Raw genomic sequence first — 72,089 nt, 5'->3', positions numbered from 1 at the left:
TTAGTGTTTCCACGAACTACGTGCGAGTCCTTCGAATAAATTTTATCTCGGGTTTCTTCGGCTTCTTTTGGATTTACCACATGATTAACTCCTTTGGTAACTGAGAGTTTAGAAAAATTCTAACCTGATATTTAAAAAAAAAATGTTGTTGGTATTTTGGACAACTGATGATAAGAAGCATCAGAGAGTGGTTTACGATCGAACAAATTTTTTTCGCCCCATATTTCGGCAACTATTTTTATTATTATACCCTTGTTAGTTAACGGAATCAAGATATTTAGCATACTATTGTCTCGATTATTTAATGGAGATTAATTGCATACTTTTAAAAAATTTATTTAGTGCAATAGAAACGGAAAAAAACATCAAAATAGTTTAAAAAATTTTCCCGTCCGTCAAGTATGAACCTTGTAAACACTGTAGCTTGCCAAAAAATCCATTAATTCAGTCAAATGTTTTTTTTTTTTTAATTCTTTGAAGGAATTGCAGGCCCCTTACCGCGGATGGCTATGTAACTCAGTGTCGTTTAATTGCAATTAATAAAATAAAAAAACCAAAAGACTGTATTTCTTTATATATTGTGAGCATTAAATTAAATTCCACTTGCAAGTAATTAATTGCAGAGCCAACACGTGTCTACTTATTAATCGATGAAATAATCATTTATCTACTGGGAAAATTACGCCTTAAAAGACAATCGTTAATCAGAGTTCATTGTCAATGTCTGCGTAAGACGCGATGGTTATTAAAATAAATAGCACTTAGCATTTGCGACAAGTAACTTAATAGGAAGAATAAAAAACTAAACTAATAACTAAACTGATAACCTTGAACTGAATTGCTAATGCACTTAGTCTTAAAGTAAACGTTTTATAATACTTTTTATGATGACAGTGACGTCTTTGATGCTTATATTTTTTTTACATGGGTAATTTTCCGAAAAAACTGGCCTTTTTTGTGACTCCTTCATGGCCCGATTATAAAATTTTATTTATAGTATAAATAGTCGCAAAAAATAAAGAACTGTTATATGTCGCTGACCTTGGAATGCCTGAACTTGAATATGTGAAAGCAAATAAACTCACTTTTACAAATGAATAGACTCACGAGAGTGTATCTATCTGCTGTATACAATATATGCATAAAAAAATATCGGAATCGGGATTCCCTGGTTCTGTTTACTCTTTTTTTTAAGCTCTGACGTCAATGGACAAACAAACATAAAAAGAATTTTATGATACTGGAGTCATCGTTCGAAGCGTGGACTTTCCAGGTGCTAATGGAATAATTATTAACGATGTTTAATATAAAGAAACTTGGAAAAATTTTATGGTTTAGTGTTACGTTAATAATAATATTTATTTGTAAGCTGAGAAAAAAAAAGTAGTTAATTACTGCTATTTAATTGAAGATCATGGACCTAAAATTATTTATTATATTGAACCAGAAACACTTTTGTTATCTTAAAATTAATTTTTAAATTAATTAATAACATTTTTGAGGAAATTTCCGATAAATTTACTCATTAAATAATTATTAACATTTAATTGACTAATAAAAAATATAGCACTCTGAATTACCGGTATACACTTGACAACACAAAAAGAGTGTCCCTAACCTTAAAATTTATTTATGTTTACTGTCTAACTAAAATGACTAAGATCTTCTAGCATTTAAAAAACAGCGGTTACTTATGCTTTGGGTAACTGCGCAAGCGGTGTTGCCAAGTCAAATACAAGACTTTAAAGAACGCAAGTTCCGAGTGATTTTTCATAAAAAATATAAAATATCTCTGTAATACGTTCGAAAAGCTACTTTTTTATTGTTTTAATCTTTAGCTTATTATTTTTTCAATCAAATTTAATGAAAATAAAATTTTTTTAAAATCGTTAATTGCATTAAATTCTTAACCAAATACACAGCTGGTGGAATCTCCATTTACATGTAAAAATTACAATTTTCAAACCTAATTATTTAATTAAATATCCCGGAAACCTACTGTTTTTTAATTTTTTTATTAATTATTCTCCGTAGATTGAATTTACATATTTTCAGGAAGTTTTAAAAATTTGACTACTTCACGTGGATTTCTTTAATAGTCATTTTGATTAATTAAATCTCAATTAATTAAAAGAGAAAAAATAATTCGGACAACCCCGGCCGGGAATCGAACCCGGTTTCATTTGGTTGCACATTAAGAGCTCTATTAGTTAAGCTATCTGAGACATCGTTCGTAACAACCTTTCAGTCTAATAATTTTTTGTTTAACACGATAGAAAAATATTTATTACAATATATTCGATATAACTATTTATCAATAGTTACTTTAACTAATGTATAATTCGAGTAACTAAAAAAAAAAATGTTTCGAAAACTATATTTTTATACTTTTAACGCTATTATTCAGCTAATTATGCAAACATTTGACTGTTGAAAAATTTCTCTGATTATAAATTACTAAAAAATGTATTATAGACTTGCTTCTACGCTTTATTCCCGGAATTTAAGTTTCTATTTCTTGAAAGAAGTATCTAAACTCATAAATTATCGGACAAAAGTGAATGGAGTTGAATTAAGTAGCTAGATGTTTAGTTGACAATGGGATAATACTGTTTACGATACATGACTCATGTCCATGAGAAACTTCGATGCTCTGAATCCCACTTTTTATACAAAATACTCGGTTCAAAAGTTAATAAATATTTCTGGGACGTCCCAGAATTCGAAGGATCACTTTTATTATTTGTTATTCGTGAACATTCCAAATATAAAATAATATACTTATTTTTATAGAGATTGAAATTTTTGATTACATAATTTTTAAGTAGATTACTTCAGAAACATATAAATTAATTTCTTCTCAATAAGATATAATTATTTAGGTGAGTCTTGCAGGGTCAAATTTTCGTGAAAAAAAGATCGATATTTATTGAATTGACTGGTGGGCATTTTCCATCTAAAATCCTCAGTAAAATCAACACCAAATATTCTGAAGCCCAAAAATCCTCCATTACCTTCAACTCCCCTGTAAATAAGCTGTAGTCCACGCAGAGGAATCTTAGCCGTAGAATAGGTGACAGATTGAAGGTCCAAATAAGGAATCGTGTGTTGTTGCAAATCATCCCTAAAATTCGTCGCTCGTATCATAAGTTTTTGATTCGGAACTGAGCTGGGATTATTCCATTTTTTAGTTCTCAAAGGTTCGTTGGCTTCTCCGATATCAATCGTACTTCTAGAGTAATAAATCACGAGAATCATTCAATTCTTCGCTTGAATGCAAAAAAAAACTTACCTGGGTCTGTCGTAGTTTTTCGAGCGCATCTTCAAATTTTCCCATCGAATCCATTCAACATCAGACGGATTTCCTTCCGCCAACTTACCGGTTTTCAAATCGACTGGCCAAGACTTGATCTGCAGCTCAAAGGCATCTTCCATGACATTGAAAACGAATCGGGCTCCGATAAGAACTTGCCCGGGGTCAGCAAAGAGTGCGTCCAGGTTGATGGTCCGTTGATCGAGGGTCACGAAAGAAAAGTCTACAAACTCCGTCAATTTAACGAACTCTTCTCCTTTCTTCATCGAAAAACTCCCTTCGTCTGCTGGGTCGTACTGAAAGTCCCCCAGTTCTTTCCACTCCTCGGTATCTGGGACGATTTTTTCAAAAGGACCCAATTCAGCCTGCTCAATTTGGAGATGGAACATTCGATCTTTTTCAGCAAATCGCACTCCGGTCATTACCCTGATGAAATTCCAACATCGTAACCCGGGTAAAAAAAATTATATATAATTATATATACTTATATTTTATTATATATTACTTATATATAATTATATATTACTTACATATTATTATATGGGATTATATGTAATTATATATAATTATATATAATAATATATAATAGGCTGCAGTATTTTTTAGTAATTACACATAATCATATACAATTACATATAATTATATATGATTATATATAATAATATATAATTAGATGCAGCATTTTTTAATAATTATATATAATCATATACAATTACATGTAATTATATATAATTTCATATATGATTATATATCATTATAATGATTATAATTTTAATAATATTTATAATTTATTATATTAATATATAATATTAATTTATATTATTATATTTAATAATATATAATATTAATTTATTTATATTAATATATATATTATTAATATTATTATTACAATGATTATAATAATTATATATAATCATATATAATTTCATATAATTAGATATAATCAGATATAATTTTATATAATTATATAGAATTGTACAAAAGTTACAAACATTGTTATATACAATTACATGAAATTATATATATTTCGTATATAAACTGATGAAAGAATTTATTAACTATTAGAAATTTAATTTGTTTGAAGACATTTATTAAATTTTAATAAATTTTTTTTAACATTTAACAAATATTTATTTGGGAGGAAAGTACATTTATTAATAGTTAATAAATATTTATTAATAGTTAACAAATATTTATTAAAAGTTAATAAATATTTTGTTGAGTGAATTTGTTTCACTTGCAATGTTATATGATATGAAGATTGCTTATAAACAAAAATCATCTTTATAAATTATTTGCATTGATTATATTACATTATAATAACGTTTATTGTAATATACCGAATTCTATTACAGCTCATAAATAATTTAACATTTAATAAAGCTTATTAAATATAAACAAATCCTTCTATCAGTGCAACTATACGGAAATCATATAATTATATATAAATCATATACAATTGAATATAATTTTTTTTATCTCAGAGTCTGCTACTCTAATCATTAATAATTTATTAATCTATTGTATTTTTTGTGGATGAAATAATAGGAACTGTATTAATTAAGTTAACTTATAAAAATTGATTATGTATACGATTTGAATTACTTGTAGTTATTTCAAACACTGCTCTTCAAGTAAGTCTCGTAGGTCGACAAGTAGCGCGTCAGCCTTTCAAGCGTCAGGTCCCCGATTCGATCCCCGCGCACGCCGAATTTTTTTTTATTTTTATAGAAATAATTCTATATAATTATATCTAATTCTATATAATTATATAGGGCCATTTTTGATGTATAATTATCTATAATCTTTTTTACCCGGGAACCAAAAATGAAACTTTTTAAATTCGTGCTTACACTTACATGTTTCTGTGGATATCGGCCAATTGCGGGATAAGACTGATCGTTCTCTTGGCTGTTGATTTCCCATCCTGTTCCGCACATATACACTTGCACACTGAACAATGGAAAATTCCTTTGTCCTGAATATGATACAGTTCAACTACTCTTCCCGGACATTGTAACTTAGAGTTATCTTTGACTGATCTCAACCAAAGAAAACGTCTGTCAGCGTTTTCATTCTATAAAAGGAAATTTGTAGCTTAATTTTGGTCTCTATTAAACGGAAAGAGGTGTTTATTAGAAAAGGGGAAGAAACCTACCATTTCACATGTTCTGACATTGGCTATATTGTAGCAAGCATGTAGTATTCCATTGCAAGGTTTTGCATGGCAATGGGTGATGGTTCCATTCTCGTCAACGGCATCATAGCATCTGACTATTCTCAAATAATCCACAGCCGGGCAATAATCTTTGCAATGAGAAGCATCGACACTGTCGGTTTGTTTCTCATTGACTATCACGCCTTGAAAGAGGCCCAGAAATTCCGAAAAGGTTTCACCTAGAAACGCCTATTAGCTCAAAAATTATCATATGATGAATGATAAATTCTTTCTACTTACCTCTAATGTCCTTTCAAGGATCACAGCGTCGATGCTGATTCCATTTTTTGAGGAAACCTTGGCGAGTAGCCTGCAAATATTGCTGGGAGTGAAAAACGGCACGAGCTGCTACCTTTTGAGGGTTCTCGGAAGTCTTCAGGGATAAAATAAACCCGCGGAGTTCTGACAGTATAAAAATTTGATGGAGTTTCCGCAGGCGCAATTGGTCGTTTTCTGTCATTTCGCATGGCACAGGTTTCAAATCCTGAAATTATTATTAAATAATTGAAATTTTTGATGCGAATATTCTGTGGAATAAAGTTGTAACTTACTGTTGCAACTCGAGTTGGGAATCCTTTGATATTTCGACCATTTCCGACATAAATACTGTACAGTTTGCCCAATATCTCTGGCAACAGCTTAACGAATTCCCCTAACTCTGCTTTTGCCTCTTCAGATGTAAATTTAATCCACGCATTGCCTATTTTTTCGATATAATTCTTCAATTCCTCGATCTGTTGATCGGTCACTTTTTTATGTGGAAACTCGGCGAAATATTTCCTGACCATTTCTCCGTAATTTCGGTACCCGTTGATCCTAAAACTGTCCACTAGCTTTTCAGCTGCATTCAGCTTCTCTCCATTAATTGAATCAACAACTTCCGCGACAAATTCAATTATTTCTTCGATAGAATTCAGGGACCCGACGTCAAAGGACGCGGCTATTTTTGCCGCGAACAAAATCACTAGAGTTAATCTTCCGAAGTTCATATTGGAAGTGACAAAATTATCCACCGATCGCTTCCAAATCGAGGTTGAGTTGCTTCACTACATCACGCTTCTCTAATTATATTTGTAATTATCGATCGCGATCAGTCGATTGTCTCTTGTCTTGCGGAAATTGATAAATCCAAAATTACTAACTTCTATGTCATTAATAGTTATTTTAAAAATTTGTCGGACACAAATTCTGTTTTTTGTAATTGAGGTTATAATTGAGGATGGTTTTACTTGTATCACTGTAGAGTGTTTTACAAGGGAGGGTGGGGAATTATTGTCTCTCCACTTTTTTCTCCGCAATATAATCTCTCAACCCCGTCATTATAACTCTCAACCACTTTTTCGTCCCCACCCCCCTGCATGTCGGGATTTTTTCTTTCATGCCCGACACACATGTGCTGCGACTGTGGCCGACTTACGCGTTATAATCAGTACCTGCATTTGCATTACGGTCTTAAATAGTATGGAGGTACTTCTATAATGACATTTTAACTCCATAACTATATGGGAAAACCACAGAAAACCCGACCGGTACAGAGGCTGGCAATAAAACGCACATATTCTTAGTTTATAATCATTGAAAAATATTGGTGCGCGCCGGAATCGAACCCTGGTCCCACTCTTTCGAAATGCAGGTACCGAGCCGATTAGGCTATTGCTAACCTCATATTCTGTTTTTTGTATTTTTTTGGGAAAAAAGGATTAGAATTTTTGAATATGAAAAAATTAATATAAAATAATAATAATAAAAATTATTATAAGAGTTTTAATATGTAACAATACTTTTCCCCAAAATTTAACTAAATTCGACCGATGGCGGAGATATCGGCTGGGTAGGGTATTTTACGCTCGCCCTTTTTAAACATATAATAAAATTAACCCGGAAACCCCTCAGGCTGGGTTAGTGCACATTTGGACGCCAGGTAATTTTTTTTTTGAAAATTACCAAAAATAATAAAAATTCCAGGGGCCGCGCCGGACGATCAATTAACGATTTAAATTAATGAGAATGGAAAATAAATCACGAAATAATCAAAGTCGAGATTAGGATATTATTTGGAATCAAAAACAATAACTAAATAATTATAAACTAATATCCTAGATTATTTAACTAAGATAGGAAGATGAGTCATAGGAAAGGAATCCGGGAATCAGCTTTCATACATTAATTATTAATGGATCAGAAAATTTCAATAAAAATAAATAAATTGTTTATTCAAAAACGAAGTTACTTAAAACTAAATTTATCCATTAAATAACAAAATAAATCCTTTATGGAATTCGTGGTTAACATATAAATTTTTCTTCAACTTATTTTACAATATTGCGTTCGAGAATAATAATAACCGCAATCAAAACAATAATCGTAACAGTAATTAAAATTTAAGAATATTAAATCTGAATTGCGCTTGAAAATAATACTTGTAATGATAGTTAATGTTTGACAATAATAATTATCAATGACGCTAAATACTAAACCTAATTTGACAATACTAATTATAAAAGTTGCTGGCCGTATCGAGGACCCAACACGCGGCTTTCGGGACAGGTACAAATATTTCCTTATGATAACCCTTACTCGCTATGGGATCGACCCGATCAATCGATAGTGATTTTAATTGGACAGTAAAAGAACAACTTATTTAAGCCAGGAGACAGCGGTGTGCGGATATTAATTGATCTCAACTTGTGAGTACTCACCAAAAAAAAGGAAACTCAAACCAAGGCACCAAATCCACACTCCTTACAATAGCGGAGGTCCCGCGTGCCTACCTCACACCAAGCGGGCCACCGCGTGTCTGCTCAATTTTTGTCACCGTAAACCGTTCGAGGCCTCGTGTTCGACAACAAGGGCCTCTCTAGCCATTTTCCCTAATTCAATGAACTCTTTGCTCGCGATCGATATTGTAGGGCCTCACCCGTGCGAGTAAAGGCTATGATTTATCACTCATAGTAAAATTAGGTACTATATGCCAATGATTTACGGCAATGCACACAAATAATAATAATAATAATAAATTACAAATAATTCATTATAAATGTCTGAAATAAAGATAAAATTAATTCTTAAATTAATAACCATAATATTAGAAATTTCAAATATAAATAATACTAATAATATTAAATTCAATAAATAAATTCATAAATCAATATAAAATAATAAATTCAGAGACACACCGAGTGTGGATCTGTTGCCAAATTTAGGCGCAGGGAGGGACGCACACAGGGAATAAAAACCCTGTGACAAATAATTATAAAATATTTTACAACATATAAAATTGATTAATTAAAAAATACTAGCAACCTTGCAGTCACTATGTGACTGCCGTTACTTGTGAACTATAAATAAATGAAATTTTGGTTTTATTAAATAATGACTTTTGTTAAATTACACTGTACTTTTTTAACTATTGGCATTTTTAAAGATATAAGCTCATCCCGATGTTACACTCATAAAGAGCTTTCATTTGAGTACCCACATGCACTTTTGGTATATTTTTCATTTATACATATATATAATACATATAAATATATGAAAAATTGATATGGGTACTCAAATGATAGGTCTTGATAAATGTAACATCGGGATGAGCTTATATCTTTAAAAATGTCAATAATTAAGAAATGACCTTGTATTTTGAGAACTATTGACATTTTTAAAGATATAAGCTCATCCCGACATTACACTCATCAAGAGCTTCCATTTGAGTACCCACATGCATTTTCATTTATTTTTCATATATTTATATATATAATATATACAAATATATAAAAAATTGATGTGGGTACTCAAATGAAAGGTCTTGATGAGTCTAACATCAGGGCGAGCTTATATCTTTAAAAATGTCAATATTTCACAAGATACAAGGTCATTTCTTAATTATGTATCTGGAGAAAAAATTTTATTTATTCTCTTAATAATATAGATTTCTTAATAAAATCCCATGAAAAAAATAAGTAATTAATTATTTTAATATTTTTTTGCTTTTTGGCAAATTCAAAAATAATCTACCAAGTAAATAAAAATTGCGACTGTTTAAAAAATAATTAATTAAAATTTTTTTCATTGATTTGTTTTAATATTTCTTTAATACATGTCTCAAAATAACGAAGTGTTATTTTAATGAATAAGATTAAGCGCTAAAAATAAATATATTTATTCAAGGAAATTAAGAAATATTTTTTTAGGTAAATGACATTTGCCAATAATTGTTGATAATTTACAAATTAATAATAAAATTTTTTGTATGATTAATTTTATTTTAAGACTGTTTCATTGATGCGTAAAAAAAATATCTTTTTTCGTTGAGGTCAAAAGTTCAGTCTAAAATATTCGATGAGTTATCCGAGAAACTATCAAGTTTTTTAAGGACGTTGTTTTTGTGAATGAGTAAACAAAAAACAAGCTTTTTAAATTTAGAATAACATTAGTTATGATGGATCGAAGTATAAACATCTAAATGTAACGACGGATTGTTTGTAATATAAGCTATCAACAACGTCACAATTACAATTTTAAAGTTGAACTGTAAAAAGTACCTGCTTATAATTTTTTTTTTCTTATAAAACAGACGTCACACCCGACATGTGAATGATTATTGTTGTGTCTGGGCATTTTAATCATTTTTTTGTTGGCTATGAATAAATCCATAAAACTACAGGTGTACGGAAGTGAATATTTAATGAAGAGTCTTGTAGACAGACTCTTCTAGAAAATAGTTACAAACTTGTGATGAATGTGGGAGTACTTTTCCACTCTCGGAAATTTTGCGTCAACCACCGTACTCTTTGGGCCATAAAATCCCTTCCCCGGCATTCAAGGGGCTCATGACGTCACGGGACCCCAAGACCAACGCTAAGTGTTAGCAAAGGCTAACACCCTCAAGAGTCAAGGGGCATGAGGCAGATTTTCCTCAGCCACTGAGATATACACACTTACGGTCTAGGACACATCCTATTTTCCTTTATTTCACGCATCGTACTATTGTAATCGCGAAGTACTATATTGACTATTATTTATACACGAACTTTATCTATTGTATTGTTTTCTGATAACTATATTCTACGGGATTAATTATTTATTGTGAGATTTAATTAACTTCATCCGAATATTGTAAAGAGTATAGTTATAACTTGAATAAATTATAAAACGAAAGAAATAGATTACTACATGAATAAAAATAAACTGAAAAGTGAATATAGATTTTTTTTTAAGAAAAAAAATTTTTAAATTAAAAAATGCACGCCTCATAACGCGAAGCAGTTACCGAAATAACAGTCCCTTGGGCTGACCCATTCCCAAAATTAAAACTTTAAGATTAAATTTTAAGCTATTCGTTCATAATATATAATTTGGTCCATAATGTTTATAAACTTAATTAGTTAACTAACAATCTTCTTCAATAAAAAGTACCGAAAATTAATTTGTTTCATTAAATTCATTAAACCAAAGTTTGTCCCAGGCATTTTAAGAACAGTCCCCTGCCAGAAGTTCAAAGCCAAAAAAAAAAAATCCAGCGTGTTATTTTACCTTCTGTAAGGCTTATAAGGATCTAACTAGCCTTGAGTTAATAACCATAGGGCTGTTAGCGCTTTATCGGCATTTTATTTTATGTCAAAACACCGTTTGTGCTGGAAATATGTGTCTGAGCCACTTCAAAACTTAGTCTCTTGGCAACTATTTTTATTTATAATTTATTTATAAATTTCGATCCATAAGTCTTAATATTATTCTAATTAATGTAAACATTCATTGAGAATTTGAAAAGTTGAATGCATTGAAATAGTTTGCTTGATTTTTTTCAATTTTATAAAAAAAAAAACAGTCCCCTGGCAAACAGTCCCCTGTGATGTTATATGGCAAAAGACACACAAATATCGAAAAAACAAAAATTAATTCGGCTGTTTATTTATTATGATTAAGCTGATAGTTTTGTAGCCCTTGTTAATTTTTTTCTAATAAAATAAAAAATAATTTGAGCGGACAATTTTGTACATATTTAAGACGTCCTTACAGAGAATCACCCTTATAGATTTAACTTAAGTGAAAAAAACTTTTTGCACGCTTCATAACGCGAAGTGGTTACGGTAGCGCTTTACTCCCGACACGTCAAGGTCAAGCAATTTTGTGATCTTAAAATGCCTCTATCACAAGCATATTGCACTTATACAATAATATGAGTAGACGTATCTCGAGAAAACACTTTAATTAATCCATCTTATAGTTTATAAAAATAATTAAATGTTGGTACTTTTAAATAAAAACGTTTGGAAAAAAATTTTACGTGGACGTCCGGATGTCTGTACGCTGATTTAGTATGTAAACACGATAACTCCCGAACAAAATAGATGTATCGAGACCGGGCTTTTTTTATAAGTTCCAGAATTCGATTATCTGCTGCCTCATTTAATATATCAGTAGCCTAGTTTACGTAGTTTTTTTTTTTTAAATGAATTTTTATTTAAATTCACAATGATTCACACGTACAAAAACAAAATAACTTTTCTTATTTCTCTCACGTGAAAACTATCGCGCCGTTTAATCAAGTTAAAATGAGATCAACCAATCATATCACTAGATTTTTTTAGACTGCGCGCGCATATGACAAGAAAATTCGGCGTCAATAATTCAAAAAAAATTATAAAATACTCTGTAAGAAATTAATTATTTTTTTTTCTTATAAAAATCAATTATCTATATTATTAAGAGAATAAGAAAAATTTTTTCTGTTTGTGAAAAATTATTCTCACCGATAGTAAATTTATTATGATATGTATTTAGGCTGCATTTGAAAATACTCTCTACATGTATAGATACATAATTAAGAAATGACCTTGAATTTTGTGAAATATTGACATTTTTAAAGATATAAGCTCATCCTGACATTACACTCTTCGAGACCTTTAATTTAAGTACCCACATCAATTTTTCATATATTTCATATATTTATATATATTATATATATGTATATATGAAAAATATATCAAAAATGCATGTGGATAATCAAATGAAAGCTCTTGATGAGTGTAACATCGAAATGAGCTTATATTTTTAAAAACGTCAATATTTAAGAAATTACAGTGCAATTTAACCAAAATCATTACTTAATAACGCAAAATTTTATTTATTTATAGTTCAAAAGTCACGGCAGTCACATAGTGACTACAAGGTTGCTAGTCCAACTTATTTGTTTCTTAAAGCGTCCACTTTTTGATTTTCCAAACTTTTTAATTTATTCTAAAAAAACAGTCTTTTAAATTTATAACCATTAATAGAAACATATGTTCCGGAGAAAGTTTTATTAATCGAATAAATAATATAAATAAGAAAATTTCTCTTTAAAAAAAAAAAAAAAAAAAAAACTAATGACATTGAAAATAAAGGTTTTTATGTATATAACTGTTAGAAAAATAATGAATGATGTGTTGTTGTTTTATTATCATTGTGATTTTCCATCATTGACCCAGTCTCCGAGTTATCGAGGTCGTCTTATGTTATTAACAACATCTTTTTCTTCATTGATAAATTTATTCTTTTACAATATTTTATAGCAATAACACGTGTCTTGTTTTATATGATACGTCCGAAACCATGACTTAGATCCGTATTTTTTTAGGCCCTATCATTTCTAAGGTCTCACATAAGGTCTATCCACATATAATACATACGCGAAGGTAGATAAGTTATATTCGACCTTGCCAAGAACACAGAAATAAACCTTAAGTGATAATTCAACTACTAAGTAAGTAAGAACGGCTTATCTTGTACGCTAAAACGATGTCATTATCAATTCAATAATAATGTCTAGCTAGATCGACAAGTGTAAGAATTTTTTATTAGAAAAAACTTACGCTAAGAATTATTTTAAAGTTAATTAAAGAGATTCTTAATAAAAAAAAATTTTATAAAAATCTACGGAAAATATTATCCTAGTAAAGATATTAAAAGGAAGATATTGTAAGGATGATTTTTGATGCCCCAGGCACTTTTTTATTAGAAAAATTGTTATTTTGTTACTAAAAAAAAAATTATTACCAAAGTAAAAAAACATTTCTATTTGGAGCATTGAAAACTAAAATGAAATAAATTTTGGTTTTTTGCTATAAATTGGTAAACCACCGAAATAACAGTCCCCTGGGCTGTCCTATTCCTAAAATTAAAACTTTAAGATTAAATTTTAAGTTATTCGTCCATAATATATAATTTGGTCCATAATTTTTATAAACTTAATTAGTTAACTAACAATCTTCTTCAATAAAAAGTACCAAAAAATACATTGTAAAAAATTTGCGGAGTAAACGCGGAGTGAATAAAAATTGAATGATTTTTAATTGATTCACTTCCAGTGGGAGTGATATTTACACCGAGAAGGAGTTAATTTTTATTAATAATAATATTCACTCCGCATTCACTCCCAAAATAAATGAATTTAGAAATAAATAAATTTTTGTAAAGAAAATATTTTTATAAACCCTTTTTATATTTAATTATTAGAAATTTAATTTATTATTTTTAATAATATTTCATTTTAATTATTATTATAATGTTTTTATTTATTTTTTTTTTATTAATTAATTATAATTAAAAATTGTCAAAAAAAAATATGTAGATATGTATATATATATATACTAGCGGACCCGACAGACGTTGTCATGTACACACGTCTTAAATTTAAAAATTTTAGGAATGAGCTTGTATAATTAAAAACATAATTAGTTAACAATATGCAATGGGCATTCTTCAATAATTAACATTTTCGTAAATACAAGCCCATTCTGATTTTATATTCATAAAGAGCTTTCATTTGAGTACCCATATGCATTTTTGATATATTTTATATATTTATATATTTTACAAATACCATATATATAAAATATATAAAAAATGTTATGTGGGTACTCAAATGGAAGAACTTGATGAGTGTAACATCAGGATGAGCTTATATCTTTCAAAACTTCAATAATTAAGTAATGACATTGTATCTTGTCAACTAATGATATTTTTACACTCATCAAGACCTTTCATTTAAGTACCCACATCAATTTTTCATATACTTTTTATATTTATATATATTATATATATATATATATATATATATATATATATATATATATATATATATATATATATATATATATATATATATTAGGGTGCTTTTTTTGCGACTATTTTTTCGTTTCCATCCCGAAATTTTGTTGGAAATACACCCAAAAAAATTCCCTGAAAGTTTGAGCCCTTAATATTAATATTAAGTACTCCTACACAGCGTGTGAAGATTTCCCATTTGAAATATACGAGAACTTTCATTTTTTTTTTTAAATTTCTATAGCTCAGTGGCATTTCATAGCATCACTTTGACCATGGACGGGTTTTTTTCAGAATTGAATGCTCTACAAAAGTGTCCATTGTCGCGAAGTCGTAACTCATACTGGCGGGGTAGTACGGACCACCAAACCGAATTTTTTATAGAATTCTTGTTTTTTCACTCATTATCTCATAAACAACAAGACATACAGAAAAAATGTAAATGATAATTTTGTAGGAAATTCAATTCTCTACAAAAAAGGTCCTCAGCACCAAATCACTAAGATCGATATTTTCTGAGATATTAATCATTGAAGTTTACGTAGCATTGAATTTCCACAAAATGTTGAATCAAATCTTAAAAATAATGATTTTTTATTCGTATCATAATTATAATTAGTAATTACTTATTGATTAAGTTACAAATTTAACGTAAAAATTTTTAATTGTGTTTTTCTGAAGTTTTTTTATTTTTAAATAAATTTCTCATTTAAATCACCCCATAATATTTGAATTTATCATTTAATAATTCAATTTCAATGAAATTCTAGATAAAAATATATTGTGTATGATCATTACGAATAATATAGGATGTTTCTTTGTTGCTGTGTATTGTGATACTGATTAATTGCGGTTTATTTTTCTTGCTCTGGTAGTACTACTGAGCTTTCACTTGACCTTGAATGCGTTCAACAAATTTCCCCTTTAATTGCAGCGCTTTCTTTGTTTTCGCGTACTAATCCCGCGAGAGTAAGAACAAAGCTTAGTGGGCATTGATCAGTGTGACGCCGTTGTATGTATACTTTGTTAAATTTGAGGTTAGGTCGACTTTAACCATCATTAAAATGAGTGAAAAATTGGTAATAAAACTTGGAATTATTTAATTGGATTTGAAAGAAGCCAAATAAATAATAATAAGCTGCCTTCGTATCGTGACTTACTAAATTTTTTTATGTATAAACATCAGTCTTTAAAATTAACTATTCGAAATAGTGCTACTAGTGTTATTAACGATACTAATACTATTCGGGCTAGTTTCAAGATTCCAACTATACGTCCTCAGCACAGTCTTACGAAGTTGGAAAAATTTTATGCCGAATATATAAAAGTGAAGACACATCACAAGAGGGAAAAAAATCGAAAGCACAAAAACAGAATGTTGAAAAGTTTAACCAAAAACTAGATAAATTGTTCGATATTTCGAATTCCACAATGGTTAAGAATTTGTCAAAAGAGCAGCAACAATTTCTGAATGAGTGTCAAAAGGGAAAACCAATCTTCACTCGCCCGTTACTAATTTCTTGCCGGTGGAAACTTTTCAGAATAAATCTGACACTGAACAGGAGATAACAAATGAAGATAATGAGAATAATACAGACGAAATTGGTTAGTTTCTTCTCACATACAACTATAAATTATCAAGCTCAACAATCAATCATTTTTAATAATCGAAAACAATTTCTTATAATTTAGACTCATATTTTTTCTACTTACTTGTAAAATTTAATTCGCATTAAAATTCTAATTTTCTTAACCTCATTTTCTGAAAATTGAATTCTATATAATTTTCAATATTTTAAAATTTGTTTCTAGATTCATAACTTTTTTTCTAATTATTAGTCTATCATTTTTGATAAAATTTCTATCAAGTAAATCTGAATAAGTGAGATAAATCAAAATTTATTCAATTTTGACAAAAACTTTGACTTGAATCAACAAAAAATTCGTTTTCGATGTTTTTGCAGTCGAAAATTCCCACGCTATTAAAAAATTAAAGTCTCTGTAACCAATAAATTTAAAACACATATATATCATTTTGTCTTATTTTTATTGGGGAAAATTGACGGAAACTCAATTCAAAGAATATCTTTGCTTCTGGATAACAGAAGCTGAATATAAAATTTGAAAAATATTTGAATCGATTGGGTTTATTTATTTAATTCTGAAAAAATTGTTTTAGGCATGAAATTATCGCAACATTCGATGCCAGCAAGTTTTTGTAGTCTATCATCAAATTCCAGTGGGTTGAAACGAACATATTCTGATTTTGAGGATGAACTCCCTGTACCTCCTAAAAAGAAAAAATCAATATTTTTAAGATTTGATTCAACATTTTGTGGAAATTCAATGCTAGGTAAACTTCAATGATTAATATCTCAGAAAATATCGATCTTAGTGATTTGGTGCTGAGGACCTTTTTTGTAGAGAATTGAATTTCCTACAAAATTATCATTTACATTTTTCTGTATGTCTTGTTGTTTATGAGATAATGAGTGAAAAAACAAGAATTCTATAAAAAATTCGGTTTGGCGGTCCGTACTACCCCGCCAGTATGTGTTACGACTTCGCGACAATGGACACTTTTGTAGAGCATTTAATTCTGAAAAAAACCCGTCCATGGTCAAAGCGATGCTATGAAATGCCACTGAGCTATAGAAATTTAAAAAAAAAAAATGAAAGTTCTCGTATAATTCAAATGGGAAATCTTCACACGCTGTGTAGGAGTACTTAATATTAATATTAAGGGCTCAAACTTTCAGGGAATTTTTTTGGGTGTATTTCCAACAAAATTTCGGGATGGAAGCGAAAAAAAAAATAGTCGCAAAAAAAAAAGCACCCTAATATATATAGATATATAGATATATATATATATATATGAAAAATATATCAAAAATGCATGTGGGTAATCAAATTATAGCTCTTGATGAGTGTAACATCGGAATGAACTTATATCGTTAAAAACATCATTAGTTAACAAAATACATTATCATTCGTTAATTATTAACATTTTCATAAATATAAGTCCATTATGATTTTATACTCATTGAGACCTTTCATTCGAGTACCCACATGAATTTTTTCATATATCTTACATATATGATATTTATAAAATATATGAAATGTGCATGTGGGTAGTCAAGGTCAAAAACAATTTATAAATAAAAAATCTATTAAATAAACATTTTCTCGTGGACTGAATTGTGAATCTAAACCATTCTGGAATCCACCGGAAGACACACAAAAAATTTCATTAAAATCGGTCCAGCCGTTTAGGAGGAGTTCAGTGACAAACGCACGCACAGAAGAAATTTATATATATATAGATTAATTTTGGGATTTTTTTTGTAGAATGAAAATTCATCCTTATTTTATTTATTTTAAAAACTCCGAACGTGGATGTTTTTCGGAATGAAATTCGAAATCACTCCGCAAATAAAGACTCCGGATTCACTCCCTACGCGGAGTGATTAATTACTTGACTCTGGAACTCCGAGTGATGGGAGTGAAATGAGAGTGAAATTCACTCCTGATTGACTCCGGATTTTTCACAGTGTAATTTGTTTCATTAAATTCATGAAACCAAAGTTTGTCCCAGGTATTTTAAGAACAGTCCCCTGCCACAAGTTCAAAGCCAAAAAAAAATCCAGCGTGTTATTTTACCTTTTGTAAGGTTTATAAGGATCTAACTAGCCTTGAGTTAATAATCATAAGGCTATTAGCGCTTTATCGGCATTTTATTTAGTGTCAAAGCATCGTTTGTGCTGGAAATATGTGTTTGGGCCACTTCAAAACTCAGTCCCCTGGCAACTATTTTTATTTATAATTTATTTATAAAATTCGATCCATAAGTTTTAATATTATTCTAATTAATGTAAACATTCATTGAGAACTTGAAAAGTTGAATGCATTGAAATAGTTTGCTTGATTTTTCTCAATTTGATAAAAAAAAAAAAAAATAGTCCTCTGGCAAACAGTCCCCTGTTATGTTATATGGCAAAAGATACACAAATATCGAAAAAGCAAAAATTAATTCGGCTGTTTACTTATTATAATTAAGCCGATAGTTTTGTAGCCCTTGTCAATTTTTTTTCTAATAAAATCAAAAGTAATTTGGTCGGACAACTTTGTATTTAAGTACAGATTTAAGATGTCCTTACAGAGAATCACTCGTATATATTGTTGATAAACAATGTATACTGTGTCGACGACCGACCCAAACAGAAAGAATCTCAATGTATGTTAAATTAAGTCTCTTTAACTTAAACGATCTTCCAAGGTCAGGTAGATGATCTCAAGATCCATGCGACTATTTTAAGCAACTAAATATTTAATTCAATAATTCTGAAATAACAAAACAATAAGTAATAATACAAACACAAGATCGTTGCATCAGCCGTTTAACGAGTTTGAATATTAAAATAATCTTAAGGAAATATTCGATTATTTATTGATATATAAGGTCATAGTGTTAAGTTAAATATATATCAAGCTATGTCATAACCACACCCAAGTGGATGTTAAATGTTATCAATTTATGGTCCGAGATATTATATGCAGTAGCGTTATTAAATATTTTGGTAAATTGATTAAATCATACTAATATTTTTTTATTTAATCAATCAATAAAGTAATTAAGATTAAGATAATTAAGCTCGAAAAAAATATTAATTCTTCGGTCTAACTCCTTATTTATTAGAGGGTGATTTTTTAACATTTTGATGTAGTGATAGTCCAATTATTAATTACTTTGAAGATTTGAATTATTAATTATTATCAATTATTAATTACTCTGAAGATTTGAATGATTCCAACCAAAATATTATGACTCTATTAAATATTAAATAGTTTTTTAAAGTGATAATAAATTTCGAACTAATTATATTTTCGTACAAATGGAAGATTCTCTAAAATGGAGTTAGATAATTTGCTAATTAGAACGTCGAATTTATAAATTATGTTTAAAGCTCTGGCATTGAAAACGCAAAATTATTTTGAGTTTTCCTTCCCTTCTTCTAATTTTCGTTTGGATAATGTTATTATTACAAATTATTATAAATTAGTGTCTCTAATATTATTATTAAAGATATTTTTATGACCGATTATATATATATATATATATATATATATATATATATATATATATATATAATGAAAGTTTCATGCCATCTTGGTCAAATGACTAGTGGATCTAATTCAAGCTGAGAGATGGACACTTCCATCTTCCCTATTGGTCGAGAAACATCCTCTCTGTACTAAAGTTCGATGGAAATCCATCGAACTTGAATACTAGTAAAGCTGGAAGCTTGTAGTATCTATTCGAGTAATAAAGATGTTAATTGAAATGAAAGAAATGAAAGAAATTTAAATGAGAGTAAAGACAAACTTTGAAAAAATAAATGGGGTTGGTTGCCAAGCCAGGAATCGAACCTGGATCTCTCTGATAACATGTCAGGAGCTCTACCAGTTAAGCTACCGGGACCCTTACACCATCCACCTTTCTCAGTCCATTCTTATACTCTCGATACTTACTTACTATCCCTTCCCTTTTTACCCGAGCTATTTTACCCATTTATTTTTTCAAAGTTTGTCTTTACTCTCATTCAAATTTCTTTCATTTCTTTCAATTCAATTAACAGATACTTTTAAAATGCCATTTGCTAGAACTACGACATATAAGCGATCATTTCTCGTAACTGGTTGTAATTTTTGGAATTCACTGCCATTTGATATAACTTCTGTGTCTACTCTAGGCGAATTTAAAGAAAAATGTACTTTATATCTCTTAAATCAAGAGTTGAATAAACTAGATGAGGAGATGGGATATGATGATAATTTGTATGAGCGATGATTAATGTCTGTAAATTCTGTGTTTTATAAATTTATAAATTATATTAAAATAGCTAAAAACCTTGTAATAAATGTAAAAGAAATGTGGTCCCAGGGAGTTAACTCCAGGATCTAAATAAATAAATAAATAAAATAAATAAATAAATCTTTATTACTCGAATAGATACTATAAGCTTCCAGCTTTACTAGTATTCAAGTTTGATGGATTTCCATCGAACTTATGTACAGAGAGGATGTCTCTCGACCAATAGGGAAGATGGAAGTGTCCATCTCTCGGCTTGAATTAGATCCACTAGTCATTTGACCAAGATGGCATGATACTTTCGTTATTATTATTATTATTTAAAAATTTATTTTACTATTAAGTCATTTAAATTTAATTTAATTAACAATATAAGATGAGTAATTTACTGTAAGTTATTCAGAATGAATTTCATATTAAAATTGAACAATTATTTGAATTTTTTTTTTAATTGAATTATTTTATACTGATTAAAACTGATAAAACGATGATATTAAACATAAACATGAAATCAGACGTTTTATAATAATTTTTAAATCAAAAGAAGCTTTACATACTTACACGTAAGTTGTTCATTGATGATACCTAACTAAAAAACAAAATCTACAATCAAACATGCAATTTAAAAATTTGTTTATTATTTCTATCAGAATTTTGTTATTTAATACTGTGTGTAAAGCTGATATTTCAAATGTAGGTATTATTGAACCACTAACTTTAAAATTATCATGTTGTTTTAATCATTCTCATAAATCACAATAAACTATTCATCTTTCAGAACACGAAACGTAACTCATTACAAGTTCAAAATAAATTTAATGAAAGTATGTATACTAATGCGATAGAAGAATTCACTGAAGAAGAAATCAAGCGAGTGCAAAGGATCTGGAACTTATTGGAGGATCCTTATAAAGAGTTTGGAAGAAAAATACTGGTGAGGTAAAAATAAAATTCTTTCTTTTAATTTTCCGTAAATGTTCTAACACTTTACACTGAGAAAATAATTTGTTTGAATAAAAGATAGGTTTATTTTAAATAAATTTGTTGTTTAAATACCACCTAATACTTATTTTACACAAATAAATTTATTTGCGACAAAGATATGGTTCCAGTCTATTTATTTTAATTAAATAGTTATTTGTTTATGGTTAAAAAATCTTTCTTTAATACTTTAAAATCATATATTTCAGTAAAATCACATTTTTTAACTATAAAATGTGATATTTTAATTTTGGTAAAAAAATCATGTTTTGTAATATAGTAAATAATATCTGAGATATTTTTAGGGTTATCAAAGCAATCAGGATCACTTTATTTATATAATTTCTATTAGGGTAATTTATAATAAACTAAAATAATTAGCTAACAGTTGGATTTTTATAGTTTTTTCCATTATTAAATTCATTTTAAATTTATCTATGTATATTAAATTAGTGAATTATGTTAGGCTTTGGATAAAGGCATTAAAATTAGGATAACTCAAATAGCAAAAGTACCCACTCAAACGTCTTATCATTTATTTCAAAGGAGAGTTGTTAACTATTAAAAAATGTCATTTTAATAAAATAAACAGGCGAATTAAATGAAATAAACCAAAACAAAATAGATTTGGTTAAAAGTAATCAATATTTAAATAAAACAAATTTTTTTCTTATTGTAGCTAATCTTCAAGCTTTAGTTTTCACGATTGGGCGCCAATAAAAATTTTTTTTTCTTGACCAGATTGTTTAATCACTATCCAACTCGTAGTGAAATAATTCGACTAATGGAACTTGAATCTACTTCGGTGCCCAAAGTAACTCCTGAAGAATATTGTCAAATTCAGGGTTTAGGTGTTAATTTTGTCATTAATTACGTCGTCAATAGATTGGATCACATTACTACAGCTCAAGATCTTTTTAAACTCATCGGAAAGATTTATCAAGAATTAAACGTGGCAAAAATTCATTTTTTAGTGAGTTATTTATTTATTAAATAATTTTTCTTTATAAAAAAAAAAATTAATTTTGTTTAGTATTTCAAAGAATCTGCAATGGACATTTTGCAACAAAATTTAGGTGATAATTTAAATCAAGAAGACTATCAGGCTTGGTCTAAAATGTTTAACATCATGCTGAAATATTTTTTCGAAGGTTATCAAGAATGTTTTTCAGTATTATTAATAAAGATAAATAGTCAATCATTTTTAAATTTATTCAAATAAACTTGATTATAAAAATTGAAGTAGTTTGTTAATTTAATCAAAAATTGATTACAATAAGTATGAGAGTAACATTATCGATAACTGAATGATTATCGAAGCCGCCATTACAGCAGAAGCTGAAAATAAATAAAAATTTATAATAAATATTAGTTTATTAGTCGTTTAATTAATGTATTTACTTAAATGAATGTAATAGTAATAATTACCATTGACATAAAGTATAAACTCATTTTGAACTACAGAGCCATCTTTTGTCGTGCCTTCGCAGATGTAATAACCTTCGTCTGACTTAACAACATTTGATATGGTAAGTTCCGACACATACAAATGTGTTTCAGTATCGTTATTGTAATCAACTATAACCCTGTCTACAATTGAAATACTTCGTAAGTTTAAATGATAACTTATTTATACGATACCCCCCTGATAGCCAGCGCTTTCTTAAAAAATAGTTGACTTCCAGCAGTTACAATTAATTTAAAACCAAGTTGGCGGTAAGGAAGGTCGAGCGTAACTAATGAGTCAAAATAGTGTTAAAATATTTTTTAAATTTTAGTCTTCCCAATATTCGTCAAAATTCTTTATTTCAATTTAAAATAATTTAAACAATTTAATAATTGATGATTTTTACTTATTTAATAAAGTAAAGTAATATAATGACTTTGGTATTTATTACTTGCCGGAATAAATAAACAGATTTGGCAATAGCAAGCTTGATTGTACCCATAACCTGAGACGTGGATGAGTGTGTGAGTTAAACATTTCTCTCTCTGTAACTATATTTCTATCCTTTTGTTTTTTCTCAGCTGTTGACACGATGTTGTCAAATCTTTATTCGGATAAATGGCTGACAATAAACCATTTACAAACATAAAATTTGACTTTAAATATTTCAAAAATTATATCGGTAATGTATTATTATTAAATTGTATTTATATTTTGCAATAATCCAAGTTTCTTGTGTATAGTTTTTTATCCGTTAAAGTTGGGAGGTTAATATTGAAAAAAATAATTATAGTCTCGACAAAACGTTTGTCCGCCATAAGAGCCCGTGTATAAGGAGATAAAATATGTAATTTTTAAAATTTAATATCTAAGTAACTTAAACGGTGAATCTTTTTTAAATTTTGGGATTAGATAAATTACGTATTTATTTATATGTATACTTGTCACGGTGTTCACACGCCGTGGCATTTCCCGCCGGGCTTGAGCACACTGGTGTGGGAGGCTCCGCTAGATGGCGGCACCTCCCGGGCGAATAAATTAAAATTTATTAGAAATAAGATTTAGTTTTAAGTTTATAGCATTTACTTGTATTTTATTTCAGCCCAAAACGCGATCAAGGTGATTGCCGGCGACTGAAATTACTAGTCGACAAATTTAATTATTTAGTTTAAATAATTAATTTATTTAATTAAATTAATTTATAAAATGTGCGGGGCCCAAGTAGACGGTCGACGGGCCTGAAGATGCCTGAGGTCCCCAATTTGGAGCACACGAGCCTGAAGCTCGGCTCAAATTTATGCATAAAACTCACGTTTGGGTATTTGTCGTACGATTATTTAAATAATGGGTATAATTGTTGTTAAATTGATATTTCATGCGGGTGCCGGCTCGATTCATGCCCTAAAAGAGAATCATTTGTCACGCGGTGGAATTGGATTTTTGAAAATAATACTGGCAATAGCCGAGGTGATGGAAAGTCCCTCGAGATGGCAGGTCAGTATCTGCAACTGGTTGCATGCTGCCGGAAAAGAAAACAGTCACAGGCGTGAAACTGGATAGAGTGCATCGGTGTGTTCAAGCCAGTGCATAGTCTCATTTCATTAATAAAGCAATTGCTCATAAATATTTATTGGTTCCACCGAAATTGTTTGACCTGGTGATTGAACGTAATTTGGTAAGTCCTTGATAATTTTCCACCGTGGTGACTGTTGAGATTCTCCTGGGCAAGATCCAGCGCCGGTTTCCCACGTGAGGCGGCCATTTTGGCCACGTGGCTAATTGATAATAAATTAATTGCAGTGAACTGTTTGATAATAAGATTGAATTCATTAATAACCAAACGTGGGTTAAATCGTTGAGAAACTAAATATAGGCCTCTCGGGGGAAATTTGCGGCGGTTAATCACCTGATCGCGTCCTGTGGCTCGTGCCGAAATTTTATTGCGCACTTACTAAGATCAAAATTTAATTATGCGATAATTTTATGATTACTTTTCTGTATAATTATTATCATTATTGTTGTTCATGCTTTGCGACTAATTTTGTTTGAAGTCGGCTGAGATAATTCGCGGCCAACATTATTTTGTTGTAATTACTAGTAATTTTTGGAAATTATAATTTAGCTTATAATTAGCGAAGCAAATCTTATTTTGCAATATTTATAGAAATTATTTCGCATTATTTGCATTTATCGTTTTGCGTTGTTTATAAATAATTATTTGCAACAGTTATAAATATTAGTTTGCATTATTTACATTTATTATTTTGCGTTATTCATAAATAGTTATATGCAATATTTATAAATATTAGTTTGCATTATTTACATTTATTATTTTGCGTTATTCATAAATAGTTATATGCAATATTTATAAATCTTAGTTTGCATTATTTACACTTATTATTTTGCGTTATTTGTAAATGATTAGTTGCAATATTTGTAAGGATTGTTTTGCATTTTTATAAATAATATCATATTCGATATCATTTAAACTTGACCATTGTTATAATTATTTTTGCGATTATTGTTATATCCGAAGGCAGACATAACGCATTTGAGATTAACAAAAGTTAATTGTTGATTAAGATATTCAGAAAGAATTTATTTGTATACAGAAATAGGAATAAGTCGGCCTGCGAGGATCTCAACAATCTCGACCTCTGAGGCCGTAATTAAAATAAACTTATCTATGAAAATTTATTTAGTTAATTAATCTGATAATTTTTCAAATTACTTCCTTTCTGCTAACTCTCACTTTCCTGTATCTCTCCTAATACTTATTCGCCTTATGCTAAGTACTCGATATAAAATATTACTCTGCCGTCTATTATCTATTATTACATTCATTTGATCTCAATATTAGCTTTAACTATTTCGTGACTTATTTTTCATTCCCATCCTTTCGAGTTGTTAATTGATCGTCCGGTAAGGCCCTTGGCACTTTATCATTTTGGTAATTTTTATACAAAATTACCTGGCGCCCTCATCGTGCACTAACCCATCCTGGGTAGTCTCGGGTTCATTTTGTTAATTTGTCGATTAAGGGCGAGCGTGGAAAACCGTACCCAGCCGGTATCTCCGCCTCCGGTGGGAATTCATTTGAAATTCAGGGGAAAGTTTTGTTACATGGCGCCCAACGTGGGGCCAGGGAGCCATTAATCGATCATTTATATATTTTTCGATACCCGGGCGATAATTGCGGGGAACGATTTGATTACAATTGAATGTGAATGAAATTTGAGCGTTCCGTATAGGTTATACGCGGGTTATGAGTGAGATGGATGATTATAGTTGGGATTATGACATTTCGGATGAGGAATTCGGGTCAATGGTAGATGAGTTACTAGGCGAAATGGACGAAACGCTGCTTCAAACTGAATCGTGGTTTACCACGACGCGAGTCGAGCGTCTCAGGGGTGGAGCAGATGACCCTGAGCTTGAGCTACCTCCGGCGACGCCAGGCGAGTCGATGTCAACAGTCCAGAATCCCCCGGTCCAGGACTTGAGAAGCGAGCTAGTCGCTGCGTCGAATAAAGAGGACCTCGAAGAAACTCTCCCACCGACGGAACTTACCTGGATCCTCGACCTGCCCATTGCTAACTTGAAGCTAATGATGGCCAGCTTTGGACTGTCGACCCTAGGTTCAGAGGATGTTCTCAAGAATCGTCTGAATCGGTACCATCAGACGCGTCTTCAGGTTCCCAATGTTCGATGGAATCCTGAAATCGACTGCATACCCGCCCACGCCGAAGTAATTCCAGAGTATTTGGAACCCGGTCCACTTCGCGTGTATTTAAGAGGCCGCGGGGTCTCGGACATTGGAGATGACGACACGCTAAGAAGGCGCATGCGTCGACTGCTATTTAAGGATGAAGGAAAAGACGTACCATGGGATCCGATCGTTGATGGAACCCCAGATCGTCTGCCTATCAATATTCAGGCACAGCCACGAGGTTCTCAGGGGGACATCCCGATCGTGACTTTGCACGATGACCCTGTTCAATCAGTCCCCGAGAACACCCGAACCAGCACCACGACAACGGAGGGTGGGCGAGGACCACTGACGTCTTCACGCCCTCTTCGAACAACTAAAATAAGATCGGCATATGCAGAGGCCGCCCTTGACCAGTACGCCACTCGTCGCGAGTTCTCAGAAGTCCTACAAATTTATGAAGATCGACTTTATTCAATTTTTGAATAGCTGGCGGGCTGAATTAGCACCTATTCTTCCGTCTGCGTCGTCGCCAGTGGGCGCTAGCACGTCGGGGCCACCCATGCCGGACATAAGCGTAATTCCACATATTACTCGATCCTCCTCACTAGCGAGAACCACTGTTACGACCGTCACAGGCACTCGTCCAACGGCGAGGACGAGTCAGGCAAGCAATCCATGCCAAGTAGTGGTGGATGGAGCCACTGCACAAGCCCACGGTGGTCGCGCGGGTACTATCTCGCGTCCGGTAGTCCGTTTTCAGGACACCAGCCGAAGCTCGAGAGGTCGCGAGGGTCGCCATTCTTCGTCAGGCAGTGAATCTTATGATTCAGAAAGCTCGGAATATATGTCGACACACTCCTCTGACTGCTCGCGACACTCAAGTAGGCATCGATCGCCGTCGCGAGGGCGTGAACGCGATTATGGGGCTATTGCACGTAATTGGCAGCTAAAATTTTCGGGAGATTCCAGCATGACCAGCGATGAGTTCCTGCGAAGATTGGACGTAAAATACGAAGCGCCTCCATCCGTCAGCGCGATCGTTTATCTATTTTACCTGACGTTTTTACCGGCATTGCTGCAACTTGGTTCTCAGCACATTGCCACGACTGGTACGATTGGAACGATTTCGTACATGATTTTAAATCGTGGTTTCGCAGCGGACGGCGTCGTGAGGAGATTAAAGAGGACATACGCGCGCGTAACCAGGGTGAGGAGGAAACTGCCACAGAATACCTGATTTGCCTGAAAAGCCTATACTCGCGCTTGAGGGCACCTCCCAGCGAGCGCCACCAAGTGAAACGAGCCCAACGAGGATTGAGGCCCGAATATTGGCGCGCTTGCCCTTCTAAAAGGTATAGAACGTATTCGGAACTTCTAGATGCAGCTACCGCTCAGGAAGAAGAATGGAGAAGGGAGAAAATGTACCGTGCACCACCATCGAGGGACGACTCGTACGTAGCTGAGTGTGCTTACCCTCGCTCGTCGAGATCCGATCGGAGGAAGACCCACGTTCATGCGGTTGCTGACGACGTGACCCCTGGAAAACCAGCGAGGAAGTCCACAAGTAGCCGTAAAAGCAGGTCCAAGGGTTCTCGAGCGGCTTCAACCGACCCGAAAGCTGATGACTGTTGCCTAGAGGAGGAAGTAATGGCGGTAAGCGCCGAGGAAGCCAAAACAAAGAAGCCGAATGAAGATAAGTCGCGAGATTTACGTCGCCGGTTACGTTTCTGTTACAATTGCGGTGAAACGGACCATTTTGCGTGGACTTGTCCGAATCCCCATCGTGATGTTTGCCCTCGGTGCGGTACTCTAGGCCTCACGGCTATTACTTGTATATGCCCGCAGCGCAAACCACCGTTGCCAAAAAACGACGGGGCGGGTCGTGCCCAATAACTGCCGACCCGCCACCAAAACGACTCCCACCAGCGACTATAGCGCTAGAAGACGCAGTTTTACCGCAACCGTTGGTGGTAGAAGTTGAAGTACACGCGGTGCCTCCCGAATTTATTGACACGTTTATAGATTTTGATATTATAGAAACCCTATCGTCACCAGCGTCGGAATGTGGGTTATGTCATGTCTCGGACGATGCTTACTGGGACTTAAGGGTTGGTCAACCACGTCCGATGGTAGTGATCTCTTCGAAGGGGAAACGAAGTACCGCCATTGTCGATACTGGAGCTAAAACTACGGCTTTTGGGAGTTTTGCTGCAGAGATAATGGACTCTGGATGCTCGGTACTCACTGAAGTAACCCCAACCCGATTCGGGATGGCTAATCATACCATTGAGACCGGCGGCGGTGTTTTGGACCTTGAGATGTCGCTAGATGATGCTGAACTAGTGCGATTCCCGGTCCATTACATCCCGAGCCTCGGGTCGCTCAATTTGATCGGTATGAATTTTATAGATTATTTTGGTATGGACATTGATCTGATAAATGACGAATGGCGGTTCGGCGACGGGGAATGGCACCCGTTACAACGGGAACCTGAAAGTAGGCGGGCAAGCGACCTTTTTGCGCTTTATGAATTAACGGGATCAGAGACACAGCAGTTGGACCGGTTTTTGACGCACCAGCGAAGCTTGATGCCCCCGGGGTTAGGGTTAACCCAGGCTGTGGAACATCACATCAAGCTGAAGGCGCATCAGCCAGTCAAGCAACGCGTTTACCGTCGATCCCCGGTGGTTATGAAAGCGCTAAACGAGATCGTTGACCAAATGTTGGAAGACGATATTATAGAACCCGCGGAATCTTCTGAATGGTTGAGTCAACCCGTCATGGTCAAGCGTCCAAATGGGAAATTCCGAATGTGCGTCGATTTCCGAGATTTGAATGGTGTTACCGAGAAAGACACATATCGACCACCGTTTCTAATTGAAACCCTCGAAAACAGCGGTGGCGCGCATTACATCACCACGCTGGATTCAAATTCTGCTTATTATCAAGTATCGCTCGCGCCGGATTGCCGATCGTACACTGCCTTTTGGGTACCCGGAAAAGGGCTCTTCCAGTTTAAGCGTATGCCCATGGGTTTATGCAACGCCGGCGCCACTTTTCAGCGAGTAATGGACAAAGTAATCACGCCGGACTTACGCCCTTACGCGTACTGTTACTTGGACGACATTATCGTCGTAACGCCGACGTTTGAATTGCACTTGAAAGTACTCGAAGAAGTTCTGCAGCGATTACGAGATTTTGGATTTACTTTAAATTTCGATAAAAGCCATTTCTGTCAAACCCAGGCAAAATTTTTGGGCTTTCAGCTGGATCGAGACGGTTTGAGGCCCGATCCAGACAAAATTGCGCCTATTTTGAATTACCCGACCCCCAAAAATGTTAAACAGGTGCGACGGTTTAATGGAATGATAAATTGGTATCACCGTCACCTGAAAGATATAGCGAGCGTGGCAGCTCCGCTAAATCGGTTAACCAGGAAAGATGTAACGTGGCAATGGACTGAGGTGGAAGAAGAAGCTTTTCAGCAGATGAAAAAAGCTTTGGCTGAGGTTCCAACGTTGGTAGTGCCAGATTATGATCTGCCGTTTGTTTTGTACACCGATGCTAGCCAGACGGGAATTGGCGCAATATTGGTACAACCTGATGATGAAAAAGAGCGATTGATCGGCTGCGCCAGCAAATCCCTAACGTCAGCTGAAAGCAATTACAGCACGACCGAAAAGGAATGTCTTGCGGTGATTTGGGCCGTTCGCAAATTCAGGCCTTATATAGAAGGATATCGTTTTACGGTCGTAACTGATCATTCAAGTCTCCGTTGGCTCATGAATACGAAAGATCCCTCCGGAAAGCTAGCCAGATGGGCTTTGGAGCTTTCAGGGTATGATATGGAAGTTGTATTCCGCCGCGGGACCGAGAACGAAGCGCCCGATGCGCTATCTCGGATGTTTGAGGATACAGAGCTGGCGCATCAAGAGTTTGGGGCGTTGGATGACGACGTGAGCGACGAATGGTATGATGAGAAATGCCGCGTATTGCTAGACGATCCGACAGCCATCGAAGGTTATAAATATGAGGCTGGGAATTTGTATCGACGGCTCTATGATCCCTTGCAAGCGGTTGTAGATGATGATCAGCGGTGGAGGATGGTCGTGCATCAGAATGATAGGCCGATTGCATTACAACAAGTCCACGATGATCCCCAGGCGGGACATTTAGGAATTGATAAGACATATGCGCGAGCTCGCGCGAGATTTTATTGGCCCGGCATGCACCGAGATGTGCGCGAGTATGTTCGACGTTGCCCAGTGTGCCTAGAATCCAAACCTATCCAACATAAACCGGCAGGTGAAATGGCACCTCGTGCACCGATGCGACCGTGGGAGGTAGTGGCGGCCGACACGATGTCATTCACCAGGTCAAAGTCTGGCTTCATGTATTTATTGGTGTTTGAGGATTTATACACTCGGTGGATTGAATGCGTGCCAATTCGCGCAGCTAACGGGAAAACAGTAGCTCGGGCTTTCGCTCAGTCGATAATTAACCGCTGGGGGGCACCGCGCGTATTTTGGACCGATAACGGTCGGGAATTTGTAAATCGTGACGTTCAGGAGGTTTTAGATGAGTGTGGTATCCAACATACTACGACCCCGCCGTATCACGCGCAGGCAAACCCGGTAGAGCGAATTAATCGTGACTTAAAGACGATGATTATGAGCTATTTGGGTGATGATCATCGCGAGTGGGATAAGCACATATACGAATTCCAATTTGCGCACAATACTGCGAGACATGACTCATTGGGGGTAAGCCCCGCGTTTCTTAATTTTGGTCGCGATCCCTACCCTATGCATCCGTTCGGGCTAAACCAAAACGGGGCGATTGTAATCGAAGAGCCGATCGAGGTCTCAGCGTGGATCCAGCGAATGGATCGCTTAGTCGAATTACAAGATATCGTTAATGTTAATATTCGCAAAGCATCGGAACGCCAGGCCCAATATTATAATCCCCGGCGTCGGGTGCTGAAGTTCACTGTTGGAGATACTGTATATCGACCCAACAAAGTGCTATCAAAGAAAAGCGAGCAAGTCGTAGGTAAATTAGCTCCTCGGTTTATTGGACCATTTATTGTAAGCGCGGTTTTGACCCCTGTAATAGTGGAACTTCAGACGCCTGACGGAGTATTGATTGGCAAGAGCCACATCAAGAATTTGAAGCTCGTCCATCGGGCCGATGAAAGGACTGTAGCTGTGGAGGCCTAATTCTTATCTTATTCTGACTTTTCAATCCATCGCTTTACTTACTGCATTCTGTCTCTCAGACTCTTCTAAACGATAATTGAATAATAATATTTACCATTATCAATATAGCATCATGGATGGTTATGACTGGGGTACACCGGTGGAGCGTGGCACTGAAGAGTGGTGGAGGATTGCGATCGAAAGCCTCCGCGTTAAAGCGTGGGTGCTTCGAAAATTTCGCCCAAAAAAGGAACTACCTTCAGGATGTGCCTTCTGCGGAATAAAAGGCCACGCAGCCAGATTCTGCAAGAATTCGGCCCAGAAGAACTTGCCGTTTTGCACAGAGTGCAATGTCTTTGTTGAGGGGGGTCGCTGCATCGGAGACCACGGCGACTTCCGATCGCTCGTGCGCGGGCGGTGCATGATATGCCATAAGCCCCGCACCAGCCAACGCGGCCAGTGCACACAATGCGGGCGATCTGTAGTGCAGCAGTTACGCGATTGCCCTCATGCGATGGACATTATCGAAGAAAACGTAACGGCGGCCCACTCGCGGGAAAAGCTGGGATTGCCAGACTGGGGTTAGGCAGGAGCCTACCGGCGTGCGCGGGGTCCGCGCCGAGAAAAGTCGGAACCAGCATTCTTCTTACTTATTTATTGGGTTATTAATTCATATTACTTTGTACCTCAGCATCACATGTCATGTAATGGCCGTTTGATAATTTATAACTATTAATATAATCGTCGGCGGCGTGTATAATGCGTCGTCGAAAATTCAAAAGTACATACACGAGATTTATTTAGTCTTTCCGAACCTTCTTACCTCCACTAAACCTATAATCCTTTTTGTTAGCACAGAGGTAAGTACATAACATTAAAGATGATGTAATAAGGCCTGAAGTCCACGGTGGGAAATGCTCGAGGTCTACGGCCGACCTTACGGGGTAAGGTTCGGTCTGGTCGGGGGGTGTCACGGTGTTCACACGCCGTGGCATTTCCCGCCGGGCTTGAGCACACTGGTGTGGGAGGCTCCGCTAGATGGCGGCACCTCCCGGGCGAATAAATTAAAATTTATTAGAAATAAGATTTAGTTTTAAGTTTATAGCATTTACTTGTATTTTATTTCAGCCCAAAACGCGATCAAGGTGATTGCCGGCGACTGAAATTACTAGTCGACAAATTTAATTATTTAGTTTAAATAATTAATTTATTTAATTAAATTAATTTATAAAATGTGCGGGGCCCAAGTAGACGGTCGACGGGCCTGAAGATGCCTGAGGTCCCCAATTTGGAGCACACGAGCCTGAAGCTCGGCTCAAATTTATGCATAAAACTCACGTTTGGGTATTTGTCGTACGATTATTTAAATAATGGGTATAATTGTTGTTAAATTGATATTTCATGCGGGTGCCGGCTCGATTCATGCCCTAAAAGAGAATCATTTGTCACGCGGTGGAATTGGATTTTTGAAAATAATACTGGCAATAGCCGAGGTGATGGAAAGTCCCTCGAGATGGCAGGTCAGTATCTGCAACTGGTTGCATGCTGCCGGAAAAAGAAAACAGTCACAGGCGTGAAACTGGATAGAGTGCATCGGTGTGTTCAAGCCAGTGCATAGTCTCATTTCATTAATAAAGCAATTGCTCATAAATATTTATTGGTTCCACCGAAATTGTTTGACCTGGTGATTGAACGTAATTTGGTAAGTCCTTGATAATTTTCCACCGTGGTGACTGTTGAGATTCTCCTGGGCAAGATCCAGCGCCGGTTTCCCACGTGAGGCGGCCATTTTGGCCACGTGGCTAATTGATAATAAATTAATTGCAGTGAACTGTTTGATAATAAGATTGAATTCATTAATAACCAAACGTGGGTTAAATCGTTGAGAAACTAAATATAGGCCTCTCGGGGGAAATTTGCGGCGGTTAATCACCTGATCGCGTCCTGTGGCTCGTGCCGAAATTTTATTGCGCACTTACTAAGATCAAAATTTAATTATGCGATAATTTTATGATTACTTTTCTGTATAATTATTATCATTATTGTTGTTCATGCTTTGCGACTAATTTTGTTTGAAGTCGGCTGAGATAATTCGCGGCCAACATTATTTTGTTGTAATTACTAGTAATTTTTGGAAATTATAATTTAGCTTATAATTAGCGAAGCAAATCTTATTTTGCAATATTTATAGAAATTATTTCGCATTATTTGCATTTATCGTTTTGCGTTGTTTATAAATAATTATTTGCAACAGTTATAAATATTAGTTTGCATTATTTACATTTATTATTTTGCGTTATTCATAAATAGTTATATGCAATATTTATAAATATTAGTTTGCATTATTTACATTTATTATTTTGCGTTATTCATAAATAGTTATATGCAATATTTATAAATCTTAGTTTGCATTATTTACACTTATTATTTTGCGTTATTTGTAAATGATTAGTTGCAATATTTGTAAGGATTGTTTTGCATTTTTATAAATAATATCATATTCGATATCATTTAAACTTGACCATTGTTATAATTATTTTTGCGATTATTGTTATATCCGAAGGCAGACATAACGCATTTGAGATTAACAAAAGTTAATTGTTGATTAAGATATTCAGAAAGAATTTATTTGTATACAGAAATAGGAATAAGTCGGCCTGCGAGGATCTCAACAATCTCGACCTCTGAGGCCGTAATTAAAATAAACTTATCTATGAAAATTTATTTAGTTAATTAATCTGATAATTTTTCAAATTACTTCCTTTCTGCTAACTCTCACTTTCCTGTATCTCTCCTAATACTTATTCGCCTTATGCTAAGTACTCGATATAAAATATTACTCTGCCGTCTATTATCTATTATTACATTCATTTGATCTCAATATTAGCTTTAACTATTTCGTGACTTATTTTTCATTCCCATCCTTTCGAGTTGTTAATTGATCGTCCGGTAAGGCCCTTGGCACTTTATCATTTTGGTAATTTTTATACAAAATTACCTGGCGCCCTCATCGTGCACTAACCCATCCTGGGTAGTCTCGGGTTCATTTTGTTAATTTGTCGATTAAGGGCGAGCGTGGAAAACCGTACCCAGCCGGTATCTCCGCCTCCGGTGGGAATTCATTTGAAATTCAGGGGAAAGTTTTGTTACATACTTAATTTCAAAGCTCAAAGTTGGAAATTATTTTTTACATTAGATTCGCTCGAACCTCCTTAAATTTCAAACTTTTAATTAAATTTCCCTTCAACTTTACTAGTAAATTGACGGTAAGTTTCAGTTAAGGTGACTATCAGGGAGTAAAAAGATAAAAAGAGTTACCATTAAATGCAAGACTAGCGTTGGTTTTCTGCCACAATATGTTGCTGCGAAACTTATCATCCAAGAAACCACACTTAATACTAACGGAACGTCCTTTAGAAGCATTGACTTGTTGACTGGTCATGATCAAGCCGTATACATTGGATTGATTTGATTCAAGAGATTGATTGGTATGTACTTCTTTACAAGACGCCACTGAAGTGTCTGGAGTTTCAAGTTTAGGACATGCAACGTTTGGATCTAAATTTACAAAAATATGCAACATGTTTAAACATTTTCAATAAAATTTTATGTAGTTATTGAATTAAAGATTAGATATTCACCGAAGACATTGACTACTTGTACTACATATTGGTTGCAGCCTTCTTTGTTACACGCCTTGCATCTAATCGACCCAGATTCAACCATTTTTATAGTTACAGTAGATGTTACGGTTGTCTTTCCAGTTACTGTTTTTGTTTCATTCTAAAGTATGGAAGATTGTTCTGATTAATGAAAATTGTTCTGATAATTTAATTAAATTGGAAGAAATGATTACCTCAAATATTTCGGAGTCTAAAGAGCTAGTTGAATCCAAATAATTGTTGCCATACACCCAATTCAAATTTGGTATCGGATATCCACTAGCTTGACATTGAAACTCAATTTTTTGATTTAACATATAATTTCCTACGTAATCATATTTAGGCTTCGTAATTTCGGGTTTCACTGAAATATCAACATCAAATTATTACGATAATAATTCATTAATATTTATTAATGTCCAAAAGTGCGCGACTCATTTTTAAAATTCAGTATTACGATTAAGTTTTTCTGGAAAAATTGTATGAGCGTTATGAGGCGTGCACTTTTGGGTTTTATAAACTCTTTTAATATTTTAAGAAAATATACCTTTAACTAAAACGTCGAAAGTAATATTTTTAGTTATTAGCGAATTATCGGCAACTATTGTATGAGTGCCAAAGTCTTCGAAACTGGTATTTTTAGTCTCCAAAACGACCTCAAATGATTCGCCATTGATTTCATAATTCCTAGGGGTCCACTGGTTCTTTTTTTCTCGGCCTTTTGGGCCGTACCTAAGTTTTCAATTTTGTTAAAAAATTTCTAATTGTACTATTAACGCACTGAGAGAAAAATATAGTTTTCTGAATTAGGAAAATCTAGTTAGATAGCATCACCACTATTTAAGAAGGTTCAAGCGAATCTAATGTAAAAAATAATTTCCAACTTTGAGCTTTGAAATTAAGTATACGTATAAATAAATACGTAATTTATCTAATCCTAAAATTTAAAAAAGATTCACCGTTTAGTTACTTAGATATTAAATTTCAAAAATCACATATTTTATCTCCTTATACACGGGCTCTTATGACGGACAAACGTTTTATCGAGACTAATTATTTTTTTCAATATTAACTTCCCAACTTTAACGGATAAAAAACTATACACATGAAACTTGGATTATTGCAAAATATAAAAACAATTTAATAATAATACATTACAGATATAATTTTTGAAATATTTAAAGTCAAATTTTATGTTTGTAACTGGTTTATCGTCAGCCATTTATTCGAATAAAGATTTGACAACATCGCGTTAACAGCTGAGAAAAAACAAAAGGATAGAAATATAGTTACAGAGAGAGAAATGTTTAACTCACTCACTCATCCACGTCTCAGGTTATGGGTATAATCAAGATTGCTATTGCCAAATCTGTTTATTTATTCCGGCAAGTAATAAATACCAAAGTCATTTTATTACTTTACTTTATTAAATAAGTAAAAATCATCAATTATTAAATTGTTTAAATTATTTTAAATTAAAATAAAAAATTTTGATGAATATTGGGAAGACTAAAATTAAAAAAAAATTTTAACATTATTTTGACTCATTAGTTACACTCGAACTTCCTTAATTGAAGTTCTTCTAAAATTAGTTATTATATTGAACCCCAATGAAGTTACTTAAGCTATTTTTAGATAAATATAGGCTTAATAGTCATTTTGATTAACTTTAACACAGAAAACAGAAAAAATAATTCAAACAGCCCAAGCCGGGAATCGAACCCGGTTTCATTTGGTTGCGCGCCAAGGGCGCTTCCAGTTAAGCTATCTGAGACATCATCCGTAACAACCTTTCAGTCTAATAATTTTTCGTTTAACACGATAGAAAAATATTTATTAAAATATAGTCGATATAACTATTTATCAATAGTTATTTAAACTAATGCATAGTTCGAGTAACTACAAAAAAGTTCCGAAAACTGTATTTTTACACTTGTCCTATATTATAAAATAGATGTAAGTCTTGAACTTAGTCAAAGGTCGAACTAAGGTCAATAGCTAACTATCTACTTTTCTCTCAATGTACTAAAAAAAATTAATTACCACTTCAAATTAGGCAGAGGATACGCGCTAACATCAAAATTGAAGAACCAATTGTGTCCGACTTCAACAGTGATTTCAATTGTGCTACTTGATAATTCCAGATAATTCCATTCTAATCAGGATAATAGATGTTTTAAACACTTAATATGGTTTCTTAATTCTTTATTAACTTAAAATACTCACCATGGGGTTCCAAATAGATTTTATCTGACTTAAAAGATGAATATTCATAAATCACACACTCGTATTCGCCAAAATCTCCCGGAGTAACGTTCTCGATAGTCAGTTCAAAGATCACGAACCCAGTTTGTGGTTCCCAGTTTTCTATAATAGTCCTCGTGGTACCGTTGAGTTGGTACAACTTTTGTGTGATTTGATTGTTCTAAAAGATAGAATGATCCGTAAGCGAAATGTAATTAAATTGTTCAACGTTAAGTGTTGTTATCATTTATCATTACCAGCTGAGGCTTATTCCATTTGAAATAGTAATTGGTCTTAACTCGATTGAAGTAAGCTTCACATTGCAAAGTGAAAGGTTTTCCGACTACCATTTGAGTGAGTGTTTCAGTCAATATCTTTGGTGAGTCAAGCCCGTTTGTTGAATCTGCAATTCCGATTAATTACAATTAGTTACAATCAAGAGATTTTTGTCTTTATTGTGATCAAAAATTATAAAGTTGACGTACTTTCTAGGTTTACACTGAAGTCTCTTCTCTGCACCTTTCCTGTGGTGGTATCGTTTATCTTACAGTGGAAGAAAAAGGGCATTTCATCTGTTATATTCAACATTGTAAATCCTATCTTTGGATCATATAATAAATTGTCACCTAATTTTGCTTTCTGAAAAATATAAATTTTTTGTCAAGATTCATAATCAAATTTCATTCAGATTTTGACAACTCTAGAGCAAGGTTTTTATTCAAGAATTTTTGCTAACCCTATCAAAAAAATCCACATGAGTTTATATGGGAATCCACATAGGAACCTGTGAATACATGGATTCCTGTATGGGAAATCCACATCGGAAGTATGGATTCTTATAGTGAATTTATATAAGTGGAATAAACATAGACCTTGTAAGAACGTGACTTAGGCCAGTGAGTAGCGTAGAAGGCTGTCAACCATGAGGTACCCGGTTCAAGTCCATCAGACCCGAGCAGTTTTTTCATTAGATAAAATTACAAAATCCGTTTTTTCAGAATTAGTTTCAATTAATACTTAATTAATAGCAATTACTTCATAATTATTTTTAATTTTTTAAATAAATTTTTTTTTGCCTGATTAATATGGGAATCTATGTAGGATCCTACCCAGGATTCCTATATAGGAAACCATATAGGAATCTATCCGAAAACGCCATGTGGAAATCCAGGCTGGTTTCCCATATGGATTTTTTTGACAGGGCACCTTATCAAAAAAATCCACATGAGTTTATATGGGAATCCACATAGGAAAGCATGGATTCGTATAGGAACCCATAGGAATCCACATAGGAAGTATGGATTCCCATAGGAATCCACATAGGAACCTGTGGATACATGGATTCCTATATGGGAAATCCACATAGGTAATATGGATTTCTATAGGAATCCACATAGGAACCTGTGGGTTCATGGATTCCTATATGGGAAATCCACATCGGAAGTATGGATTCCTATAGTAAATTTATATAAGTGGAATAAACATAGACCTTGTAAGAACGTGACTTAGGCCAGTGAGTAGCGTAGAAGACTGTCAACCATGAGGTACCGAGTTCAAGTCCATCAGACGCCAGCAGTTTTTTCATTAGATAAAATTACAAAATCCGTTTTTCAGAATTAATTTCAATTAATACTTAATTAATAGATATTACTTCATAATTATTTTTAATTTTTTAAATAAATTTTTTTTCGCCTGAGTAATGTGGGAATCTATGTAGGATCTTACCCTGGATTCCTATATAGGAAACCATATGGTAATATATCCGAAAACGCCATGTGGAAATCCAGGCTGGTTTCCCATATGGATTTTTTTGATAGGGAAGCGCTCTGCGTCCAAAATCTTGCTCCAGTTTCAATACAAAATCTGCCCCAGATCAATGCTATTAAATGTATCAGTAATTATAAATTATAACTAACTTGGTCATCTATATAAAGATCTACTTGATAGTCTGGTGAAGTTGGCCGACAAGGGAATATTAGATCATTTCCAATATTTACTTCTAAAATGTAATTATCGTCGGAATCTTTTTTTATATATGGAGTCTCGACAAAAAGGTTCTCCAAAGCTGAAAGATAATACATGTTTACATTGATATAATTTGTAGTTACGTCTTATAAGACACTGAGAAAAAGTATAGTTTTCTGATCGTTACTAATTTAATTGAAATTCTTATACCTAAAATTATTTATTACATTGAACCCCAACAGATAGTCACTTAAACTATATTTAGTTGAATATGGGCTTAATAGTCATCTTGATTAACTTTAACACAGAAAACAGAAAAAATAATTTGGATAGCCCGAGCCGGGAATCGAACCCGGATCTTTCAGTTACACACCAAAGGCGCTTCCAGTTAAGCTATCTGAGACGTCATCCGTAACAATCTTTCAGTTAGGTAATACTTTTTTGTTTAACACGATAACAGGAAAAGATTTATTAAAATATAGTCGATATAATTATTAATTAATAGTTACTTAAACTAATGCATAGTTCGAGTAACTTAAAAAAAAAGTTCCGAAATCTGTATTTTTATACTTGTGATTCTCTGTAAGGATGTTTTTTGCTGTCCCAGGCGTTTTTTTATTAGAAAAATTTTTATTTTGTTGCAAAAAAAATTCATTACGAAAGTAAAAAAACATTTCTATTGGAGCATTGAAAATTAAAATGAAATAAATTTTGGTTTTTTTGCTATAAATTGGTAAACCACCGAAATAACAAACAGTTCCCTGGGCTGTCCCATTCCCAAAATTAAAACTTAAGATTAAATTTTAAGTTATTCGTCCATAATATATAATTTGGTCCATAATGTTTATAAACTTAATTAGTTAACTAACAATCTTCTTCAATAAAAAATACCAAAAATTAATTTGTTTCATTAAATTCATTAAACCAAAGTTTGTCCCAGGCATTTTAAGAACAGTTCCCTGCCAGAAGTTCAAAGCCAAAAAAAAATCCAGCGTCTTATTTTACCTTTTGTAAGGTTTATAAGGATCTAACTAGCCTTGAGTTAATAACCATAGGGCTGTTAGCGCATTATCGGCATTTTATTTAGTGTCAAAACACCGTTTGTGCTGGAAATATGTGTCTGAGCCACTTCAAAACTCAGTCCCCTGGCAACTGTTTTTATTTATAATTTATTTATAAAATTCGATCCATAAATCTTAATATTATTCCAATTAATGTAAACATTCATTGAGAACTTGAAAAGTTGAATGCATTGAAAGAGTTTGCTTGATTTTTCTCAGTTTGATAAAAAAAAACAGTCCCCTGGCACACAGTCCCCTGTGATGTTATATGGCAAAAGATACACAAATATCGAAAAAGCAAAAATTAAATTGGCTGTTTATTTATTATAATTAAGCTGATAGTTTTGTAGCCCTTGTCAATTTTTTTTCTAATAAAATCAAAAATAATTTGGTCGGACAATTTTGTACAGATTCAAGACGTCCTTTCAGAGAATCACCCATATACCTAAAAGAACAATAAAATAGAAAACATATCTTACATTGGACATAAACGTACACCCAGTCACTATTTGATTCCTTGTAAATATCTGGACTGTATACGAACGGAAATTCCTTATAGTCTTTATATTTTTTGGGCATAATCCCACATGCGTACCATCCACTATCACCATAGACCGTTGGTTTGCGTTCAAACCATGGATCCTTATCACCGACCTTTTGTAGAGACAAGGAAAACTTTGAATTGACAACCTGTTGGATATCCAATGTCTTTATCATCATCACACATTCCAATAAAAGCAAATGAATTATTAAATTTGAATACTTACACCCTGTCTAAATACGGGGATGGTAAATAAGATATCTGTAGTATTGACACAATAAATAGTCAATGTCTCGCCTTCGCTTAAAGAGACCACCTGGTAATCAGACCTTGCTCGTGGATTTGGCTGCAATTTCAGCAACACTGAAAAACAAAAAGACATCAGCATGACTACTAAAAAATAAGTAATAATTCTTAAACTACTTACCTGGCATATTGATAACTTTAACAACAGAAGATCTGCAGTTCACTTCGTTGCATGCACTGCAAATAAGCTTTCCTGTATTTTGAGCTTTTACATTGACCGTGGATATTGTTTTCTCCCCATCAACTGAGATCGATGTTATCTGAAATCATTATTATGTAAATAAACGGTTTATTGGAAATACACTGAGAGAAAAGGGTATAGTTAGATGAATTATAACGCCTCAAATAGCTTAACTGGAAGAGCTCTTAATGCGCAACCAAATAAAACCGGGTTCGATTCCCGGCCCAGGCTGTCCGAATTATTTTTTCTGTTTTCTGTGTTAAAGTTAATTAAGATTACAACTAAGCCCATATTTAACTAAAAAAAGGTTAGGTAACTTATTGGGGTTCAATTTTATGAATAATTTCAGGTATAAAAACTTCAATTAGGGAGACCCAAATACCCGCTTAGTGTAAAGAATGTCTGTAAAAAATAATACGTAGAAATACTTTTGTTAGCTTAAAATTAATTTTTAAATTAATTAATAACATTTTTGAGGAAATTTCCGATAAATTTACTCATTAAATAATTATTAACATTTAATTGACTAATAAAAAATCTAGCACTCTGAATTACCGGTATACACTTGACAACACAAAAAGAGTATCCCTAACCTTAAAATTTATTTATGTTTACTGTCTAACTAAAATAACTAAGATTTTCTAGCATTTAAAAAACCTTGGTTACTTATGCTTTGGGTAACTGCGCAAGCGGTGTTGCCAAGTCAAATACAAGACTTTAAAGAACGCAAGTTCCGAGTGATTTTTCATAAAAAATATAAAATATCTCCGTAATACGTTCGTAAAGTTACTTTTTTTATTGTTTTAATCTTAAGCTTATTATTTTTTCAATCAAATTCAATGAAAATAAAATTTTTTTTCAATCGTTAATTGCATTAAATTCTTAACCAAATACACGGCTGGTGGAATCTCTATTTACATGTAAAAATTACAATTTTAAACCTAATTATTTGATTAAATATCCCGGAAACTTACTGTTTTTAATTTTTTTATTAATTATGCTCCGTAGATTGAATTTACAAATTTTCAGAAAGTTTTAAAAATTTGACTACTTCCCGTAGAACTTTTTAAGTAACTATTGATAAATAGTTATATCGACTGTATTTTAATAAATATTTTTCTATCGGATTAAACAAAAAATTATTAGACTGAAAGGTTGTTACGGATGATGTCTCAGATAGCTTAACTGGAAGCGCCCTTAGTGCTTAACCAAATAAAACCGGGTTCGATTCCCGCCTCGGGCTGTCCGAATTATTTTTTCTGTTTTCTGTGTTAAAGTTAATCAAGATGGCTATTAAGCCTATATTTAACTAAAAATAGTTTAAATAACTTCATTGGGCTTCAATATAATAAATAATTTTAGGTATAAGAACTTCAATTAAATTGTGGTGTTGCTATTTAACTAAATTTTCCTTGTTCAGAAAACCTTATTTTTCTCTCAGTGTACCATATAAAGTATAAAAATGTAACGAACATTAAACAAATCGCCTTCTCCTGTATTTTCAGTTGAATTCTCAAAATTATGAGAATATTTCCATACTATAATCGGAAGCGGATTTCCTTGAGCTTCGCATTCAGCAGTTATGGTTTGATTGTATGAAGCAGATATCACTTCTGCGTCTTCTGATTTTTGTACTATGGTAGGTTCAACTGAAATTAGTGAACAGCAAAATTATTCCGTGAAATAAATTTCCATGTGTTCTAATATCGTCTGAATTTTTTTTTTTTTATAAATAAAGATCTTACCTAAAACATCAAGCGTCAATTTAATCTCCCTAGATTCTGCTGCATTAGTAGCTTTCAGAGTATAAGTCCCACGATCTTCATAAATCAAAGAAGGTTTGATTAATTGGACCGAAAAGTGTTCACCGTTGACTTGAAAGTCATAAAATATCCAATCGTTTTCTATTTCATTTCCCTTAGGATCAAACCTATAGTAACAAAACAAAAATCTTTAGATTAATTCAATTGAAGACGTAGACAAATCTTGTATTTTCTTCACAATTTAACGATTGAAGTAATTGTAATTGCTGTAGTAAAAGATCAACATTACCACTGAAATTTCGGTATTGGATAAGCTTCGACATCTATAGTCCAATCCAAATTTTCACCAACTTTAACTCGGTACTTATTAAAAATTCTATTGCTTGATAATTTAATATAGCTTTCATCTGAAATAATAATTAATATTTATTATTTTTTCTTTTTGAATTTCCGAAGAAAACTCTTAAAATATTATAAGCTAGCATATTCCCTCACGGTTTTGGAAATGCCGTAAAGATTTGTTATTTATACGATATAAATGCTATATTTTTACCGTAATACTTCAGTTATTTTAGCCATTTTCTTTGTCGAATTATTACGAAAAAATGAAATAAATTCAGAATATTTACGGCAATACAATAGAAAAATTACGGTATATTAACAGCATTTAAACCGTAAATGTACCGCATATTTACTGTATATCTGCGGCACTATTGCAGCAAAAAACCGGAAAAGAAGATCCCTACTTTCTATTACCGGCAAAATACCAAAATATGCTGCTTTACTACTATTTTTCAATAGCTTAAAATTTTTTTTTTATAATATAATAAATTATCATGAATAATTTTTAAGAGGTTAATTAATTAATTTCCCTATTGTTATAATTATTATAATTTATTTTTGTACAGACCGGGATTCGAACCCGGATCATTTAGTTACGCGCCAAAAGCTCTACCAGTTGAGCTATCTGAGACACTATCCGTAACTATTTATTGTCACGTAATAAGACCCACCGAGTAATAAACACCACCGTCCATCTTACGGTAGAAAGCATTATATCTTTAATTATATCAGTATAAACGCGGCAAAATTGCAGTATATCTTCAGTATTTTTACCGTAGAAATACGATTTTATTATTGTAAAATTATAGGATGAGGTTATAATTGAGGATGGTTTTACTTGTATCACTGTAGAGTGTTTTACAAGGGAGGGTGGGGAATTATTGTCTCTCCACTTTTTTCTCCGCAATATAATCTCTCAACCCCGTCATTATAACTCTCAACCACTTTTTCGTCCCCACCCCCTGCATGTCGGGATTTTTTCTTTCATGCCCGACACACATGTGCTGCGACTGTAGCCGATTTACGCGTTATAATCAGTACCTGCATTTGCATTACGGTCTTAAATAGTATGGAGGTACTTCTATAATGACATTTTACCTCCATAACTATATGGGAAAACCACAGAAAACCCGACCGGTACAGAGGCTGGCAATGAAACGCACATATTCTTAGTTTATAATCATTGAAAAATATTGGTGCACGCCGAAATCGAACCCTGGTCCCACTCTTTCGAAATGCAGGTACCGAGCCGATTAGGCTATTGCCAACCTCTGTAAAATTATAGTAATATTATAGTTAATACATAGATTTTTTACGGTAAAAGTTCTAGAGTTTTACGATAATTTTATTGTATTATTTCTGAACTTTGCAGAAAAAGTACGGTAGAAATGCTGTATAACTATAGTAATAAAAACTGGCCAAAATAACCACAGAAATACCGTATTATTTCAGAATTATAACGGTTAATTCATGGTAAACGCATTAATACCGAAAATTTACGGTATTTCAAAAACCGCGAGCATTTTTATAAAAAAATCTAAAAACATCCGATAGTTATAAAAATCAATAATTGATAATTGTTACTAAGTGACTTACTGTGCAATTGAAGGTTAATTTTAACAGTATCAATATTATATCCATAAAACTGGCACGTGTATTCACCAACATCATCCACAGTTACGTTTTTTATCGTCAATTCGCTGAAATATTCACTAGAATTTTCTTCCGTGGATGTAGCGAGAGTTTTTGTGATATGTTTGCTCTAAGATGAAAAAAACAAGTGTTGTCATTTTAAGTTTGAATTTGTTAATCATAAATCATCATCATGCATACCCCTCGTGGTGTTATCCAACGGAACATGCTCGGTGCGAAGTCATCGCTGTAAAAGATCGAGCAATTCATCGAAAAGTCCTGGCCGAGAGTTATCTGCTGCAGTGAGTAACTGTCTATTATCACAGAAGTCAAGGAATTGGGGCCTAGAAGAGCAGAAAAAAAGTGTCAAGCTTATTTCAAAACTTTCGGTAGAAAATTTTTAGTATACAAAAAGAAAAATTTATTGACTGGAGAACAAAATTCTTGGCTGAAGAAAATTTGTCGGGTGCCTGAAGGAAGACCGAAGTTGTGTTGGCCGAAGTTAAAATTTTTCTTTAAATTCTATTCTTGGTGCAAGTCATTTTTTCTTATCATAAATACTTGATACAATAAATTTTTAAATTTGATAAAGATTTTTAGATAGTTTAGGGAAGCAGCGCCACCTACTTCAGCTGAGAAAAAAATTTTCTCACCTTGAGAAAATTTTTCTCGAGAATATTTGATACCCGTTTTATATTATTTTACCGTGCAATTATACATATTGAATGAAAAAAAATGATTAAATATTATTTGATCTTGCGATTTGACATGTTAATCAATAAAAATATTAATGAAAATTAACTTCTATCTTTATATTTAATTTTTTGGAGCAAGAGAGAAATTTTCTCAAGACAAGAAAATTAACTTCTATCAAGAACTAAATTTTTTGGAGCTCGACGCTGAATTTTCTCAAAACAACAAGATTTTCTTGACTTAAATAAATTTTTTTGGATCAAAATACGTATTTCTTAAAGCAAGAGAATTAATTTTGTTGGAATAAGTGAAATTTCTTGTCAAAAAAAAAATTTTTCTTGCTCAAGAAAATAATTAGGAAGAAAAATATTTCCTTGGCTCAAATGAACCTTTTTTTCTGTGTATACAATACCTAGTACGTCAAGTTTGATAACAATCCAGTCATCAGGGACGTTTTTAACATTACATGTGTATGATCCTGAATCATTTTTTGAAACATTGTGTAATGTAAATCCCACTCTTGGATCAAATGATAATTTATCGTCCAAAGGAAGAGCTTCAGCCTGAAAAATTTGAACAAATTGTTAATTAGCGCCTTTAAATTTTTTTTTTCAGAAGCTTAATTGGTTTTCAACTGACCGAATTTTCGAATGATAAGGTTACAGTGGCTGTTGGAGAATTGGGGTGGCATGGAAAGATCGCATTGCCACCAACGAAGCTGTCGATTATTCTAAATTTGTTAATTGAAATCCAGACAGTAGTTGGAGCTGGAAATAAAAGCAATTAATAGGGAAGAAATTGTAAGCTGTAAATTGATTGTTTCTTGTCAGTAGCGTCATTGAAAATCTTTTGATCTGAAATTGATCAATAAGACAGTTATTCAGATAAATTATCAAGAATTTAAAGTCCCGTGAAAAAAATGTTTATACGACTGTAAATGGTTTCATCGGAATATTTAATATTCAGAGTCACGTGGGGTAACTGTGCTTAGCGGGTAAGTGTGCGCAACCCTTTTATTTATGAATGTAGAGGGGGAAGTTTGTGAAATGTGTAGGCAAATTAAAGGTTTGAAGGTGGAAAATTAGCTTATGCAAGAAAAACCCACGTGGTATCATTAGTTTACTGAAAAAATAAAATATTAACAATCTGGTGGTGTAAAGGTCTAATTTTCTGTCAGGGCAAAGATTGTCACACTGTATTAAGGATAGTAACTAAAGTATTTAGCATAACATTCCAAGTTATGTTATGTCTCAATAAAGTTATATAAGTATTATTAAAATCAGTCTTCTTAGGGCATTAAAAATCCACTTAGTTCCCTCAGTTGCTTAAATGAACCCCACACGAGTGCGCACACTTACCCTTAGTACGGGGAAAGTGTAAGCATTTAGAATCATTCGGATTAATCCGTTTTTTTCCGAAGTGTTAAAGTTTTAGACTTTATTTATCAATTTAATTATTACCTAGATAAATACTCTATCAGAGATATATTTTTATTTTCCTTTGATGCTTATCGTTTAATTTAGACACTAATTTTAATGGTTAAGTGCTTACACTTGCCCCACATCACTCTTTTATTGTATGCATCAACCATAAAACTGCGTGCGGTTTTATTATAAAATTCCAGAGCTTTTACAAAAGTATTATATTGTTAATTATTAAAACTGCAATATAATTTTGCCCAAAAATATTCTAGCGCATCATCAATAATTACAATGTTTTGCGCTACGATAGTAATTTGCAAAATTACTATAACATTTTACGATAAAATTTCACTGTCTTTCACAGAACTGTGGATCAGTTAGATTATTGCCTAAATTAATACTTTATCAGAAAAATATTTTTATTTTCCTTTCAAGCTTATCATTTAATTTTGACACTAGTTTTAATACTTAGTAAGTGATAAAATTAGTAGGAAGTAGTTAAAGTTTTTTTAGCTCACATGTTACATAAACGTAAACCCATTTGATAAAAATCTCATCATAAGTATCCGGCGTGACTGAAATTTTCATATGATTGAGTTTTCGATAATTTTTACTTGCTTCGGTACATCCGTACCATCCAGTGTCACCAAAATATGTTTTACGTCTTCGTAATATGAACTTGGACGGATCAGATGTTGGATCTTGAACGATCTCTACTGACGATGTTTCAATCTGTTAAAAAATAATCCAATTTGTTCGAAAATTTATAATTACATGAAAATTATGCGATATAAATGAATAAGATAAATTTGGATAATTTGTAAAAAAAAAAAAAAAAAAAACGGAAAAATAAAAAGACAATTATAATCAATATATTGAATCTGAATCATCAAATTTTTCTGCCACGTCTACACAAAATTATCATCACCTACCTCATCATCAACACTTTTTGGATAAAAAAAATCAATGTCGCCTTCGTCTGTGCTTGTGCAAGTTAATTCCAATTCATCACCTTCTTTTAAATGGATTTCTTTAAAGTTTGGAGAAATTTTGATTTCTGATAAGCAAACTAAACAAAAACAGTTTTTATAGACTAGTTACTAAAGACACTGATCATAATTGCTAATACTTACATGAACTACTTAGCAGTAGAATAATTAAATGCCGCAAATCCATATTTTTCTAAATTTCTGCTACTTAATGAAGTAACAGCTAAATTTCAACTAAGCTTAAATATTACTATTGATAAATACAGCCTAAAATCTTTAGATTAAACGGTTATAAAGTATAATTATATTAAATTCTTTGGATGATAATTGATACAGGTATAGCAATGTGACATATATAGATAATTATAAAATTCTTTGTGTCATACAGGTATTCCGTTAATGACATCTTGATAAAGACAATAGTTTTATGACATTGAAAATAAGTAATTAATAGAGATGACGACGAAGTTCTAGATAAATAACATCACAATTATTTATTTGGAGCTCTTGTATCTAAAATAATTTATTATATTGAACCTTAATAAGTTACTTGAATTATTTTTAGTTAAATAGGGGCTTAATAGTCATTTTGATTAAATTTAACACAGAAAACAGAGAAAATAATTCAAAGAGCCCAAGCCGGGAATTGAAACCGGTGCTATAACAAAATTTTGAGCACTTAAAATTTGAAAATATAGTAGCTTTATTTGCAGCCTTAAAATAAATTAATTCGAAGCAAAAAATTCTTGAATAAAGAAAATCATTATTTTGATTTAAAATAGAAAATAAACTTGTTTTTTGAAATTTTTAACTTCTCGCTAAGAAAATTGAAAATTTTCAAAAATCGGGAAGTTATTGGTTTCACCCCGTTTTTCGAAAATCGAGTTTACAACGGATGTTGACGTTTTGAGGTCCTAGGAAGCCTCCCCGAATGTTTCCGTGATGATGTCCGTACGTCTGTATGTGTGTGTGTGTGTGTGTGTGTGTGTGTGTGTGTGTGTGTGTGTGTGTGTACGGCCGTATGTAAACCTCTCATAACTTTTGAACGGCTTGACCGATTTCATCGCGGTTGGCGCCATTCAAAAGTGCTTAACTAAACTTAGATTTTGAGCATAATTTGGATCAATTCGAACCAGTAAATTTTGAGAAATCTCAAAAAAACTGCAAAAAAAAATTTTTTGAAATGTGGTTTTTTTTTAATAACTTTTATACGGCTTGACCGATCAATTCTAAAAACTAATCAGCGCTTAATATTAAAAAAACACGTCGATTGCCGCTAGCCCGGTCGAAATCGGTTAATTCGTTCGTGAGTTATCGTTAACGAAAAAAATAAAAAAAATCGTTTTTTGGGAATTACTTTGAAATTCCTTGTTCGATCAATTTGAACTTAAAAGTTCTTTATGAGGCTTTAAAAACTGCGTTAAATGCCACCAACCACAAAAAAATTGGTTCATTCTTTCAAAAGTTGTTGCGGTTTAAAAATTCGAAAAATAGTGTTTTATTCAACTTCTAGCAGATTTTTGAGCTCAGAAGCTCAAAATGATACGAAATAGTATATTGTGCCACAAGGGACGAAAGTACTACATTCTGTCCCGCGTGTGTGATTGCCACCCGAGCCGAAGGCGAGGGTGGCAAACACGCGGGTGAGGATGTAGTACTTTCGTCCCTTGTGGCACAATATACTATTTTGTCTCCTGCCAAGCCGAAAGTTCGCGAATCTTTTAATGCAATAGCATCGTAGGTAATCATGGAAGGGGTCCAGGGGCGAAGCCCCGGCGGTGGGGCGGAGCCCCAGTCAAGAAAAAATACAATTTAAAATTATTATTTAAGTAAAGATATTAAAAAAAATAATTAGTGTTATGAAAATAACAGAATAATTTTTATTATAACTTTAAATAATAATTTTGATAAATATTAATAGTAATTATAAGCATTCATTTAATAATAATTATGGATAATCTTAATGATAATATTAGATGATAATTTTAATATAAGAATAATTTTAGTGACTTAATTTAAAATTATCATAACTAATAATTTAAAATTATTATTTAAGTAAAGATATTAAAAAAATTAATTTTGTGTTATAACTTCAAATATTCATATTGATAAATATTAATAGTAATTATAAGTATTCATTTCATAATAATTATGGATAATCTTAATAATAATATTAGATGATAATTTTAATATAAGAATAATTCTAGTAACTTGGTGATTTAACATATTTTATGTAAATCAACCTTTTTTTGGTACAATATGATAATTTTTGAAATTTTCAAACTATAACATTATCACTAAACATTATCATAAATCACATTATCACTAAATTACATTATTTTTATTATAATTATAGTATATTGTACTAATGACGCAACATGAAGTGCTGACGGAAAAAGTATGTGTTAAAGAGAAGAACGTACAATGCGTGAGAGCCGATGTAGGCACTATTGCGCGTGCGCGTTCATTTATTCCGAGCATAGAAACTGCTGCTTTATTCCGGCTGCAAGCGGAAGGTATTTGAACTTCGGGTTAGGCAGAAGAAAAATTATATTTTTGAGCTCGAAGAGCTCAAAAACGTAATAGGTGTAGGTATGTGCGCTTAAGTATGAAATGAGCGGGAAGTTGCAGGGATGGCCTTTAGGGTCAACCGTTTTCCTAATTTTTTTTCTTTTAATTAATATTAATATCAATAATATGATTTAGAGTCCCCATCAACAATATTATATTAAATTTACAATAACTAGAAAATCAAACGCGCTGTCAAAATGTTTATTGTCGACAATTTAATTAATCAATATTTTTACAAATTTAACTCATTAATATTTAACCGTTGTCATAGTAACCGTTGCTATGGTAACTGTTGCTATAGTAACCGTTGCTATGGTGATAGCTGCTATGGTAACCGTTGCTATGGGAGCCTTTGCTATGGTAATCGTTACGATAGCAACGGTAACAATGACAATGGCTACCATAATAACCGTTGCTATGATAACCGTTGTCATAGTAATCGTTGCTATGGTAACCGTTACCATAATAATCATTGTCATAGCAACCGTTGCTATAGTAACCGTTGCTATGGTAACTAATGCTATGGTAACCATTGCTATGGTAACTGTTGCTATGGTAACCGTTGCTATGGTAACGATTGCTATGGTAACCGTTGCTATGGTAACTATTGCCAAAGTGGTCACTAAAGCAACGAAAAGCGACAACAATGAAAACATCACATCAACTTTTTAATAAAGGATCATAATAATGTAAATAGCCGATTGGCGTTAGTGTATTAAATAAATAAATAAATATTCTATATCTAATATATTTTCATCTTAACCAAAAATTTTCATTTCAAAATCAATATAAAAATAAAAATCATCAGAATTTTTTTTAAATGAACAGCACATCGATTATCGCAAACAATATCTACATAATCCAACAGAAATAAAATTAATATTGATATTACTCAGTTTGCATCAAACACTTGATACTAAAATTTAAATTTTCCAAATGGCTTGACAAGTATTTACCCTCAAAAATGCAGAAAATATGTTCAAAATTTTTTTTTGGCAATCAAATATTTATAAGTACTTGTAAAATATTATTTTCTTACTCTCCTAGCCGAAAGTACGCTCTTCCTGGCAGCAATTTACTCCAGGAAGAGCAACTTTTATGGCCTGCTCTAACGCATGCGCGCTACGCATATTTTCTGGCTCGGCAGCACAGAATCTCGCTTTCTTTCGTATTTTTATGGCGCGACCGGCCTATACAGCGAGTTTCAACTGTATATATAAAAATCACAACATCGTCTGTATGTAATATGTCAGCGCATAAACTAATCAAAAAATGTCAAAAAAATAAAAATAATTTTTAACTAGATCATTGTTAATAAACTATTTAATAATAATACTGCACAAATAATTTATATAAAAAGTTTAAAAAATAAAACATAATAGTTTTGTGAATTTTATCTGCTTTTTTTTTATATTTTGATAGTTAGTAAAGCAATGTTCATAAAACGATCCATGTACTCTACAAACTTGTAATAATTTGATTTCAATCTTTCTTAGCCGTCGATTACTAATTAAAAACTAATTTTTAATCAACTTAAAAAAATAAATTCTGTAATTAGAATGAGTTTAAATATTTGTGACAAATTCTGTGCATGATATCACTCTTAATCAGAGCATTTGTTAGTAAAGTTTAAAATAACATTTTTTTTCAATTTATTAACTTTTATTTTTTTTTTTTAGACCCGCCCCGACCAGCAAAGCCTCGGCTTTGCAAAAGTCGGGCGACGCCCGCCTCACGCCCGGCAAAACCTCGGCTTCACCTCGGTTTTGCAAAACCCCTTCCACGGGGTTACGTACTTTCGGCTGGAGAGCGAGAAAAATAGTATACAACCCATGACCAAAATGTTGGATACCCTGACGTATGTGATATGATGGCCGAGGCGTAGCCGAGGAAATCCAACTTTCTGGCCTTGGGTTGTAATATACTATAAAAATATCTCGAAAATATGTAAGGTTTACTACTTGGCTCCTTATGTTAATTAATTATGTATTTGGGGCGGCTTATCGCAGAAACTCAGTATTTACACTGTAAATCGAAGTGTTTTAAAAGTGACTACAAATGGACATTTAACATGGGAAATTAAAACACATGAAAGTGTTTTAAAAGTGACTGGAATGCTTCACGATAGGAACAAAACACTTTATGTGTGTTTTGTTAAAACACTTGGATTTACAGTGTAATGTTATTAATTTTTAAGCAATGTATTAGGATATGATAAAAAAATTATATACTTCGCTAAGTTTTTCTTTATTGCTGATCAATTGGATTATTTCATACCTTATGAATTTGATAAGCGAATATTTAAACTGGAAATTTAAATCAGACTTGTTACAATAAATTGTCACTCAAGTCCCGAGCACTTTTTCGTAAGTTTTCTTTTTATGCTTTTTACTATATTTTACAATATAAAATGTAAAATTATAGAAGTGAAGACATTGAAATAATAATTTTAATTGATTTGCAGCTTAAATGCGTCAGCAAAATCGACAAACATGCGACTTACTAATTTGTTTATTATTTCTATTGGAATTTTGTCATTCCATATTGTGAGTGATGCTGACATAATTCCAAATGTAAGTATTCAATTATTAATTTACACGACTCATGATGCCGAAGCATCAGAGAGTGCTTTACGATCGAACAAATATTTTTCGCCTCATTTCGGCGACTATTTTTATAATAATACTCTTGTTAGTTTCGAAACTTTTCTAAACGAAAATTAGAAGTTGAATAACCTAAAACAATGTTGAAATTTAGTTAAAATTAGAGTGTTTCCACGAACTACGTGCAAGTCCTTCTAATAAATTTTATCTCGGGTTTCTTCGGCTTCTTTCGGATTTACCACATGATCAACTCCTTTGGTAACTGAGAGTTCAGAAAAATTCTAACCTGATATTTAAAAAAAAAAATGTTGTTGGTATTTTGGACGACTGATGATAAGAAGAATCAGAGAGTGGTTTACGATCGAACAAATTTTTTTCGCCCCATATTTCGGCAACTATTTTTATTATTATACCCTTGTTAATTAACGAAATCAAGATATTTAGCATACTATTGTCTCGATTATTTAATGGAGATTAATTTTATACTTTTAAAAAATTTATTTAGTGCAATAGAAACGGAACAAAAACATCAAAATAGTTTAAAAAATTTTCCCGTCCGTCAAGTATGAACTTTGTAAACACTGTAGCTTGCCAAAAAATCCATTAACTCAGTCAAATCTTTTTTTTTTAATTCTTTGAAGGAATTGCAGGCCCCCTACCGTGGATGGCTATGTAACTCAGTGTCGTTTAATTGCAATTAATAAAATAAAAAAACCAAAAGACTGTATATCTGTATATATTGGGTACATTTATTTTTCTTATCGTGTCTTATTTATAAAGCATTGTATTTTAATCAAAAGCCTCTAATTAGGCGAGACTTAGAAATTCTTGAGCCTCGCCTACGCCGAGGAGATATTCGTCAAGACTATCTTGAGTTACCGGTTTATCATTCAGCGAAGTATGAAAAATGATTCTTGATATCTGCGCTTAAAATCTGGAATCAATTACCAGCTGATTGTACGACGTTACCAACGTTTATGGATCTTCGAACTGCTTATTATGAATATTTTTTACAATCTGATAGATCATAATATGTATTCATTGTATTAGAATTGAGTGATGATTGAGTGATTGAGTGACTGAGTGTTTAACACACTATATTATATATACTACTTTATATGTATACTTTATATATACTACTTAACACACTACTTTATATATTATATTAAGATTTTTTGTATCAATTTTGGATGGCCGCAAGGAGTTTCGACTTCATGGTCAATTAAATAAATAAATAATAATAATAATAATAATAATAATAATAATAATAATAATAATAATAATAATTTATCCTACTAGAGGCGCCTAAGAATTAACGTCCTATTACAACTGTTTTAATATTGATTTTTTAGAACACAAAGCTTAACTCACCTCAAGTTCAAAATAACTCAATTGATAATACAATTGAAAAATTAACTGAGGATGAAATCAAGTAAGTAAGGAATACCTGGATGTTATCCATCCAAGATTATGCGGTTGAATTTGGAGATGATATTTTGCTGAGGTAATAAAAATTTATTTTTTATTAAACATTTAAACATAAAAAAAATTATTAAGTGATGAACTTTTACTTTGAAAAGTTAACAAATAAATTAATTAATTAATTTATTCATAATTAATAATTATTAATAAATAATTAATAATTATCATTATTAATTAATAATTATTTTAATAATTAATAATTATTATTAATAATTAATAATTATTATTAATAATTAATAATTATTATTAATAATTAATAATTATTATCAATAATTAATAATTATTAATTAATAATTAATTAATTAATTAATTAATTGATTAATAAGAGTGCTTTTGATCTTTTGCAAATTTAATGCAGAAAAGATCAAGGCCAACTTGGTGTGAACCTGCAGCATATTTTTTAAATAAATTTTTAATTATTTAAAAAATTAACTTTGATAACGATAATGACACTTGAAAAAAATTTTTTTATCATATTTCGTGTTATATTAATTATGTCAGCTAATAATTGACATAATTAACTAAATATTTTATTGATTCTTAATTTATGCCGCTTAGTTATTAAATGAAAAATATTTTTTTATTTTTTTTAATTATAATTAATAAATCATGTTTTATTATTTTAATTTTTTATAAATTAAATAAATAATTGCTTAAGCTATTTTTAATTAAATATGGGCTTGATAGTCAAAATATTAAATTTATTATTGATAATTTTTAGTTTTAACCCAAAATCCATTTGGTATCTTCAGTGTAGTGCTTGTACACTAACTCCAGAGCGTTATTTCAATTACCGGATGCAGCGAAATAATATTCAGGTTACGAGTATACTATAAATACAATTGGGCGCCATTGGATTCTTGATTTGCGCGAGAACAAAGGAAAAAATTGGAATTATTTTAATGAATTTTAATTCAAATTTGAATTCAAATTTTTTTTTATGTATTAAAGTTAATTAAAATTAATTTTCATCGTCTTCCTGAGAGTCATGTTGGAATTGGAATAAAATTACCAAATATGTAGCAGTCGTACTGATAATCTGTAATAATGAAGTTGATTAGAAAAAATTGTTACTAAATTTAATCATGATTAAAAATTAATAATTAGAATTTACCGTGTGAAGTAGAGTGCAATTAATAGGGAAGAAATTGTAAGCTGTAAATTGATTGTTTCTTGTAAGTAACGTCATTGAAAATCTTTTGATCTGAAATTGATCAATAAGATAGTTATTCAGATAAATTATCAAGAATTTAAAGTCCCGTGAAAAAATTTTTTATACGACCGCAAATGGTCTCATCGGAATATTTAATATACAGAGTCACGTGAGGTAACTGTGCTTAGCAGGTTAGTATGCGCAACCCCTTGATTTATGAATCGAAAGGGGGAAGTTTGTGATATGTGTAGGCAAATTAAAGGTTTGTTGGTGGAAAATTAGCTTATGCAAGAAAAACCAACGTGGTATCATTAGTTTACTGAAAAAATAAAATATTAACAATCTGGTGGCGTAAAGGTTTAATTTTCTGTCACGACAAAGATTGTCACACTGTACTAAGGATAGTAACTAAAGTAAAGTCATTATTTTTCTGTCAATAATGTATCTGAGCTTTTTATTTAGCATAACATTCCAAGTTATGTTGTAACGTGGCTGGTCTCGACTGTTCGTAAAGTGAAATAAATCTTTATTATAAAATAAAAATTATCTAAATTTTAATTTAATAATTAATTACGAACTGGGCCGAAAAGACACGCTCGTTACACCCGGAGTGTAACCAACTCGAAGCCGTAGCTTATAAGAGTCGATGCTGCTCCAGATGCCTGTAGCTTTAGATTTTACGGCGGACCAAGCCGATAGCTTTCAAAGCTACAAATAGCTAAATTGATTTAATTCGCGTTAGGAATATGGTCTAGGGCAATTCGTGGGTGGTGATACTCGTTGAAAGATAGATTCAGCTCCGACACAAAACCAATCTTTGCTGCGTACTGCTCCGCTGATCGCTTAAGATGGAAAAATAGAGCTAAATGGTCGTCAAAATACAAATATTGAAAAATACAGCTTAAAGTAAGTTCAATACCGCGTCCAATTCTTACCAATATACCACCTGACTTACAACAGGTACTACTACCACTTCGATGTGCTTTAACGTTGTCCAGCGGTGATAGATTCCTCGTGGCTGTAGCTGGGCCGGTTACTGGGTCAGGAACAGGCGAATAATCGAGGTGACCGATAAACCAGGATCTTCCTCGAACAATGAAACGACGATTTCCTTAACAAAATGGCTGACTACTCGAGACCTCTTGTGTACACGACATGCCAAGCTAATTTATCTTGTATATGCGTCGTATTATTTAATTAATGTACGACATACTCCTTGTTAAATGATAATCGGAGTCGTATCGTACTATTGTAGATTAAAATGCCGATATTATTTAATAAACGGTGTAAATTAATAAAATACCGAAAATTGCGTTGTAACACGGTAAAAATAATTATTTATATTTTAACAAATATATCAATTACAGAAGTATACATTATGAAGGTTGAACAAAAACTGAATGCACGCGGCTTCCGCGTACATTAATTAACATTGAGAAGTGGGGAGACGTCTAGCTCCACTCTCAAACGATTTTCGTACATTAGCGATTATCGCCTAATTTCTAATCAGATTTTACATGTTATCTACTGATGATATTTGCATCAGGTGGTAAATTGGTGTTTGCCTAATGTGAGCCAACTGGCCACGTTGCAATGTTATGTCCCAATATAGTTATGTAAGTATTATTAAAATCAGTCTTCTTAGGGCATTAAAAATCCTCTTAGTTCCCTTAGTTGCTTCAATTAACCCCACACGAGTAAGCACACTTACCCTTAGTACGGGGAAAGTGTAAGCATTTAGAATCATTCGGATTAATCCGTTTTTTTCCGAAGTGTTAAAGTTTTAGACTTTATTTATTAATTTAATTATTACTTAGATAAATACTCTATCAGAGACATATTTTTATTTTCCCTTGATGCTTATCGTTTAATTTAGACACTAGTTTTAATGGTTAAGTGCTTTCACTTGCCCCACATCACTCTATTATTGTATCCATCAACCATAAAACTGCGTGCTGTTTTATTATAAAATTCCAGAGCTTTTACAAAAGTATCATATTGTTAATTATTAAAACTGCAATATAATTTTGCCCAAAAATATTCTAGCGCATCATCAATAATTACAATGTTTTGCGCTACGATAGTGATTTGCAAAATTACTATAACATTTTACGATAAAATTTCACTGTCTTTCACAGAACTGTGGATCAGTTAGATTACCTAAATTAATACTCTATCAGAAAAATATTTTTATTTTCCTTTCATGCTTGTTTAATTTAGACACTAGTTTTAATACTTAAGTGCGCACACTTGCCCCACATGATTCTTATCAGCAAAATTTATAATCATCATACCTGAGCCAGTAATTCATTGCAGTCAACAGAACGATTCATCAGTTTATAAACCATTGTATCAACCAATTCCATCTAAAAAACCAAGTACTAAATTATAATTACCTAAAAAAATTTTAATTATAATTAATAAATTAATTGGAACCTCATTGGTAAGAGCAGTAATGTTGATAGTCAAAATTACTATCGGAAGCAATTCCATACACAAATACTGAATTGAATTACATGTCAGTAAGAGTGTATACTCTTCAGTATAATAAACAAAAGGTTGTAATAAATAATACGATGTATAAACAATAGACCCACAGAAGTACGTCGTAATTAGAAATATCGGAAACGAGTAAAACTCTGATATTTCCTGAACTATTTCATAAAGTAAGTTGTATAAATTCTTCAATTGCAGAAATTCGTTTATCATTCTGACCTCATTAAAAGGCGCAATATTATTAGTAAGAGTTTCTAATGCAGAATTTAAATCACTAAATCGTTTTTTTAATAAATTGGCGATTAATCCGTACTGAATAATGAACCAGCTGCCGATAAAGCAGGAAATGTTTATACTTATCCAAATGAAATTTGTGAATATTGCAAATACTAACTCGTCGGTTATCATAATACTGATCCATAGCAACGCATTGACACCAAAATAAACCAAAATTACACTTTTTACGGAACATTTTATTCTAATTCCGGAAATTTTTGACATTTTATCGATTTCAATTAAAATTTGATGGATTTTTATCACTAATTTTTGCTCTAAGCTTATAAAAATCCATATGCTTATCAAAACTATGCCACCAATTATAGACTTGGATGTTATAAGCGTTAAGACGAAGTCGGTCCGATTTGGAAAATCAAAATTGGAAAGTGCTTGCTTGGAATAACAAGTTAAAGAAAGCCCGATGAATATCAACAAGCAGTTATAAATATTTCCTATTTTAGAGTAAGAAACTTGAATTTTTGAAGAAAGGTTAGTGTTTGTAATTGAAAAGGGAGCTAAGCCGATTAATTTTGAAAAATAATACAGAATTTTGAACCACTGAATTTCTGACATTGTTAAAATAATACTTTAGTCACTTTTGAGAGCTGGGAATAATGAATAGTGTGAGTACGCACGTGTTCATTAAGTATTCAGTCATAACAAGGCTAAGATGTAGGGGTTGATTATTGTTAATTCGTTGTTTAGATGACGGATAGCGGATTGATTTTATCTTATAGAGTTAAAATTTGTAAAAAATTAGCGGCTTTTAAATTATATGCGGCTTGTATTGGTATGATAATAAAAGTAGGTTAATAGGATAATTGTAGGGGAAGTTTGCTTGTCTAGAAAGTGTTTGTATGATTTTTTAGTGTGATAGAATAATAAAGATGGTATCATTATAACGATGATAGGCTGAGTGTCTTGATCTATTATTTTGAAGTAATTATCTTGTTTGAGATATGGTTTCAGTCTATTTATTTTAATAAAATAGTTATTTGTTTGTTGTTAAAAAATCTTTCTTTAATACTTTAAAATGATATATTTAAGTAAAATCACATTTTTTAACTATAAACAAATGTGATATTTTAATTTTGGTAAAGAAATCATGCTTTGTAATATAGTAAATAATATCTGAGATGTTTTTAGGGTCATCAAAGCAATCAGGATCACTTTATTTATATAATTTCTATTAGGGTAATTTATAATAAACTAAAATAATTAGCTAACAGCTGGATTTTTATAGTTTTTTTCCATTATTAAATTCATTTTAAATTTATCTATGTATATTAAATTAGTGAATTATGTTAGGCTTTGGATAAAGGCATTAAAATTAGGATAACTCAAATAGCAAAAGTACCCACTCAAATGTCTTATGATTTATTTCAAAGGAGAGTTGTTAACTATTAAAAAATGTTATTTTAATTAAATAAACAGGCGAATAAAATGAAATAAACCAAAACAAAATAGATTTAGTTAAAAGTGATCCATATTTAAATAAACCAAATATTTGTAACATTAAATCCCTATCTCCAAACCACAATATGGAAGGTGCACGCGTTAGCGCACACCTTAATGTTATTATGGAATAATATATTTTTTTATGCTTATGGTATATTTGACTAATCACCCTGATAACATGTGCTTCAGCAAGATTCAGGTGCCAGTGTCTTGAGCCAAACCTCTAGTTGCTAGTATCTTTTTCTACTTATGGGTCTTGCTCAAGTTCATGTAGAAAGAACTGGTTCAACATTGATATATAACTAGCTCAAGACATCTTGTGCAAGAATATGAGACAAATCTAATGCAAGGTGCATTGAAAAACTTTCTGATGCATTTTTTGAATCAGAAACTCACAACAGAGACTTACCCATGACTTGCTCAATATTTGCTCAGGATCCGTAATTCTCAGTAACTTGTTCATTTCTAAAGCATTTGTCAACCAAAAACTAACAGCAAATGTTGAAGCGTGACTTGCTCAAGATTTGCTCAAGATGCATCATGCATTATATATTTTATAGCACTTTTTCCCCTCCACTACTTGAAGATCTATTGATTCAGTGGTGCTCATTTTAAAATAATTTTGTCTTGATTGATAAAACAGTAGGTCTATACTCTAAAAGGTTAAGCTTAATGAGATCCACTGATCCTATAGTAAATATAGGAGGGGTAGAATGATAAGAACGATCATTCGAAAACATTTGATCTTGAGCTGAACTTGAGCAAGTCTTGCACAAGTATATTCAGCATGCTTCTGGTGTCAGTCTTTCTCAAGAATTTATATAGTTAGTTTATCGATAAGCATCTTCAGATTTTCTAAATTTTCTTACACAATTGTTGAGCTATAATCTGGCCGAAAGTTCTTGTACAAGGCTTGTTCAAGACTTGTCAATTGAATTTGCTACAAGTATCTGAAGCAAGACCCATAGGTAGAAAAAGACACTAACAACTATCGAAATTGAGACCAGACTTGCTCAAGCCTTGAAAAAGATTGCTATATGGGCACATTACGAATAAATTGGCTTCACATATTTTTCATCTCAATTTTATATTGAGATTTCAAAATTCAATATTAAAATTTTTTCACGGATACTTTAGAACAAGAATAAAACTCAAAAAAAATCATTTTTTTTAATGTACAATACCTCTAGCAGCACCTCTGTATTGTCCATACATCTATCCATAATATTGTAAATAACTGTATTAATTCCCGGTATCTAAACAAACAAAATCAATGATCTATTATTAGTTTTAACAAATACCAACAATTATTAATCAACCGTTAAGATTAATGATTCCAAACCTCATTAGTAAGTGCAGAAATGTTGACACACAGAACAACTATCGGAAACATTTCCATGCACAAGTACAGTGTCGAGTTAATTGTGAAAAAGTACGTGTAATTCTTTATGTCATGGATAAACGGACTGAACAAGTAATATGTAGTATAAACGATCGTCCCGCAAAAATACGTGATAATAATAAAGGTAAGAAAGGAGAAGTAGCTTGAAATTTCAATGGTCATTTCATAAAGCTGATTGTACAAGTGCTTAAAGCGCCGAAAGTCTTCTAAGATGATCTTTTCGTCCAAAACTGACACCATAAAATTTCCAGCTAGATTCCGGAATGAATTGTTGACTTCTTTGAATCTATTCTTCTGCAAATTCGCCATCAAGCCGTATTGAATCATGAACCAGCTTTCAATAAAGCGTGGCAAGCCCATGATCAGCCAGGTTGATTTGAAAAGACTGTCCAAGGCCAACATGTCACTGATCATGATGCTGATCCACAAAAATAAGTTTATGCTGCAGTATATTATTACAATCTTCTTTAATGAATTATAGGTTGCATGTTTTAGGTCCTGAGATGTCAATTTGTCAACTTCGATAAGTTTGTGGTAGATTCTCAATGCGCTTTCTTGCTTTAAGCAGATCGCCGTCCAAAAATATATCAAGCTGATAAGGCCTAGGAGAGCTTTTACAAGTAAAAATTCTGGACTGAGGTCTGACCTTACAGGAAATTCAGAGTTTAGATACTTTTTGTAGGTCTGAAAGCTTAAATACAACCCAAAAATTATTAACAGGCAATTGTATAAATTGCCATTTTTAGAATAGTGAACTCTGATGCTTGATTGATATTTATTTACTGCAAATGGAGCTAAGCCGATTAGTTTGAAGAAGAAGTAGACAATTTTTAAAAACATTTTTTACGGCTGATAGAATATCTGTAAAAATGCAAAATGATTTTTAAAAGAAAAAAAAAAATAATTAATTTCTTACAGAGTATTTTATAATTTTTTTTGAATTATTGGCGCCGAATTTTCTTGTCAAATGCGCGCGCGTAAAAAAATCTAGTGATATGATTGGTCGATCTCATTTTAACTTGATTAAGTGGCGCGATAGTTTTCACGTGAGAGAAATAAGAAAAGTTATTTTGTTTTTGTACGTGTGTATCGTTGTGAATTTAAATAAAAATTTATTTAAAAAAAACTACGTAAACTAGGCTACTGATATATTAAATACGGCAGCAGATAATCGAATTCTGGAACTTATAAAAAAAGCCCGGTCTCGATACATCTATTTTGTTCGGGAGATCGTGTTTACATACTAAATCAGCGTACAGACATCCGGACGTCCACGTAAAATTTTTTTCCAAACGTTTTTATTTAAAAGTACTAACATTTAATTATTTTTATAAACTATAAGATGGATTAATTAAAGTGTTTTCTCGAGGTACGTCTACTCATATTATTGTATAAGTGCAATATGCTTGTGATAGAGGCATTTTAAGATCACAAAATTGCTTGACCTTGACGTGTCGGGAGTAAAGCGCTACCTCGACCGCTTCGCGTTATGAGGCCTGCAAAAATTTTTTTTCACTCAAGTAAAATCTATAAATGTATGAATGAAATCACTTAAATGTTAAAAAAGTATAGAATCATTACCTGCAAATAATTAAAATTTCGTTTCTCACTTTCAAAAAAATTATAGTGTTTTCACTAACCTGCTTCATTGTAATTAACCTTTCAACAATAGTTCCGATTTTTATTTTCTTAATTAAATATTTAGATAAAACAGATATACGTTCCTCTCCAATATAACTTATCGTTAAATCGCCAATATGATGACAAAAAAGTATTACTTCTAGCACGCGACCTATAATCATCGATTTTAACAAATTTTAAACGTACTTAGAATGCAGTTATGACTACTAAACAACAAAAAAAGCTGAAGTTATATGCGATAAAGCTTATTTACTTAAACATATCCGTAAAATACTTCAGTACAATTTAGGTATTTCTAAACAACACAATTGCATTAGTTTAAGTAACTATTGATAAATAATTATATCGATAATATTTTAATAAGTATTTTTCTATCGTGTTAAACAAAAAATTATTAGACTGAAAGGTGGCTAAATGCTCATTTAATTATGAACTATTAATAAAAAAAAAAATGTGAAAAAAAAAAAATATAAAACAGTTAAAATAGAACGATAATGCTTAGGCGCCTCTAGTGAGATAAATGTACACAATATATAAAGATATACAGTCTTTTGGTTTTTTTATTTTATTAATTGCAATTAAACGACACTGAGTTACATAGCCATCCGCGGTAGGGGGCCTGCAATTCCTTCAAAGAATTAAAAAAAAAAAACATTTGACTGAATTAATGGATTTTTTGGCAAGTTACAGTGTTTACAAGATTCATACTTGACGGACGGGAAAATTTTTTAAACTATTTTGATGTTTTTGTTTCGTTTCTATTGCACTAAATAAATTTTTTAAAAGTATGAGATTAATCTCCATTAAATAATCGAGACAATAGTATGCTAAATATCTTGATTCCATTAACTAACAAGGGTATAATAGTAAAAATAGTTGCCGAAATATGGGGCGAAAAAAATTTGTTCGATCGTAAACCACTCTCTGATGATTCCTATCATCAGTCGTCCAAAATACCAACATTTTTTTTTTTTTTAAATATAAGGTTAGACTTTTTCTAAACTCTCAGTTACCAAAGGAGTTAATCATGTGGTAAATCCGAAAGAAGCCGAACAAACCCAAGATAAAATTTATTAGATGGACTCGCACGTAGTTCGTGGAAACACTATAATTTTAACTAAATTTCAACATTGTTTTAGATAATTCAACTTCCAATTTTCGTTTAGAAAAGTTTCGAAACTAACAAGAGTGTTATAATAAAAATAGTCGCCGAAATGAGGTGAAAAATATTTGTTCGATCGTAAAACACTCTCTGATGCTTCGCATCATGAGCCGTGCAAAATAAAAAAAAAACCAACCAAACATTAATTAAATAATGGTGATGCTATTTAACCAGACTTTTCTCAGTGCAAAATGTTTGAATCAATCTACTTAATATTTTTCGGGATCGTTGGACTAACCCCCATCAAACTTGATCAACCCCAATCATCACTAAAACTCTTCAAGTACTCTCAATCTCGAATTGGTTACTTCTACCTAATTTTTCTAATAATTCTAACCTTTGGCTTGAGTGTCCTCTTCTTTATGCATTTAAAATCCGAAAATATCGTCGCTGAAAATCCGCTGACACTAAAACTTAGAATATCAATGCGAGTCGCGCGAACTTTGACAATATTTGTGATCTGGTTAAATTGTTGCTTCAAGTCATCGCAGATAGTGGACACAGCGAATAGCTACGTGCGGATGAACACCGAAGCGGTCAAGATCTACGACGACATTAGTAAATCCAAATTTAAAACCAAGCATATCATTTTTTACATCCTAATTGTGGCTCACCTGATATTGTTGGTTTTAAGCATCACTACTTCGTACCTCTGCAACGGAATTTTCGACATCCGAATCCTGACTAATGTCTTCGATTTTGTAATCTCGCTGCATATTTTTCAGTACGCAACTATATTAGCGGTGATAAAAACCAAATTTGAAAGCATGCGCTTGAAATTAGCCGAGCTGGCGGAAGTTTATAACGCACTGCAGGCGTATGTAATTGTTGAAAAAGATAAATATTTGAAGATACTTCTGCAAGTTAAGACTATCAGGCACAACCATGCTGCGCTTGCAGATATCTGCGATAGTATTTCGGAAATTTTTGGAATTTCAGTACTTTTTTCATTGGCGTATGTTTTTGGAACAACTGTACATTACTCTTACTTTGTAATTTCACAGAATTTTGTTCATCCCAATAGAAAATCTATAGTGTATACTATAGATACTGTTATACCTCTTGTCAGGTTCATCGTTTCAATCACGGCTTTTTGTGTTCTAGCAAACGATGTAGGAACGCAGGTAAGGAAATACTTTTTTTTGCCCTCCGGGCGGAAAGTGGCAACTTTCGTCCCGCTGCGCTAAACTAAGTTGCCGCTTTCCGCCTTCGTCGGACAAAAAAATAGTATACACTCCTCGGGAAGTAAATAAGAAAGCCTCAGATCACATGTTTGTTGACCTCGGCTTCGCCTCGGCCAACAATTACATGTGATCTGAGACATTTCTTACTTTACTTCCCTAGGTGTGTAATATACTATTCTCTCTTCCGTGTGGAAAGTATCATTTTTCGTCCTACTGTGCTAAACGAAGTTTTTCGCCTTCATCGAGAAGGCGAAAAATATTCCTGACAAAATATCCCCGGACAAAATATCACTACACTGTTAAAATTTTTTGTAAAATTACAATCATATTACAAAACAAATGATATATAAAATTACAAATCAGTGTATAGCAATGCGAAATAAAATACAATTCATGTAATTTTCCAATATCTGTCAGGAAATCTACCAAGATGTATTGTAATTTTACAATCTTCTTGTATAAACCTAACACGCATTGTAATATTGCAGAACCGTTGGTCAATTTTTAAGAAAAAGCTTTTTAATTTTGCAAACATTATTTGTGATCTGATTCGTGTGACCGAAAAATAGTAAACACATCCCTCGTGGCTTTTAAAATACCGTAAATTTTCGGTATTAATGCGTTTACCATAAATTAACCGTTATAATTCTGAAATAATACGGTATTTCTGTGGTAATTTTGGCTAGTTTTTTTACTATAGTTATACAGCTTTTTTACCGTACTTTTGCTGCAAAGTTCAGAAATAATACGATAAAATTACCGTAAAACTCTAGAACTTTTACCGTAAAAAATTTATGTATTAACTATAATATTACTATAATTTTACAATAATAAAATGGTATTTCTACAGTAAAAATACTAAAGATATACTGCAATTTTACCGCGTTTATACTGATATAATCAAAGATATAATGCTTTTTACCGTAAGATGGACGGTTGTGTTCATTACTCGGTGAGTCTTATTAGGTGACTGAGTAAATAGATACGGATAGTGTCTCTGATAGCTCAACTGGTAGAGCCTTTAGTACGTAACTAGATGATCCGGGTTCGAATCCCGGTCTGGACTAAAAAAAATGATAATAATAATAAAATCAGAGAAATTAATTTATCAACCTCTTAAAAATTATTCATGATAATTTATAATATTATAAAAAAAAATTTTAAGCTATTGAAAAATAGTAGTAAAGCAGCATATTTTTGGTATTTTGCCGGTAATAGAAAGTAGGGATCTTCTTTTCCGGTTTTTTGCTGCAATAGTGCTGCAGATATACAGTAAATATGCGGTACTTTTACGGTTTAAATGCTGTTAATATACCGTAATTTTTCTATTGTATTGCCGTAAATATTGTGAATTTATTTCGTAATAATTCGACAAAAAAACTAACTAAAATAACTGAAGTATTACGGTAAAAATACAGCATTTATATCGTATAAATACCGAATCTTTACGGTATTTCCAAAACCGTGAGGGTTCTTAGACATTGAATAAGAAATCCTTAGATCACATGATTGTTAACATTCATATGACCTGAGACATCTCTTACTTTCCTACTCTAGGTGTGTAATGTACTATATATTTGATAGATCATTTAATCATGACTGTTTTTTCGTTTAAAGATGAAGAAAATCATTGACGTTATCTACAAACTTTTGAATGTCCGCACCTTACACCGGGAAATTATCATCGAGGTATTAAAAAAATATTGTCATTTTCGTAATAAACATTCAAAGTCTTTATACAGATTTTTGATTTCAGTTAGAATTATTCGCTTACGGAGTATTAAGGCGGAAAATTTCTTTTGAAGCTTGCAGCATCTTTTGCGTTGACTGCGAACTTCTAAGTTCTGTAAGTAGTTATAATTATGAAATGTTGTTGAAATTTACCTATTTGATGAAATTAAAATTTCCAGATATTTAGTGTGACTGCGACCTACCTCATTCTTCTTATCCAATCAAACTAGATGTTAATATGCGCGCGCAAGCGCGCATCCGAATATAGAATTTGCATATATTTTCGTGCGTATGATATATTCAACCAATCACATCACGATTAATTTAACTTCACCATACATCCATCTCAATTTTATATTGCAATAATTCGTCAATAGAAAATAACTATGATTATTCCTTTGCTGAAATAATAATTTAAGTAGATCATAAAATAAAATGAATTATCCACAAAGCACAATTAAATTTATAAAAAAAATCTTGATTTAATTCTACAAATTCTTTTTCTAACCTGCTTCCAACAAACAATCCCTTCGTTCCACCTCCCCTTCCAAAAATGAGGAAGACCTCCACTATCTACACTTCTTACCAATTTCAATCTGTCCATCATGTTCTATCTGTTAAAAGAGAAAAATTTCTATTTCTATTTCAATCTTATATCGTCTTGAGTCATAAATTACCTTAAGATATCCATCACTGTTTGCCTTGAACCATCACCGATGACCTACACGATTTTACTTCACTCGTCCAGTGAAACTTCGACTTCTTATGAATAATTTAGCTGCAGAATAATTCCCTACTAGAGTGATTGCACATTTAGATACAAGAAAAATCTACCTTACAATCGGCAATTAACATTGACCGTACTCATTAACTACATCCATAATTGATTTTTCTATAATTAAATCAATACAAGGTTGAAGCTACGAATTGACCAAGTTATTAAAATGTTCTATCAATCATCTAAGTGAATACAGTCATCAAAGTAACAAAAAGTTTGGAAAATCCAAAAGTGCACGCCTCATAATCTCATTTTCTATAATAAAATTGATTGAAATAAAATAGAAAAACTATTTTTAAATCTTTCGCGCCATTGTCCACCCAAAAAAGAAAGGTACTGCGCATGTGTTGCAAACAAACCTTATTTACATAGATATAGATTAATAGATTTTTAGTTTATTGCTAATTATACATAAACTACATCGAATTAGACCACGATCTTCGAAAAATCTTCGTTTTAAAACATACTGAAGCGTATAAAAAATAAATTAACTTGATTATTTTTTTTATAATAATAAATAAATTATAATTTTTTTTATTTATTTAAAAAGCAAAATGCCTTTTAATAATGTCTCAAGTGATGAAGCTAATGTTTTTCCATGACATTTATGTGTAAATATTGTTCTACGAGTGCGATAAAAAATAAATAGAGACAGTTTTAGTCCAAGAAATCGATCGATTTTTGTAAGGTGAGTGTGGAGCTTCGCTTATGAGGTGTGCAATAATGAAAGTTCAATTCATGTATCTAACATTTTTCGGAATTTTTGGGCTTGCTCCCTTCAAGATAAGAGTCACTAAAAATCATCGACTCAAATTCTTCCGTTCAAAAATTGGAATCCTCTATGTAGTTTTTTTGATCCTCCTAATCGTAGGACTCAGCTCTTTATATTTTTGGACTATGCACTACACCCGAGTTCCTAATGAGAGTTCAACCACTAGAAAGATCAGAATATCTATGAAAGTTGCTGGAGCAGTGACGATAGTCATAATTTGGGCAAACTACTGTTTAAAGCACTCAAAAATGATCAAAACTGCTAACACCTTTATGTTGATGAACACCAAAATGGTTTACACCAATGAAATCAACAAATCTTGGAAGAAATATTCCGTATTTTACATTTTGGTCTTCTTGCACCTGATTCTAAACGCTGGAAATTTATACACAAGTTATCTGTCTTATCAAGAAAGGTTTGACATAAGAATGTTGACCAATGTCTTCGACTTTGTCATCTGCTTGCATATCTTGCAATATGCTATAATTTTGGGAATCATTAGGATAAAATTCGAGGAATTGCGCTTGAAACTTTCAGAGCTATCAAATGATTACGGAATTGAAAGATATGTCACTTTTGTGACTGTCAAAAAAAATAACACTACTTTGTTAAAGGTTTCGACAATTCGTCAAGGTTATGCCGTTCTTTTGGACGTTTGTGATGATGTTTCAAAATTTTACGGAAGTTCTATTCTTTTTTCGTTGACCTACGCCTTTGGAGTTACTGTCTACTATTCATACTATGCTTTGACGCACAGTATGATTTCAGCTGAAAAATCTTGGATTGATACCATCGATGCTATTTTACCACTTATCAGCGTTGTTATTGCAGTAACTGCCATTTGCATTCTAGCGAATAATGTAACTGATCAGGTTTGTTACTTTTTCAATTTTCACACCCCAAAAATTAACAATTTTTTTTTATACAGATGCTAAAATTTCCAGATGTTATTAACAAGCTGTTGGATGTCCGTTTTTTCCAGCGGGAAATCAAAACAGAGGTATTATGTTGCATGAAAACAATTAAAAACTTTGATACTAAAGAAAAAATGGGAAAAAAATTTTTTTTTTTCAGTTAGAAATTTTTTCATATCAAGTTTCACATAAAAAAATTATGTTTCAAGCTTGTAGTTTGTTTTCAATTGACTGTGGATTATTGCGATCAGTAAGTAATAATAATTATCCAATTTTACATTAGTAACCGATAAAATTAAATTTTTAATAAAAAAGTGAAGGTTTTTTTGGTATAGTAATTTTTTTCAAGGTTATTGTTGCTATGGTAACAATTTTTATAGCAACCGTTGCTATGGTAACAATTGTTATAGTAACTGTTGCTATGGTAACAATTTTTATAGCAACCGTTACTATGGTGACCATTTAGATGGTAACCGTTGCTATGGTGATCATTTAGATGGTAACCGTTGCTATGATGATCATTTAGATCGTAACTGTTGCTAAGGTAACCATTTACGTAACAACCGTTGGTGTGATAAACTGTTTTCATGGTAATAACTTCCATAACAATCATTGCTATGATAACAATTTCCATGGCAATGGTTTTTATGGTGATTATTTCCATCGTTACCGTTGCTATGATGATCATTTAGATCGTAACTGTTGCTAAGGTAACCATTTACGTAACAACCGTTGCTATGATGGCAACTGTTTTCATGATAACCGTTGCTATGGTAACAACTTTCGTAGCAACCGTTGCTATGGTAACAATTTCTATAGCAACCATTGCTATGGTAACAATTTCTATAGCAACCGTTGCTATAGTAACAATTTTCATGGCAACCATTGATGTAATAACTATTTCCTGAATAATTGTTGCTGTGATTACTAATTTAGAATTAATTGTTGCTATGACAACCATTTCCACGGCAACCGTTGCTATGATGACGATTACCATAGTAACCGTTGCTAAGGTAACTGTTAACGCAATTGCCATTGCTATGATAATTTTTTTATGGCAACCGTTGCTAAGGTAACAACTTGCATAGCAACCGTTGCTATAGTATCAATTTCCGTGGCAATCGTTGCTATGGTAACAATTTCCATGGCAACCATAGCTATAATAACTATTTCCAAGATAATTATTGCTGTGATAACTAATTTAGCCATAATTGTTGCTATGACAACCTTTTCCATAGCAACCGTTGCTATGAAACCACTTTTGATGGTAACCATTGCCAAAAAAACATTAAAAATGGATAATACCAACAAATAAATAACTTTTTACAGATATTTAGCGTGACTGCAACATATCTCATCCTTCTTCTACAAATGCAAAGTACTAAATAATAATAATAATAATAATAATAATAATAATAATAATAATAATAATAATAATAATAATAATAATAATAATAAGATCACTAACCGCCTTGTTGTGCGGAGTGGTCCAGCAGTAATGGATGGAGCTCAGGCTGGGCCCTCGGAGAATCGGACTCCGGGGACAACCCCCCTGAGCATTTAATAACATTTAATAACATAATAATAATAATAATAATAATAATAATAATAATAATAATAAGGAACAAATCAGAAAAACAATTCCACGTTATGAACCGTGCAAAAATCAATCAATCAACAAAAATTATTTTTCCAATCCATTGAATATACTACAAATCTTGAATAAAAATCTGACATACGTCAGAGATCTAAAAGCCGATCATTTTTCTTCTACTTTATGATGCTTTCTGTCATAGTTGAATTATTATTGATATTTTTTTCCTATTCCATTTTTAACACCTCAA

At 32.1% G+C, this 72,089-nt stretch overlaps 5 protein-coding genes, 1 long non-coding RNA gene and 1 other non-coding gene across 7 annotated transcripts; 2 read left to right on the top strand and 5 right to left on the bottom strand.

Moving 5' to 3' along the window:
- Positions 1-2,874: 2,874 nt before the first annotated feature.
- Positions 2,875-3,735, bottom strand: LOC123263952. The gene is made up of 2 exons (XM_044726997.1): positions 3,293-3,735; positions 2,875-3,232 (listed from the first exon to the last, which is right to left on the bottom strand). The coding sequence occupies exons 1-2, from the start codon at positions 3,733-3,735 to the stop codon at positions 2,875-2,877; spliced, it is 801 nt and encodes a 266-aa protein (XP_044582932.1).
- Positions 3,736-5,491: 1,756 nt separating this feature from the next.
- LOC123263861 lies at positions 5,492-6,690 on the bottom strand. The gene is made up of 3 exons (XM_044726897.1): positions 6,083-6,690; positions 5,772-6,015; positions 5,492-5,710 (listed from the first exon to the last, which is right to left on the bottom strand). Exons 1-2 carry the CDS (start codon positions 6,518-6,520, stop codon positions 5,785-5,787), a joined length of 669 nt encoding a protein of 222 aa, XP_044582832.1. The 5' UTR covers positions 6,521-6,690; the 3' UTR covers positions 5,492-5,710; positions 5,772-5,784.
- Positions 6,691-22,571: 15,881 nt separating this feature from the next.
- Positions 22,572-49,017, bottom strand: LOC123263951 (hemicentin-1-like). The gene is made up of 24 exons (XM_044726996.1): positions 48,767-49,017; positions 48,566-48,702; positions 48,152-48,365; positions 46,852-46,979; positions 46,625-46,775; positions 45,721-45,863; positions 45,484-45,649; positions 43,835-43,952; positions 43,528-43,712; positions 43,256-43,431; positions 41,723-41,861; positions 41,522-41,658; positions 41,234-41,444; positions 39,645-39,793; positions 38,214-38,367; positions 37,986-38,131; positions 37,711-37,909; positions 37,528-37,639; positions 36,032-36,216; positions 35,679-35,848; positions 35,464-35,605; positions 35,141-35,380; positions 22,894-23,055; positions 22,572-22,803 (listed from the first exon to the last, which is right to left on the bottom strand). Exons 1-24 carry the CDS (start codon positions 48,807-48,809, stop codon positions 22,736-22,738), a joined length of 3,675 nt encoding a protein of 1,224 aa, XP_044582931.1. The 5' UTR covers positions 48,810-49,017; the 3' UTR covers positions 22,572-22,735.
- On the bottom strand, positions 44,447-44,521 carry Trnat-cgu. The gene has a single exon. It is a non-coding gene; the product is annotated as a tRNA-Thr (tRNA).
- A 4,698-nt stretch (positions 49,018-53,715) lies between the features above and the next one.
- On the top strand, positions 53,716-56,171 carry LOC123263871. Its single transcript, XR_006509242.1, has 3 exons — positions 53,716-53,766; positions 55,149-55,300; positions 56,000-56,171. It is a non-coding gene; the product is annotated as an uncharacterized LOC123263871 (long non-coding RNA).
- Positions 56,172-56,232: 61 nt separating this feature from the next.
- LOC123263838 lies at positions 56,233-63,067 on the bottom strand. The gene is made up of 5 exons (XM_044726870.1): positions 62,980-63,067; positions 62,004-62,924; positions 61,846-61,917; positions 56,393-56,482; positions 56,233-56,317 (listed from the first exon to the last, which is right to left on the bottom strand). Exons 2-5 carry the CDS (start codon positions 62,901-62,903, stop codon positions 56,240-56,242), a joined length of 1,140 nt encoding a protein of 379 aa, XP_044582805.1. The 5' UTR covers positions 62,904-62,924; positions 62,980-63,067; the 3' UTR covers positions 56,233-56,239.
- Positions 63,068-69,182: 6,115 nt separating this feature from the next.
- Positions 69,183-71,640, top strand: LOC123263840. Its single transcript, XM_044726872.1, has 3 exons — positions 69,183-70,331; positions 70,406-70,495; positions 71,575-71,640. Exon 1 carries the CDS (start codon positions 69,268-69,270, stop codon positions 70,264-70,266), a length of 999 nt encoding a protein of 332 aa, XP_044582807.1. The 5' UTR covers positions 69,183-69,267; the 3' UTR covers positions 70,267-70,331; positions 70,406-70,495; positions 71,575-71,640.
- Positions 71,641-72,089: the final 449 nt, after the last annotated feature.

The sequence above is a fragment of the Cotesia glomerata genome, linkage group LG4, assembly GCF_020080835.1.
Source record: "Cotesia glomerata isolate CgM1 linkage group LG4, MPM_Cglom_v2.3, whole genome shotgun sequence".
NCBI classification, from domain to species: domain Eukaryota; kingdom Metazoa; phylum Arthropoda; class Insecta; order Hymenoptera; family Braconidae; genus Cotesia; species Cotesia glomerata.
The sequence above is the reverse complement of the archived record's forward strand: the minus strand, read 5'-3'. Positions and strand labels throughout refer to the sequence as shown.

What these genes read in the sequence shown, in the direction of transcription:
- LOC123263840 (XM_044726872.1), top strand. Translation starts at nt 69,268, where the DNA reads ATGAGGTGTGCAATAATGAAAGTTCAATTCATGTATCTAACATTTTTC.
- LOC123263861 (XM_044726897.1), bottom strand. Translation starts at nt 6,520, where the DNA reads ATGAACTTCGGAAGATTAACTCTAGTGATTTTGTTCGCGGCAAAAATA. An exon ending in TCCCAACTCGAGTTGCAACA is followed by an intron (nt 6,016 to 6,082) that starts GTAAGTTACAAC and finishes TAATAATTTCAG; the next exon opens with GATTTGAAACCTGTGCCATG.
- LOC123263952 (XM_044726997.1), bottom strand. Translation starts at nt 3,735, where the DNA reads ATGACCGGAGTGCGATTTGCTGAAAAAGATCGAATGTTCCATCTCCAA. An exon ending in AAAAACTACGACAGACCCAG is followed by an intron (nt 3,233 to 3,292) that starts GTAAGTTTTTTT and finishes TTATTACTCTAG; the next exon opens with AAGTACGATTGATATCGGAG.
- LOC123263838 (XM_044726870.1), bottom strand. Translation starts at nt 62,903, where the DNA reads ATGTTTTTAAAAATTGTCTACTTCTTCTTCAAACTAATCGGCTTAGCT. An exon ending in TTTCTGCACTTACTAATGAG is followed by an intron (nt 61,918 to 62,003) that starts GTTTGGAATCAT and finishes TTGTTTGTTTAG; the next exon opens with ATACCGGGAATTAATACAGT. An exon ending in ATTGCACTCTACTTCACACG is followed by an intron (nt 56,318 to 56,392) that starts GTAAATTCTAAT and finishes TCATTATTACAG; the next exon opens with ATTATCAGTACGACTGCTAC.
- LOC123263951 (XM_044726996.1), bottom strand. Translation starts at nt 48,809, where the DNA reads ATGGATTTGCGGCATTTAATTATTCTACTGCTAAGTAGTTCAT. An exon ending in CAAAAAGTGTTGATGATGAG is followed by an intron (nt 48,366 to 48,565) that starts GTAGGTGATGAT and finishes ATTTTTTAACAG; the next exon opens with ATTGAAACATCGTCAGTAGA. An exon ending in GTTTATACTTTATGTCAATG is followed by an intron (nt 22,804 to 22,893) that starts GTAATTATTACT and finishes ATTTATTTTCAG; the next exon opens with CTTCTGCTGTAATGGCGGCT.